General features: G+C 42.9%; 3 protein-coding genes across 3 annotated transcripts in view; 1 reads left to right on the plus strand and 2 right to left on the minus strand.

Moving 5' to 3' along the window:
• Positions 1 to 4627: 4627 nt before the first annotated feature.
• Positions 4628 to 25484, plus strand: LOC139665296 (rho GTPase-activating protein 20-like). The gene is made up of 17 exons (XM_071544310.1): positions 4628 to 4690; positions 8489 to 8574; positions 10809 to 10982; positions 11070 to 11219; positions 12494 to 12535; positions 12704 to 12788; positions 13062 to 13139; positions 14537 to 14603; positions 15198 to 15392; positions 16292 to 16470; positions 16669 to 16833; positions 19290 to 19402; positions 19899 to 19906; positions 20182 to 20363; positions 21702 to 21816; positions 23349 to 24358; positions 24621 to 25484. Exons 1-17 carry the CDS (start codon positions 4628 to 4630, stop codon positions 25482 to 25484), a joined length of 3576 nt encoding a protein of 1191 aa, XP_071400411.1.
• A 2822-nt stretch (positions 25485 to 28306) lies between these two features.
• Positions 28307 to 37652, minus strand: fdx1 (ferredoxin 1). The gene is made up of 4 exons (XM_071544313.1): positions 37078 to 37652; positions 31313 to 31437; positions 30876 to 31005; positions 28307 to 30055 (listed from the first exon to the last, which is right to left on the minus strand). The coding sequence occupies exons 1-4, from the start codon at positions 37230 to 37232 to the stop codon at positions 29947 to 29949; spliced, it is 519 nt and encodes a 172-aa protein (XP_071400414.1). The 5' UTR covers positions 37233 to 37652; the 3' UTR covers positions 28307 to 29946.
• Positions 37653 to 49202: 11550 nt separating this feature from the next.
• Positions 49203 to 71489, minus strand: part of nbeal1 (neurobeachin-like 1) — a 42430-nt gene continuing 20143 nt past the window's right edge. The window contains exons 21-53 of the mRNA XM_071544311.1: positions 70751 to 70910; positions 70547 to 70649; positions 70293 to 70452; positions 69261 to 69419; positions 68066 to 68225; positions 67373 to 67461; positions 66468 to 67094; positions 64453 to 64628; positions 63247 to 63535; positions 61926 to 62234; positions 61674 to 61823; positions 60794 to 60951; positions 59748 to 59872; positions 59525 to 59651; positions 59250 to 59398; positions 59006 to 59139; positions 58703 to 58804; positions 57981 to 58076; positions 57747 to 57871; positions 57499 to 57639; positions 57200 to 57330; positions 56710 to 56819; positions 55718 to 55835; positions 54969 to 55066; positions 54735 to 54851; positions 53748 to 53837; positions 53509 to 53618; positions 53177 to 53349; positions 52901 to 52995; positions 51978 to 52094; positions 50769 to 50930; positions 50201 to 50349; positions 49203 to 49500 (exon numbers count right to left, since the gene is read on the minus strand). Of these exons, the coding sequence (XP_071400412.1) occupies positions 49203 to 49500; positions 50201 to 50349; positions 50769 to 50930; positions 51978 to 52094; positions 52901 to 52995; positions 53177 to 53349; positions 53509 to 53618; positions 53748 to 53837; positions 54735 to 54851; positions 54969 to 55066; positions 55718 to 55835; positions 56710 to 56819; positions 57200 to 57330; positions 57499 to 57639; positions 57747 to 57871; positions 57981 to 58076; positions 58703 to 58804; positions 59006 to 59139; positions 59250 to 59398; positions 59525 to 59651; positions 59748 to 59872; positions 60794 to 60951; positions 61674 to 61823; positions 61926 to 62234; positions 63247 to 63535; positions 64453 to 64628; positions 66468 to 67094; positions 67373 to 67461; positions 68066 to 68225; positions 69261 to 69419; positions 70293 to 70452; positions 70547 to 70649; positions 70751 to 70910 (5307 nt within the window). The remainder of the gene's footprint in view (positions 49501 to 50200; positions 50350 to 50768; positions 50931 to 51977; positions 52095 to 52900; positions 52996 to 53176; positions 53350 to 53508; positions 53619 to 53747; positions 53838 to 54734; positions 54852 to 54968; positions 55067 to 55717; positions 55836 to 56709; positions 56820 to 57199; positions 57331 to 57498; positions 57640 to 57746; positions 57872 to 57980; positions 58077 to 58702; positions 58805 to 59005; positions 59140 to 59249; positions 59399 to 59524; positions 59652 to 59747; positions 59873 to 60793; positions 60952 to 61673; positions 61824 to 61925; positions 62235 to 63246; positions 63536 to 64452; positions 64629 to 66467; positions 67095 to 67372; positions 67462 to 68065; positions 68226 to 69260; positions 69420 to 70292; positions 70453 to 70546; positions 70650 to 70750; positions 70911 to 71489) is intronic.

A 71489-nucleotide genomic window follows, 5' to 3' on the forward strand; every position in this document is an offset into this window, starting at 1 on the left:
ATGCAAGATGTGCTCCTATTTCTGATCTAAATTGTGACCTTTTTTTATTGTACATGTTTTAGTATTTTTCTTTGTCCACACTGTTTTTGTATGTTTTATTGTGTAACCCCTGCTGCCATTTCTTGGCCAGGTCTCCCTTGGAAAAGAGATTTTGAATCTCAGTGGGACTTCCTGGTTAAATAAAGGCTAAAAATAAATAAATAAAAATATCCCATTCCCCCTTGTTTTTGGATGAGCATTGTGATAAAGGGTCATTGGCACTCATTGTAACTGGCTGGTCTGATCCAGTGGTCGGTTTCAACACAACATAACAGAGTTTAGCTATGTTGCCCCTGTCACAGTCCAGTCTAGGTTTGAGAACATTAATAAGACTGTTGAAGTAAAAAACAAGGCAACCAAGACTAATTGATAGTGTCATCAAGAGAGTTATGAAGCAACTGACTGTGTTGACATATTACCCCGGGTGATTTGTTTCCTTGGGGACATTTTCTTGTTCATAAATGTTTGTAGGTCTCCTGTGCTAAAATAGTCTAATACTCATTTGTACGTATGACCTCACAGAAACAGAGAGGCCAGGCATGAAGTCAGCTAGAATTTTAAAGGCTAATCTTGAGTCCAAATGGAAAATGTAAGGCAAATGTAAAAGTAACAACCTAAAATCAGCCTGGAACCGAATAACAATAACAACAGGCATGCAGAATAAAGGAAAAAAATCTATTAGATGGTTTTCATTCTGATAGAGAGCTGGCTGATGACTTTAATCATTTTTACTTTAGACTTAATACTGATGTTTTTAGTAATGAAGAGAGATCCCAGAGAAAAAACAGAACACTGCCTCATCCCAGCTAATACTTGGAAGTTGCAGGATCTTAAATGGATTTTCCAGCAGACTAAGATCAAGAAAACCCCCAGTCCTGATAACATCTCTGGTGTTCTACTAAAGTACCGTGCTGAGCAGCTGAGCATTTTTATGCTTTCCTTTGATCAACAGTGTTCCCAAAATATGGAAACAGTCAACTATTGTACTGGTGGCAACAAACTAGCCTCCCAATGATTTTAGACCTGTTGCCTTCACCTCTCTCGTCATGAAGGGTTTCGAGAAACAAACAATATATACTTGGTATGGAGAACATAATGGACTCACTGCAGTTCGCTGTTGAACCTGTAGAGGGGGTTGATGATGCCACCAATTCCTGTTGAACCTCCTATAGAATCATCTGGAAGGCCCAAAAACTCATTAATTTTCCCTCAGATTTTCATGCAATTACATCTGAACTCCTCCAGGGTGTGCAGAGTGCTCATGCGTCTTATTTTCCAACTCTTTGCTCGGGTCAGTTGTCATCTTTTCTGTCATTGCTTGGTATGAAAATCAGTTTTGCTTGTCCTATTAAAACTGTGACAACAATAAAACATAATTAGAAACTCAACCATTTCATTTGTTAAGTGGGCCATGCCTGTAATTGAATGCAGCGAGATACTTATGTATTTATGGCAGGGTCATTGTTTTTTTTTCTGATTTTTTTTTTTTTTGTCTATTTGTGGTGAAACAGGACAAGAAACATCTAGAGGACAACTTGCAGGATGTAAAAACTATTTTTTAAAAACTGCAAATAATATTTGAGGCAGGTCGAACATACACACACATTAGATTCAGGTCCATGCTTTTGGGACGCTAACTTTCCAGTGAGTCCACACTTGAAACCAGTAGCAAAAGAACATATAACCTTATAATATATGTGACCACTGCAGTTCTTTGGTGGTCCAGAAGGATTGTGCTAAATATTAGTGACTGAAAAATGCACCATAGTCCAAAGAGGATTGTGTCTGTCTGTCTGTGTTAGGCCTGTGATGGACTGGTGATCTTTCCAGGGTGTTCCCTTTGCTTTCCACCCAATGCTTGGAATAGGCTCCAGCCGCTGTGACCCTGAAAAGGAATAAGTGGGTAGAGAAAATGAATGAATGAACGTCGGTCAGGCTCGCCACAGAGAGGGAAACAATGATAGAAGCAAATCAATGGAAAGACAAGTTCAGAGTCTAAAAATGAAGAGAGAAAAAAGGAAGGGATTTATAAAAAAAAAGAGGAAAGTGATAAAAAAATGTAAGCGTGTCACTGTGAAACTTCAAGTGTACTGCTCTAAAATCAATCCTTAATTGATGCTTGAAGGGTGGAAAAAAAGTAGATTTGAATGATAAAATGTTTGTAGCAGGTGGGTGGGAGCCAGTGTGTGTGTGTGTGTTGGATCGGAGGGGGAGGACAAGAGGGGGTGCTTTTCTTTGCCATGCCCAAGGCTGTTCATTATCAACATCAGAGAAGGTAATCATTAAAGTGATCCACTTTTAACGGGGCTGATTGTGGCCAATTTGGGGAACGAACACTCACTCTCCTCTCTCTCTGTCTCTCTCTCTCTCCCTCTCTCATTCGTCTTCACTTTCTGTCCTGGTTCTTCTTTAGCCCAGTTTGTGGCCCACTTCTGTTTTTTCTGGAAGCACAATCGATTTTTGGGTGTTTTTTGCCTTTTGAAAATGTGTCCGTTTTTCCTCACAACTCCCCTTAAGATCCACTTTGTCCGGATCAGTTTCCTCTACACACAGACTTAACACCCCCGCTTAAAACTGTGCCCTTTACTGTCTTATGTCTGAGTGTGTGTGTGTGTGTATCTTTGAACATTAGCTTTGAACATTAACATCTGCATTTCGAAGCAAAGATTTATGTCGTATAAATTGAAGGGGAATCGCTTAATTTAATATTTGAACACGGCCTACATTTCAACCGTATGTCCTACATTGCAATCAGGATTTGTGAACATGACCGTCTTTCCCAGAGACACCAGAATTTAATAATGTGACTTCAGACTGATGTACAGCCTGGAGCTACTGTACTGACAAGTGAGCGGGAGACTGACTTGTGTCGACCCACATAATGTTTGTCTTCTGGATCAAAATAAGCTCTATCAGTTCTCAACCGGAAAATCCTCTTACAGTTACTGTGTCCTTTTACATTCTCTCATTGAGCAAATGTCCAGAGAGTGTGAATACTGAAATGAACCCATGCATTATTTTGCTGGGGGGGCCTCCTTTAAGTCTCCCAAGGTACCTCTGGAGGTCCCTGGACCCCACTTTGGGCAGTTTAGTTCTGCAAATGTTTCAGGCAGAAATAATGTGATTGGTTGAGTTAAATATACTGTATACAAAGAGAGCATGTACATACTCATCCTATAGGCAGATTCAACCCTGGTCACTGAATGCTGGTTTTAACAATTCACTAACTTTCTCAGACTTGAACCCACAAGCTCAAAAACTTGGTCGAACCCCCCCAGCGCTTTGAGCCACTGGGTCCTTCTTTTCAGTCTTGACTTGGCATGTTGGCTTTCAAACTTTACTTGCAACCCAGGAGTGGAAAGTGAGCTCAACCTTTGACCCCAGAACATCAGAATGCACAGACAGCCGTCCTGCACTTTGAGCCACGGGGTCATCAGGCCTCAGAAGGTGTTTTTCCTGTAGATACTGACTGGCATCATAGTCAGGACCCCAGCAACTTTGTGTATCTACATATCTGAATTTGTTCTCTGGATGTTTCTGGATAGCTGTGAAATAACAGATTGTTGATCAGTCTGATATAGCTGTCAGTATTCCTCTCGGCACCGTCGTGTTTGTGAAAATATACCAAGTGATGGACCCAGAAATTCTCAGAAATTATACTTCTGGCTTAAGTATTAATTTATTCTTGGGCGTGCACAGTTTGAAGAACAATAGAGGGATTCTTCAAATTTCAATAGAGGAAAGAAAACAATGTAAAGGCAATGCAGAACACATAGACATAGACCTACCATAAATCAGGGCTAATTTAATTTGCATGTTCAGTGTTGAAAAAACTATTCAGCTAACCAAAAATCACTGTTGATTCAATGTTGCCTTTTCAGTTTTCACATTGATTCAATGTTAATTTAACATTGAATTTTCTCAGACATTTAGTTCAATGTTTTTTTTCTTAAAACAAATGAAAACTTCTACCAGTGGGGTGAGATAATTCCACATGTTCCCAGTGCAGTATCAATATCTCGCAACAAGCTCAAGTCTCCATCCACAAAAATGAAACAAGAAACAAGCTGATCTGCTTTAGGAACAACCGAACAAACAGGCTGTTTAATTTGTTTTGAGAAAAATAGGATTATACGACTCACTACTAGGTTAAAGGGCTTGTTAAAATGGATAGGCCTTTTTTTTTTTTTTTGCAGTGTATTGGCGCCGCCTCCGCTCTGTGCGTAAAGACGCGTAAAGAAGTGGCACAACAACGGTGGATTATCCAGGCAGGAGTCTTCAGGAGGAGCGTTACTGCGCCGCTTCTCACTGATAGTGACTGGGGGGAAGCTATGGGACCCAGCTGAGCTTTGTGTACTTTTTTTTTTTGACAGTGTGTCTTTTTTAAACACCTAACCGAATTTGTCTACTTGGAGTTTTACGCACCGCGGTTACAGCGCCAGACAAAAGCTTTCTGCGAGCCTTTTAGCCGCTTGTGCTGAGATGGTTTGAGACTTTATTAATGGGGTTTTTTTCTGCCCTGCAACGCCGGAGGACCGTCGGACAGTGAGCCTCAGTGCGCCTGGAGACTGGAGCCTGGATGGACAACATGTCTCCACAACAACAACAGGACAGCTTCAGCCGAGGCGGTGGACTGCAGGAAAACAAACGGGTATCTATCTATCTATCTATCTATCTATCTAAAACATGTCATTTCTTTTCCGTGAAGGTCACTGAGGCATTTGAATGAGTTCATTGTGAACGCGGTCCAGTCGAGTGAAGGGTTAGTTCAGAGTTCAAGGCTTTCAGTGACACCTGAATGCAAAACAACTAGAGTAATCCTATAGTAAATATTAGGATGATGGTATACAAACATCACAAAAAAGACTTATAATATCCTATAGGAATATTATAGTGATACCATAGGAGATTAAAAAGGATACCTTAAAGTATGATAAGGTCACTACCAATGTGTACCAGACACAAGACAATACAACTCCCTATAGCAATATTATAGGAATATTATAGAAATATTAGAGTGAAAACATAGGAGATAAAAAAAAAAAAACCCATTAAGTACAGATGCATTATAAGTTCATGTTGGAATATTTTATAGGAATTTTTCTTTCTTTGTAATGAAGTTTTATATTGTTATAGCCTTTGTATAACAGTGGTCTAATGAGCCTACATGCATTTGATCCCTGCTCACTAGGATTTGAAAAATGACAAATACATCTTACTTTAACACTATAATAGCAATCACTAAATGAATCATTACTTAATGTTTATTATTATTAATGATCATTTAATGGCTAAGTAACAACTAATTGATGTTTAGTTAATTCCCTATAGTAAATAATATAGTTTACATTATTTAATCTATAATTAATGACATTAATAGATCATACATTTTTGATGTATTATAATTTTAAAAAATTAAAGGGGCAATAAGTAAGAAACAAATGTTTACTCCCCCACAGCACAAAATGATGATAATATTTCTGTGGGGATTGATAGGGGGGATTTTTTTGGTCAGCTGCTGAGATTTATGGCTTTCAAACGTCACTTTCCGACCCATACTCTGTGTTGGAACAAAAACTCCCCGTCCACTGGTGTCTCCTGATATATATATATTTTTTTATTAAATATTGGATATCAGCTAGTCATGTCTGATATGATGGAGTTTCCTCCCTGACCACAGCTACAGGAAAACAGTCTGGAAAACCTGCAGTGACATTTTCTTTTCATGTTTTATGAATTCATTTGATTGTTCAACAATGTGTGGGGAGAGCTGGAGAGATTTAGTGTCCCATGATGGTCTAAATGCTGTTTTCCACCCTGAAAAGAATACAATTATAGGGAAAACACTGAATGCTGGTAATTTTTGGCATGGAAATTGTCAAATGTAACGATACTAAATATCGACACCAAATTTCAGCTTTAGTCCAAAAATATCGGTACTGGTATCAACCTTCAAAATCCCATATCAGCCATATCCTTGTCGCCATTTCATTTTTTTTTCTAGAACTGAACGCTAACATTGTAAGGCTGTAAGGAATGTTTCATCCCCCTGTGACCCAGCCAAACCATTGATATTACATTGTGAAATGTCAAAAATGTGTGGACGTCCATGTGAAGAACATCAATCTTTCTTTTATTTGCCGAGTTCTTGAATTTTTGAAGTGTAAGTTTTTAAGAGCCTACAGACTATAGTCTATGTTGGTAATTTATTCCTGGTTCAGCACCAAGCCAAAAAGACTGTGTGTTTGCCAGACTTCAGCCTTCATGAGAAAACTAGAAACCATATGAAATTGAACTTTTGCCTTTTTTAAGATCAGATTTATGCCAAGAACTGAATATAATATTTTCTTTTCCTGGGTGAATGCAATAGAAAATGTTTTTTTTTTTTACATTGAGATCCTGTTTGTAAACTCAGCTCAGTTCTTTAAAGCAGGGGGACATCAGATCTAGCCTGTTATAAACCATGATGATGCAACAGAGCAGGTTCCTCCATACATTGGCTGGCCCTGGTGTCCCTGTGGTTACAGTGTTACTTGCAGAATTCCATTAATCACAAGAACACAAGGTAGACGACTGCAGTCAGATAGGCTCAGGGTCGTTCACATTCGCCTGCTACAATCTGGGCAAAAGGGATCCAGAGAATTTATTTTCCTCTGCGTTGACACTATAATCATAATCATTCCAAAAACCGCCGCTATGCCAATATGAGTCAAAATTTGTGTTTGCCGATTCAGCAGATGGATAGGATAAAAAGGATGGATGGATAAAAACTGAGAATTAAATTGATTTTGAAAAATGTCTGTTTGGGACCATGATCAGTATTCCTTATACAATGGTGTCACTGTTAGTGGAGAAGCTGCCTGAAATGATTAGTATCGGTTGGGCATGGGTGCAAATGATTTCAAACATTTTTATTTTCAATCTTTACTTATCCAAGGAAGACTGACTGAGCATGCATGGTCTTCTCCAGCAACACCTTGCTCCATACTCACAATCTCCTAAACTATTTCTACCATTAGATTATGAAACTTTAATGATGCCAGTGGGAACATTGGGTAGTTGCAGCAACAGATAATGAGACAGCAAAGAAAAATATGATAGAAATAACAATAACACAACTGGCATTTTCAACAACGTAACATGCTGAGTCAAAATGTATGAATAGAAACATGTGAAAAATATATGAATTTACAGCATATATACAGGGTGTGCAAAAATCAAAACAGTAGAAAATGAATTTAAAAAATGGGAAAATATGAGAATATGCAGCGTGAAAATAAATGAAAGTAACGATATATATTATATAGGACATGAAAAAATAAGAGAATATGACAGCATGAATTTCCACCATATATACAGCAAATACACAGCTTCCATGTCAACCTTTCATTCTATGAGCAGTTGAACTTGTGGACCCCTTGCCCTTTGAATGACCCGTCAGAAATAATCTCATTGGCCGGGTTAAACCTCAGTGGGCGGAACCAAAGAACCACAGTTATTCAAGCTTCAAGCGTTAAGACTGAAGCCCAGTGAAAAAGCCAAGAGGTAAGAGAGGAGGTAGCTACTGTTATGAAGCCTAGCGCTAAAAAAAAACGCAATCCAGCCACACTAAGATATCTAGGCTCCGCCCATTTAGGTTTTAACCAATGAGATTATTTCTTGTATAACTAAAACTCCAGGTGTGAGACTTCAGCTTTTTCATTTAAAGTTTGTGATGTGGAAATAAAATCTTTATAATGAGTAGATAGAAGTTCATGTCCAGCACTTCCAAACTAGACATGTATCAGCTAGAGCAGTGGTTCTCAATGTGGGGTTCGGGGACCACCAGGGGTCCTTGAGGGGGTTCCAGGGGAGTCTACAGCAAATTGATGAATTGTTAAACTTCACCATTATTTCATTTACAAGAAGTTAACACAATTAGAGAATGTATAAGAATGACTGTTTTGATCATAGTTTCTCTGTTATCTCTCTATCTACAATACAGATAGTCATGGAATTCTGGACAAAATCATATCTGACAATAAAAATATTCTCAGATTTGGGTCCATGAGATAAAATCTCATCAAATGGGGGTCCGTGGCTCTAATGTGGACTAAATTAGGGTCCTTGATGTGAAAAATCTTGAGAATCACTGGGCTAGAGGAATGGTATGAAGAGTTCTGTTCCAAAATGCTAGATATCCGTTTTGATAAAACATCGTTATCTAAATTAATCTTTCAGTATCTCTAAAATATGGAGGATCCAGTCTGTAGAAGTGTTTTCTTTTGCAAAGCAAGGTCTTAAGTTGCCTCCAGTGCTGTCCTTTAAAAGAGACGTCATTTGTATCACTTTTTCAAATGGTGCGTATCCCGTTTTGGAATTAAATTCCTCATGTATTTGTCATCCCCGCTCATGTAATCTACTCCACTGGATACACTCTTTATCTCTTCTCTTCTTCTCTGTCATTTAGCGGACGAAGTCGCAGAGTCACCGTCGTCAGTCCGCCCCCTCTCTGGTCATCACCAAGGCTCTCACCAGGTCCAGGACTGTCTCCAGGTACAGGTCAAATAAAACATGGGGCTAATTTCACATTTGGGGATTAATAGATTATCACATGAGTGTCACAAAACCAGTTGGCTAACAAGAGAAGGTCTTTATATGTAAGTCTGTGAGTAAGTCACAATAGGTAAAACCCCATGAACATTAGTGGCAGTTATACTGACCGCAACACGCACGCACACACACACACACACATATATATATACACACACACGCCCCAGGTACAACCCCACACACCACTCGGATACATAATCCTCCTGTAGCCAATCTTATCAAAGGATCAGGCATCTATTAATAGCTCTGGCTTTGACCATGTGGAGCAGGGAAGGGAATAACCTCATTAAAAAGCTCCTGGAGGGGTGAGCACCCAACACTTTCTAACCCCCCCCCCACCCCCACCCCCGGGAGCTTTGGTGTCGTTTCACAAAAAGATATGAATGGGACCGGCAGTGTATTTCCTTATGTTGTGTTAACATTACTTGCACTTGCAGTTGGTCGCATTAAGTTTGACCCACATGTCCACTCTTAGATTAACACAGGACAGGTTCAATAAAAATTTTTGTTTTTCTTCACATCTGCTTTAATAAACATCTTTGGGCATCATGTCCCTAAATATTAAACTTCCAATTGTTATTTATAGTTGCAGAACTTTCATAAGTTATGTTCAATCAGAAATAGTTTGTGTTTTGCTAGGATTTTTCTATCTTTATTTTGGTTATGAAACTAGTCTCAAATTAAATTTCAGGTAGCATTAAAAAGGTCTTAAAAAGTTTTCAATTTGGCTTTCTGAAACCTGGCGATACTCTAATCTAGAGCAGCGGTTCTCAACGTGGGGTCCGGGGACCACCAGGGGTCCTTGAGGGGGTTCCAGGGGGTCCCCAGCAAATTGATGAATTGTTAAACTTAAAGTTAACACAATTAGAGGATGTAGAAGAATGGCTGTTTTGATCATAGTTTCTCTGTTATCTCTCTACCTACAATACAGATAGTCATGGAATTCTGGACAAAATCATATCTAACAATAAAAATATTCTCAGATTTGAGACTCATCGAATGGGGGTCCGTGGCTCTAATGTGGACTAAATTAGCGGTCCTTGATATGAAAAAGGTTGAGAATCAATGATCTAGAGTGCAGTCAACTCTCAACCTAAACCTCATTGACTTACCCTCAGTGTAAAATAATAAAATCCACGGGGACACTATGATCTCTTATCAGTCTCTAGTGAATCCACTAGACAACTGAGACATGGATCATGTAAACTCAGTGCAACTTAGTATTAGGATGGTCTTTATATTTTGTACTGTCAGTGATGCAGGGTTAGTTTCCATTAAAACTGAGGCGCCACCACCATTCAGATAGATCACACTCACATAGATCACTCAGAGTTTTTGAAGCTTGTTCCGAGTCTGCATCAAACTCGGGAAGTGACTGACAGAGGCTGAAAGACAGAGGAGAGAGTAGAATGTTTTCTTGTCCAAGTTTCCTTCTTCCTTTCCAGTCCATAGAAGCTAGTTCAGAAGGACACTTTTAAATTGGACAATTCTACCTGAAAAGTGACATTAAAGGTGCTGCCTGTAGTATTTTAACATCAATAAATCATTGCCATATTCATTTTGCGACATTAGAACAATTACCATAAACAAACAAGACCATTACTGAGAAGATTGGCAGCCTCTACCGGCTTCTACACTGCATTTTACATTGTGTGTCAGCGGGTCAGATTTGGAGGGAAATCTGCTTTACGGCACAAAACAGGAAGAGGTTCTGTTCTTCCAGAGCAAACAGAGCTGAAGCTTTCAGAGTTTCTGGCAACGGCAGATGGTGGAAAGAGGGAAAGAACGATGGAAATGTCACTTGTCACAATGTTGATCTTCTTCAGTAAAGAGAAAGTGAAAAGAGAGATAGAGATAGAACTGACCAATGGTTTCAACCATTTTTTATGTAATTATACCAAGGTCTCACAATTCATTTATCAGTGATATATTGATGTTTAAAAATGCTACACATGACTCCTTCAACTCTGTTACATGCAATAGTGTAGTGCAGCTTGTAGTACATTCATATATACATTATGAACGAACTCATTTGGTTGGTGAGAAAACCAAGAAAACAAAACTCTGACTAATTGGACTTCGCAATTTGGATGTCGGAAGGATTGGTCATTGAACCAAATGTACATTTTTCTTGGAAAATAAAATAAACGGTTCGGCTACATGGTTTTTGATTCCAGAGATAGCTTCCTGATTCCTGTGTGCCCAGAGACGTGCCCATTGGTCCAGTCCTTCCTGGCCTGCTCTGATAGGTCGTTTCTCCTCCATGGCCACGCCCAGCTGAAGACCGGACTGCAGACTCAAGACAGACACCTGTTCCTGTTCAACGACATACTGGTTATTGCCAAGGCCAAGTAAGTGTATATATACTGTATGTGTGTGTGTGTGTGTGTGTGTGTGTTTACATTGGTCCTCACGTCTCTCTCTCTCTGTATTCGCAGGTCAGCCAACCACTTCAAGCAGAAGGCCCAGGCGTGTGTGTGTGAGATGTGGACGGCCGGCTGTATGGAGGAGGTGTGTGAGGGAAGCACCAACCCAGAGAGGAGCTTCGTCATGGGGTGGCCCACCTGCAACTGTGTCGCTACCTTTAGGTACTCCACACACACACACATACACACATGTACACACACACACATAGACACATACACACAGACACAGAAACACAAAAATATTCACACACACTGGCATGTGTGTAGTGTATAAACACAGAGATGTATACTTGTGTACGCTCACATAAACACACACACAAACTAGGGTTAGACTGATATATTGGGCCGATATGATGGATATGATGCAGTTTGTTTGATTACATATATATTGTATAATGGATCAATATTACACTGGTTGTCTATGGGAAGCCTTTAACCTGAATTGATTCTAATGCACATTTTGAGCATAAATGCATGCAAAAATAAGTTTATTATTATTATTATTATCCTGTTTTTAAATGGAGAGTTTTAGTGTCCCATGATCTAAATGCTGTTTCAGAGGCTTTTCCATTCTGATAAAAAAAAATTATAATAATTCTGAAGGAAACAGTGAATACTTAAGGTTTTTTCGAATATTTTAGCATGAAAATGGTCACATTTAAAGATACTGAATCTCGGCTCAAAATATTGGCTATTGGCATCTTCAATCCAAATATATCTGTCGGTATCGGCCTTCAAAACCCATATCAGTCGAACCCCAACATGAACTATGTGTAGACCTAGACCACCAGGTTCATACACTGTGTTTATGTTTCCGTGGTAAATATGTTGACGATGCTGATAGAGCTGTAAACTTGACCTTAAAGGCCAGAGGAAGAGAGAAATTACATTTTGAGTTGCTAGGAGGCGTCATCAGGTTTCCCCAAGCAGAAGCCAAAACACTCACAAATATTTATGAGAAATCTGCGATACTGCCTCAAAGTATTTCTCTTCACTCTTTCTGAAAACTTTGTGGTGTGACATTTTCTCGGTTATCTCTTAGCAAGCTTGAGGTGCCGCGCTTCCAGGAAAACATGTCCGCAATGCTCTGGTAGTTTATCCACCACAGATTAGGTAGTAATTTGATTTGGTGGCCCGATGATCAGAGCAAGTATGGTGATAAAGTCTGTTTGACCACATCCTCTAATACTGCATAATCAGTTGCTGCTGTTAAGAATTTGACTATCATCCACTAACCAGATTTCCCATGTTGGCCCCTTTCGACCCCCCTAAGCCCAGGGCCTGAGAAAGCTGTTTGCGTTTGTGCGCTGACACCTAATCACACACACTCTCTGAGACACACACACACACACACACACAAACAGAAACACTGCTCCGGAGACGTCATGAGAAGTGAGATGACGATTCTGATGTTTACTGTCCATGTTCCCCCGCAGCTCAGCAGAACAGAAGGAGAAATGGCTCTCCCTCCTCAAAAGGTAAACTCAGAAAAAACGTTTTTTCTTCTTCATATATGTAAATACAAACTGAACATACCAAACCTTGGGTCAGGAACACGGAATGATCTTTATATTCCTGATCCATCAATAGAGATCCTACATCTGTCTTATCATATGCTGTTTCTCTCCTCTTCGCTTACTTTCCAGCCTAATAAAAGAAGAGAAAGAGAGGGAGGAGCCTAAAACCATTCCTCTGAAAGTGCACGGGAAAGGAATCAACACTTTTGCTGTTGTAAGTTTACCTCAACCTGTTTTATAAGTAGCCTGCATGTGGCATTTATGTGTGTAAGTGTGCATTTTTTCATGTGTCCATTCATGAGTCCCTTGCAATGTACAGTGTGTGACATCCGGTTGTATGTCTCTATGTACTGTGTTGTAAATGTCAATGTAAATGTAAATTGTCACTATGTCTCTGCACTAATGCCACCAAGAAGAATTCCCATACTTTTGTCTGTACTTGGCAATAACAATGATTGTGATTCTGGCTGCCTTCTCCCCTGTTTAGACCAAAACCCTCCCAGTCAGCAACTCAGATTCAACCAATGAGGTGGTCCGACTGGCCCTGCAGCAGTTTGGCATCGCAGTGAGTAATGTTAATCTGGCAAATACTGACCAATTGTGCTAGCTACTTTCTTAAAGCTATACACAAGCTTTTGGGAGATTGTCCCATTGGTCAACTTAGCTGTTAAGTAATGGGAACATAGACACCAGAATCATCCATGGGTCCACAGTAGATCATTGGCTGCGGTGCTCCATGCTAACACTTTGGCATACACTATGAGTGATAGTAGGCTCCATCCTAGCACTTCAGCATGCACTATGTTGAGTGATAGTGACTAGCATTATCTCAAATGTGAGAAAATGAGAACATGTAGCAGCTCTAAAGCTAAATGGTAAGTAATCTTAAATGATAGCTGAGTAAGTCCGTCAATTTTGTGTAGGAGATTGGTAAAATCTACAGGAAATATGATATAAAAGTAGCAAGGACTACTTTCTCTGTTTCCATAGGAAAAGTGGAGGCGACGGGAGACTTTGTACAGCTAAAAATCATTCACCTGAAATAGTTACAAAAACAAACATCAGTTACAGTATATTATGAATCTATATGCTATAAAGACTTTTTACTACTAAAAGGTCAGTCTTCTTACTTTGGATAATGCTAGTCACCTACTATCACTCAATACATGGAGCACCAGAGCCAATGATCTACCAGGGACACATGAATGATTTTGGTGTCTGTGTTCTCATCACTTAAAGGATATAAGTTGACCAATATGGCAACCTCCCAGAAACTTTTTGGCAACAATTATGACCAACAGTATTTTTTCATGACACTTCTGTCTCTTAACAGCCCATTTGTTATCCAAACTGATTTGATCCCTGTTGATAATTTCAAACTCCACTGCAGTCAATTGCCCATCTACATTACCTCACACTGTTGCCCATATACTATCACCATTTATCTGGAATGGTTTTATTAGGAAAAACTTTGTCCATTCTCTGTTTGCACTCTGCATTCATACTTCTAGTAAACACATCACTGTGTGACTGTCTGATAGCTGATTTGTGCTTGCGGATTGGAAGCTGCAGTGCCATTGATGCACTGGTGCTGCATCAACAGGCAGGACATATAGCGATACTAGCGTGTGATTTGCTACTGACAGACAAGGTTGCCCATAGGTTCAGCTGCACCAACAGGAAGCACAGTGGTCGATGAAGGATGACTTTACCACAGAAAATCCCTAGATTTATGGCTTAAGTTAACTTGTAAACACACAGCATGTTAAGGTTGGAATAGAATGACATTCTTTGTCACTCTGCTCCTCAGCACCACAGGATTGTGTGTCTTGTTTTTTGAAGGATCTCTGCTCCAGGGTTCCACGAGTTTGTGCATCTTGGTTTTTAAGGCATCTTTGTCTCTGAGTCCTTGCAGGGCATGTGTCTTTTTTTCCTGAGTACCTTTATCTCTGTTTCCCACAGGGAAATGTGAAAGACTACCAGCTGTGGGTCATCTCCAAGAGGGACAACACACCCTATCCTCTTATTGGTCAGTGAGTCTCATTCAGTGGTCTGGTCCCAACCTGAGGTTCGGGACCCTGCTGGGGGCCTTCAGAGTTGTGGGGGAGACAACAAGGTGTCAGAGGATACTAGGCATGAGAATAGAGAAATTAGTGAATTCACAAAATGAGTGAACTATTGGAATTCACTCATTTTTTCATCTGTTGTTGAGTAACAAAAGCAAACGTCCTTAGATCCTGCCTTCTTCCTTTTAAATTGCTGTTGGTTCATCCAGGCAGAATTTGTTTCCTAAACAAGTTATGTGACACGATTTCTTCGATTTCAAGACAAGACAGCTCTTTATACCCCAATCTCTGTCTCTTTCTCTCTCTCTCACATGCATAAAACTCCGTAGCCTTGACACAGGGGTGTGATGTTTTTTTTTTAGGGTTGAAGTTTTTTTGGACACACTAGTACTACTCATTCCAAATGAAGACTCCTGTGTTATCCTGATCTCATTCCTGCAGGGAGGGGGGGGGGATGGAGGCTGGCTAATAATGTGATGTGATAGTGTGGTGTTGTGTTATTTAACAACCATATCAAACCTCCAGGGATCAATACTGTCTCTCTTTCCCTGTCCCAGGTCATGAGTTTCCCTTCAGTATCCAGATGAGTCATGTGAGGGATCTGCTGTCTCAGGGAGGCAGCAGCAGGGAGGCTGTGCTGTCTCCGGACAGACAGAGGGCACTGCAGGCGGAGCAGCTGCAGGCGGACAAGCAGTGCCAGTTCATCCTGAAGCCACGGCCCGTCGCTACAGCACAGCAGCATGTACCTGCAGGTGACAAAGTCCTGCTATTTGACCTGTTTGATCGCTGCAGCAGCCAGATCTCCCATCAAAGTGCCCTAGAGCAAGCATTTGGTTGGTGTTAATTTCCCACCTTGCTATCAACTCTCCAACCCATGTGTGTACCTTTCCATATGGGCTGAGGATTGATTCACAGCTCTTTCTGTACTGTGACCCCCGCTGAATCTGGAATTGGGAAAGACTGGCAGCCATCAAATTATCACTGTTTGCAGATGACATTTTGTCATACGTGAGACAAATTCCATTTAATCTAACCTAGATGGACGAGTAAATAGTAATAAGTTTAGTCAGCTATATAAATTAGGTAAGGTGACATTCAGTTAACATGGTAGATAACACAGAGTTGTAGCTAACGTTAGCTAACTAACTAACTAATATGGTACAAAAAATGGTTAATGTCAGCTTGCTAACACCAAAATGGCTAAAGCAGACATAGCTAACGTAGCTAAATTCCTCTTAGCTACAATCTGAGAGAAAAATAAGTAAAATATCTACTTACTTGTGGTAAAGTATCTCCCACAAACACAGTTATTATTAGATAGCTGTCCGTCTTTCTCAATTCCAATGTGAATAAGTCTCTGCGGTAAATTTATCAGGCCATTGCTCAGGGTCTTCTTTTCACTTTAATCTTTTCACCCAGTAGTCTTTGGTTTTTTTTTGCCTGCACTGACTTTCCTGATGGAAACCAAAAGAATCTCAATCCATTTACCCTCGAAAACCTCTGTTTGCACCCCAAACGCAACATATTTCACTAATTTTGCTAGTCTCATGCTAGTTTCAGAGTAGCAAAATGGACATTTATTTATATGAAAATGTGGGTTAGTACTTTACAAAAATGTGTTGCATTCTGGGATCATGCGTCTTCTTTCCAGAGTCGTCTCAGAAGCCGTTCAAAAGGAGGCGTTCCCTCATCAACTGGGCCTTCTGGCGGGGCTCCTCCTCGCACCTCAACGACTCGTCCCTGTCCCTGTCCGGTCCCGCCCCCGGCTACCTGTTCGGACAGCCGCTCAGCGCCGTCTGTCTAGAGGATACGCTGCCCAAGCCAGTCATGGTGAGGTGGCACAGTGAAAACAGCAGTAACTTACATTTACATTTTAGGCATTTAGCTGATGCTCTTACCCAGAACAACTTACGAAATTCCCAGTTCACCAAAAGCCACCAAAAATAAGGAATGGAATCTTTTGTAATATTCCTGTCTCTTACTGTCTCTCTCCCCCTCCTCACTTTCCTCGCCCTCTTCCCTATCCAGGACATGCTGTTGTTTCTGTACCACGAGGGTTCATGGACGCGTGGGATTTTCCGGCGGCCAGCTGGGGCTCGGGCTGTCAGGGAGCTGCGGGACGCTCTGGACGGCGGGGAGTTTCAGCTTCCTCTGACACGGGACCACGTCTTTATTATTGCTGGAGTCTTTAAGGTAGACTTACTGCTGTGTGCGTGTGAGTGTGTGCCTGGTTATGGCACAGATTAGAGTTTTAGTTGTACAAACATTTCTCAGAGGGTTAGTCGCTTTGGAGGCAGAAATCTCTCACTGGTTGAGTTAAACTTCAGTCAAAGAAGCACAGTTTGGAGTTGGAGTCAATTACGACTCCAACTCCGTGTAATGGAATTGATGGAATCGATTCTAAATCAATTTTGATTCCAAATTAAAATCAACACAAAAATGTAATGCTGTTAAACGACTGTAGTTCCTTGGCGCCGCCCATTGAGGTTTAACTACCAATACGATTATTTCTGCCCACGGTGCAACTCCAATCATATTGTGAGCTACCACTGGCATGACATGGCACACATCTCAGTGAAAACAATAAATGTTTTGTCAAATCAGTTTTCCTCAGGTTTTTGTGACTTGGTGGTAACTGATATCAAATGGTGCTCCTGTTGAAGTGATTTACTGTACTGTTACATTTACATTCAGGCATTTAGCTGATGGTGATTGCCAATACAGCAAGCAGTCAATAGTGTGGAGTGCTTTCTGTTCATGTAATAAAATAGAATTGCTAAGAGCAAGGCAGAAAAGGGTGAAGTTTTTATAGACAAAACAGGAGCAAGATTGATTGCAAGTAGATTGGCTGATTGTAGAAATTTGCTGCAAATTCACAAGCTGTTGAGGCGACACTGCTGACCCATTTGGATAAACTCCTATGTTTAGTCATCTTATCTACCAGTGGGAATGGAACCACTAAGCAATGCAATGGAAGTCCTGTAGGTCGGTGCTTTTGAACAACTTCTACCAGACAACTGGATACAGTTTCAGGCTGGGTAGCTGCAGTGAGAATCCAGTCCCTCTCCACATTGCAATGCCGTGTGTCTTTAGCATAACAGTCTTCAAATGCTGCTCCTACTTTCATATTTTTAAATACAAGCGGACCCAATTTCATGTAGTCATGTGGCTTTGTTAAGAAACGTAACTGTTTTTGGGTGTGAAAGGTGCTCGTCTGTGTGTGTGTGCGTGCATTACCATGTCAGGTACCTCACTGACCCATATTTGTAAGAACATATTTAATCTGCTCCATCCCATTCAGCCTTTAGTCCTAGGTGTGACATGCTATCCAGCAACTTTAGCAGGACAAGCTGTTCATAACAGGGCTGGCTAGAGATTGGTTTGTCATTTAATCTGGATTATAATCTGTTATTATCTGGATGGATAATAGACAGCTTCCCTGCACAAATGCTTAAAACTATGTCAAGTCCACAGCGGTGATAGCACCTGTGGTAATGTGCTTTAGGTCCATTTCCTCAGCAGAAACTCTGAATTGAAGCTGACAAAAGCCTCTACAGAGACTTAATTTCTCATCTGTAGTTTCATGGAAGGAGAAAGCGAGCAGATGATAAAACTTTGATGCCCCTGGGTCTCATTTATCAATATTCTATGTATGTGAAACATGGAGGGATGATAGAATATTAGATCAAATGTGTCATTTTAACAGACCATTTTGAAAACTGAGCAGTCCTTGAGAGATGTATCAACTTTGGAGACTTTGTAAGTTTCTGCCACGCACCATCTCTTCTCACCAGACGAACATATTTGAAACTACAGATGGAAACTTTGGGCTGCTGTCTTCATATCATCTCCTTAAGCCCTCATTCAAACTGACGAGTGAGAACAATTTTGCACTGACCTGGAATGAAAAGCAGTAGGAAAAAGGCTGGAGGGCTGGTGAAATCATCATCCCCGTTTGAAACCATATTCAGATGTTTTGGTCTGGTGCGTTGCATTACATTACATCCTGACATCCAACTCTGTGTCGTCCTCAGGGATTCCTCTGTAACATCCCAATCAGCCGACTGTGATCTGACCTATATTTTTCAACTGTACAAATTTTGATCCTTAATATTAAGTGCATGACAGAAAAGAGGCTAGAGAAACGGAGGGAATTCAGGACAACAATGCTAGTAGAGATATATGTCTGAAATATTACATTTATTTTGCATATAATTCTCCTATTTTCCTAATTTCAAAGAGAATACCACTGAATTGAACTAATGAAATGTCTTCTCTTTTTATATGGCATTTCAATTTGTATTAGCAAACATTCATTACTGTCCCTCATAGCCAGCACCCAAAGACATCATTCCTGTCATTTCAATATTTTAAACTGATTTATTGACCCTGAAAACACCCTTAGGATTTGGAATCAAGTCTCTATTGTTAGTTTCATAGTTATAGTTAAAAAAAAAAGAAAAACAATGGTGGAAATGCCAAATCCAGATCATCACCAAAATCGAACTGATTTGCCCACCAAATTTCATGGGAATCCATTTGCACCCAGGGATATTTTCTGGAGAAATTGGTACATTTTTCTCTTTCAATACAGTCATCACTACTATAAAGTAATATAGTATACAATGGAATCTGTGTGTCGTCCTCAGGATTTCTTGCGCAGCATCCCGGGCAGCCTGCTGTGTTCTGAGATGTATAAGGAGTGGATGGACGTGCTGGAGGAAGAGGAGGAGGAGGAAGAACAGGTGCAGGATATAAAGAGGTAACATGCACACAGTCTATATTGTTAATTGCTTTATTTATTTAGTAGCTGCTGATATTAACCACTATAATATCTGGCTATTCCTTATGCTGTTGAGCTATTGGTGAGAGGTGGGTGAGATTATACACTAAAGATTTTTCATTTTGCAGGAAGTAAAAGTAAAACATTTTGACATAAAAATACAATAACATACATTTTTTTGTCAATTTTTTTTGGCATAACTTGTCATATAGATGTATGGTATGATAGAATGAGCTAAAAAGGCGAAAAAGTCATTCTTCATTTTTCATGTGACGAAGCAGAAATGCTCTAAAAATATCCGGTCACAAGAGAGGAGGATGAGTCAGTGAGTCATATTTCACTCTTCGTCAAAGAAGAGAGTGTTGTTAGAAAAAGATGGTGCCAATAACATTCTAATTTTAACTCTGGTGCGCCAATCACATGTGAGCAAATTCAATTAATGCTAATTGGACGGACACTACAATTTAATGTTCAGCTTAATTTGTGATTGGAATCTTGTGAGAATTACACAAATACTGACTGGGCAGTCGGAGGTCAGAGGAATGTGAATTCTTATATACATATATGGTTGTGTAAATGTTTAGTGGTTTTATTACTGTACTGTACATAGTATGTCTTTCACTGTCACTTTGGTCCTGCTGTGTGTCAGTATGTGAAAAGTCTCCAGTGTCACCAAGACAAATCTCTGTCCATGTATTGTATTTGGTGATAAAAGTGATCCCGATGACACCGGTCCCTCTCTATCTGCAGGCTGATAGGCCGACTGCCCAAAGAGAACGCCCTGTTGCTACGCTACCTGGTCGCCATGCTGCACGGCGTCCAGGGCAACGCCAACGACAACCTGATGACCAGCTTCAACTTATCCGTGTGCATCGCTCACAGCATGCTGTGGCCCCCGGGACCCTGTAGTCCGGAAATGGAGGGAGAGGGAGCTAAGAAGGTGAGACGCAGGGAGGGATGGAGAGAAGAAGATGGAGGGAAATTACAGGCTATAAGAAAAGGATTAGGAGAGTTGAAGCTGTACTAGGCAATTTCACACATTGGCAGCCCCTAATACCCTAAATACCTGACTAATACGTCACGGTATTTGACCCTGACATAGTTAGCCATTGCAACTTTAAGTCTGACACCCTTTTGTGTTATAATGTTGCAACATGATTATGTAAATCGGTCTGAGCCATCTCACAGTTCATTTACAAAGAGCAGTTTGTTGTTTTGTCTGCAGTAACCAACACAGAAGTCGCCATGCAAGGAAAACAATTGCGGATCAAATTCCACCTCTGGAGCTATATTTATCCCTGCAGGTCTGGGATCAGCAAACCCGGAGATTTACGTGTATGAATTACATAAAAAGAAAGCCTGTGAGGAAAATTGCAACGTGGGAATTTCACCTCAGTCATTGAAATTTGTGTAATTGGGTCTGCTGGTTTTCCCTAGACTCATGTTGTTATATTGTTTACAGTATATCATCAGTAATAATGCTTATACTCATAATTAATTATACAGGCGTGTTTTAAATTGAATTGAACGAGTCCAATATTTTAGCATGAAAAGAGCATCATTCAAACACACTAAGTCGAGCCGACCAAGCTGGCAACTGAATGTTATTTTTGGAATGTGAACTTTGTATTTGTTAATTCCTGTGTTAAGCGGTGTAATGTAACACATTCAAACCACGTCAAGCTTTTCTCATAGGAATGTCTCGAATCGGCTCATGGAAAAGGAGAAAGGTCTTGAAACTTAGTTTGACTTTTTGAACCGTGGAAGTGACGGGAAGAGAGCAAACTCAAGAGATAATCCTCTAAACAGTTAATTCCTGAAAATGACTTTCGGTTGGCGGGGATTGTTACACAAGTTGCTGCTCAGAAATGACGCAGTTTACATGCTGAAAGCACAAGGCAGTAAACACGTGGCCCTGGAAAATGTGTAAAAAAAAAATAGAAAAAAAGACTACAGATGTCATGGAAAAATTTTGATGCTCATGGAAAATCTGAATGTTACAGGCGCTTCTTTAAAAGTCTCCAGAAAATAACAATTAAATGGTTCTTTAAAAAAAAAAAAAAAAAAAAAAAGCTGTTACTCCTCCCCCCAATTTGATCCAAAACTGTAAAAAAAAATATCTTAAGCAGCAAAACATCATGTGCGCCTCCACATCACCAGCCAAACTCTTTTAAAAACACACTTTTGCAGTTATTTTGCACTTTTGTATTTTAGTCCTTTTTCTTCTTTATCGGTCTTTCTCTCTTCCTCATCTCTCTCCTCCTCTTTTCTCCTCCAGGTGTGTGAGTTGGTGAAGTTTATGATTGAACACTGTCAGCAGCTAATAGGAGAGGATCCCTCCTCCCTGTATGGAGGGCCTCCGCAAAGACCCAACACTAAGGAGATGGGATCAGGTACAATACATAGGAACTGTACTGGAAAGAAATTATGTTCTCAAGGCATAAAACATCCAAGCCTGGGCGTTTTTTTTAATGCTCTGAGAACATATTTGTGGTCATCTTTCTTTACATCACCTGTATATTTTGAAAACTTTTAGACACAAATACTGGACAAGCATCATCTCTGTTAATGTGACACCAAACTCATGACATAATTGTCAACTGGTGATGTTTACAAAGTTGGCAATTGAATCCCATATCGGGTTAAACCGATATGGGATTTCCAAGGCCTATACCGACACCATTATTTTTGCAGTGAAGCTGCCAAAACGGATAGTTTGTACCAATATTTAGTATCTTTAAATGTGACAATTTTCATGCTAAAAAAAAACAACAAATTTATCCAGATTTTTTTTTATTACTGTTAATTTATAAAAGTATTCAGTGTTTCCCCCAGAATTTTATTCTTGGCAGCGTGGAAAGCGTTTGAAAAAATCTAGACCATGGGACACTAAACTACTACTACTACTAATAATACAGGGTTAGGGTTCATGCTTCCCATAGACAACCAGTGTAATATTGAACAATTATACAATAAATATGTTATCAAACAAACTGTTTACATATCCCTCATAACAGAGGTGGATAACATTGACTAGACCATATCCAATTTTTTTTTATCAAAAAGGGCTTTTATGTGACATAACACCTCTGGCAGCCATATTGGAGGTCCTCAGCTCTTGGCAAATAATGGCTGAGAACAGCTGATAGCGTTTCTCAACATACAACTTTCTATTTATGTATACTTTGTATGTAAACAGAATTTAATAGGCATGTTAAATTTCTGTGCTCTTTTTCACTGGGAACGTATAATTTCACCTTCAGGTCGATTTTCTTATTGTAACTGATGCGCACTAGCTAATGTATCTAGGACAAGGAAACATTAGTAGTGGCTAGTAGTCGTACATTAACATTTACATTGGTTACTTTACTAAATTAGTCTGTTAGTTAGCTAGCTAACAAAGCCACAAAACAAGCTCATTGTTCAGGTTAACTGAGCTGACTCTTCTCAAGCTAGAACTGAGTGTTTTGGAGTAGAGACTAGAGCTAAAGACAAGACAGTTTACTGTGTCACAGTAACCTACATTTGGAAACAAATCTACTTTATCAGACCACTCATCCTTGTTTATAACATTACTTAACTGACCTACCACAACCGTCTTTTTCAGGTATCTCTATTGTTCTTGTTAGTTGTTACATATTCAGCCATTTGCACATAGCCAATTCTCCAGTGGACCTCCAAGATGGCGCTGGTGTTTGCTAGGAGATTTGTGATGCAAAGCCTCTATTGGCCCAATATGTCGGGAAACCAATATATCACTCTAACCCTAGTCTCCAGCTATGACAGCTGTCTCCAATTTAAACATTTTGCAAACATTTTGCTTTCTCACAGTCTCCTTCCCTCTATCTCATTTTGTTCTGTCATCCTCTTCCTGTCCTTGACTCTGTCAAACTCTCCACTCTTCCATCTCTCTCTGGCTTATCAGATTCCTGGCCGTACCCTCTGACCGACTCGTCCTATGACAGTCTAGAAAATGAGTTAGACGACTGCAGCAGCAGTGGGTCACCAGCCCGCCGCACCAGAAAGGGCCGCCTTAAAACCAAACAGCTGCAGGGTAGCATGGACTCCATTATCACACTCAGCGACTACGACCAAGACACCGACCCAGATACACACCACACGCACGACCAAACCGGCAACCTGAATTGTCTTAAACCGCCCCAATTAGGGAGAACCAGAGGCAGGAGAAAGGGCCCAGACACGGCTCTGTCCTGCCCCGACCAGGAGGCACAAACTGCGGGTACCTCGTCCACGCTGGACTCCCTGTCCCTGGAGGGTCAGCCAAGCCTCCGGAGGCGTTCCGAGCCGGCTATCGCGTACATGACCGAGTTTCGGCCGCGCCTTTCGGGGAGCGCCGAGGGCCTCACTGGTGACGATGAAGAAGACGACGAAGAAGAGCTTCCGAAAGGGCCCGGCGGCCACGCGCACGCTCACACACACTCCCGGGGTCAGAGCAGGAGGGGTGGATGCGAGTCCGGCTTAGGCCCGCATGGCGCGAGGTCACAAGATCTAGAAGCCAGCTCCTCCAGCCTCTCCTCTGCCCCCACCTCCCCCGCCCCGACTCGCTCCTCCCTCGACTCCCTCGACTCCCTGCATTCCCTGCACTCCCTCTGTGACCAGACCTGGCAGACCAGACGGGGGCTTTACCTGCCCTCTACCGCCACCTCCTCCTCCTTGACTGTCCCCTCCTCCTCCTTGACTGTCCCCTCCTCCTCTGGCTCCCTCTCCACCTCCCCCTCTTCTCCCTCCACCCTAGGCTCCGCTCCGGCTCCCGGTGGAGGTCCGGACCAGGGGACTTGCCCACCCAAAGAGCCTGTCTCCTGGGGGACCTTGAAAGGCAGCAGGGGCCTCCACCCAAACTCCTGGCTGAAGAAAGCCCGGAGGTTGTCGCTGACTCAACAAGACAACTTAGAGAAGGAGGAGGACAAGACAGGGGTGAGTAGAATAATAGCCGTCTTATTATGGCCCTTCGGGTTTGAACATATCATTTTTATGAGTTGTACTGTGTTTAGCACTTATGTAAAGTCATAACCTACCGACTTACGGCCTTCTGGTTCCAAGACCTTGCTATGCGAGGTTCATTCTCACAGAACAAGAGAAAGTCCTGTTATAACCCATTGGTTTCCCCTCTCTATCTGTCTCTCCTCCTCTCTCGTCTGTCTCTGTATAAACATGTACATTCTTGTATCTCAAATAGGGAGGATCCACCGATGTGTCGCTCCCGCTCAGTAAAGACAAAGGAGGACCAGGGGAAAGAGGAGGAGGGAAACGGATCCCCACCGAGGACCCCAAGTCCAAGCCGTCTTGCAGAGCCACAAAGGAAAGAGGAGGAGGTGTGCAGGCGAGGGTCAGGTCCGGCCAGGAGCCCGCCAAGCCTCGACCCCCTAAGCACGACTCCTCCAGCCCCCCCTCGCACCACCGCTCCACCGGGAGCCTCCACTACCCCAAGTCTCCCTGCTTCCGTCCCTCCGACCCCTCGCTAACCGTTCGGCAGCTCGTAGACACCCACGCCAAGGCCTCCCAGCAGCACGCCCACGTAGGAAGTGACATCACCGAACAGGAACAAGCGGCGGGAAGTGACGTAAATGAGCTCGATCAACCCCCGCAGGCTATGTTTTACAAACAGAGCGGGCCGACGCTGTCCCTGTTCAGGCGGCAAAAGTCTCACTCCCTTCGCGCAGAGGAGGAACGCCAAGCCCAGCTGTCCCAGCGCCGGGCCTCGGAGCCCGGGCGGCTGGTTGTGGACCGAGCCTCCTCCCTCCACCTGGAGGGTCTCCACAGGCAGAACGCCCGCAGGAGGCTCCCCAGCGACCCGGGACTGAAGGTGTCCGAGGCGGACTCTCAGGGAGGGACGTCCGAGCCCCGTTTCTGCCTCTCCCCCTGCGCCACCAAAGCGGTGAGGGACTACTTTTCGTCCCACCCGCGCAGCAACCCCAAGAGCGGCCAGCAGGTGGCGCTCGCCCTGGTGGAGAGTCGCAGGGAATGGCTGAGGAGATGCAGCGATCCGATGGCAGAACCGGACTTTGACCAGCTCCTATTTGCTGAAGAATCCTACGTCTGATTACAACCAGAACCTGGTGTGTCAGACCAGCAGAAATCAAACCAATGACACATATGATATTTTCAGATATGAACTGCATTTGAACTACACAATCCATTTTACTACAATGTAACGATGACAAAACCCTTAATGTAGCATCTTCCAGTGTTTAGCAAGATAAACACTAGAAAGGTCCAGCACTGTCAGCTGACTGCTGTTCTGAATTTTAGCAATGAAATATCTCAGCTTTCAAAATGTCCCTCCATGACTTTTCCAAGAACTGCTTTCTATACAAACCAGTGTTATTAGGTTTTCAAAATCACGCAAGGAAATAGTAGTTGTAATTATAGTTACGCCCTTCAATTGAGTGCTTGTAGGCCTTCTCTCTGACCCCCAAAATCCATTGGCCTTTCTTTGTTAATGCACCTTCAGTTACTTGAAACCACATATTGCGATACAATTTTGCCTGGGTCTGCAAACAGGACCTGGAATTAAGTGTTTGCTTGCTGTGTTAGAACATACAGCGAGAAAACTAGTACATGCCAAGCAAGACTAGGGACATTTTTAAAAACACTTTGGAAACTAAGTACATTTTAAAATACGCCTAGAGCTGCACTTTGCTTTTGCGTTTAACAGCAAGTGAATGTGATTTTTAGTTTGGTTGGATTTACATATACAGAGAGAATCCCACTTTGTGACCTTATGTGGATGGAAATTATCTTTTTATTGCGGTCCAAACAGATGGATCGTTTTGATATCAGATTTCTATGCACCTTAAATTTAATTCTGATCTTAGGCTATGGATTTTGTGTCAGGAAGGTCAGATGTGATTTTTTTTGCCATTTAATATCTGCCAATATAAAACGGTGCTGTCCTCTGTCATCATTAACAAATAGAGCCACTCCCATTCAAGGACAGTCATGTGGTAAATAAAAATAAATGAAACATCTACAGTTGAATATGTAACATTAGGTACAGATATTGATATTCTTACAAATCTCTTACAATCTGCCCAATATGTCAGTTTACGCCTAGTATTATTCAGATTTGCATAAGTGAGGTCAGACAGGTATAAAGGAATACTCTGTCAGCTGTGACTTTGTGTCCATAATTCACTGAGGAAATGTTGTTAGGATCGTGGTCTGGGAATGTCACCTATTTTTTTCTCCCAGTGAGCCACAGTCTTGTTGTAAAGGTGACTGCAGACCTGGAAAGGCCTTCTGAGCAGCCTGAAGCAGCCTGGGTGAGTCTGGATGCCTCTGAGTCATTTATAAGTCATTACTTATAAATCACTCTGTTCTGTTCATCCTTTAATACCAACTAAAGCATGTTTCTCTGGGTCACTGGACTTTGTGGACAGCACAAAGGCTAATGATTAGTGGATCGTACAGCAGTGTCATCACATAAAATAATCCTGTGTAGGTCTACCGACCAAATCCAACAATTAATTTGTTTTAAATTACAAATGTTACCAAAAGTCAACTAGCTAGCTTCATTTTTTATTAGTCTGGTTTACCTTTATTAATGAATTTAACTTCAGCTAAGCAACATTGGACCACAAAAACTGTGGTTCTTTGGCTCCGCCCACTGAGGTTTAACTCAACCAATGAGATTATTTCTGCTGCTATAGAACTAAAACTCTCATCTATTTGAACATTCCCCTGTCTGGACGTTCAAATCTGGTCTGTGCCACATGTAAAAGTGTGTGGTATGAACAGCCTCTCCGTATTATGGGACATAATCAGAAGATCAGGTTTTGTCACTTGGCCTGTAGTGTAAATGCAGCCCAAGTTTTTAACTATGCATAGATCTGCACTTTGCTTTTGCTTTTTCACCAAGTGAATGTATGAGATTATGAATAGCTTTAAGATATCTGAACCAACTTAGCTCATGTAATAAATAATACTATCACAAATATAAAAAATGATTCAGGACCATCACTTTATATCATGTTAATTAGCCGCTTACTTAAGGGAATGTATCATATCTAAGATTGTACTATCACATAGTTGAGTCGCGTTGATTAAATTCCTCATCTGATTATTCAACAAGGCAAATGGAAATGCTTAAAAATGTACTTAAAAACCTCAATCCGTGCTTTTTTGTGAAGTATTTACTGATGTTGGTTTGCTGTTTGCCAAGTGTTAAAGTGTTAATAATGGATGTCAGTGGTATATGAATATCATTGTTTAACTTTTCTTGCTGTAGTAAGCTTTTGCTCTGACGATATCCGGTCATAAATGATGAATAAGGTTTCTACTGCTGATGGTAGTGAGGTCACTGTTCAGTCAGAAGACCCTTTCTGTTCAAGGTCTTTTTCTATCTTTTTAAGGATGTATCAGACGCTTCTTTAGTAAGCACTTGCAGTAACATGACCTGTGTGATCTCTACCAACATGCAATAGACACAGATCCATACAAGCAGAGGTACGCTCCTTATTTTCTACTGTTGCCAACAATGTGGTTTCCCTTTTTCACAAACGCCTGTATCGATTTGAATTATTATCATATGCATCATATCCAAATGTTTCTACTGTGTAAATAAGATGAACTTTATTGATCCCCGAGGGGAAAATGGGTACATTCTTAGTGTTGCGTCATGTTTTTCAAGCTTCTATTTTATGCAGCTCAAACCTTTGTTTCAATAGGCTACAGAACTGTTGCTTTCTTACATTTTCTATGCCTCCTTTCTACCATGTATTCATACGCTGTGTTAATAATTAAGCCTAAAACTCTGCGTTTGCAAATAAAATGACCCATGAGTGAAATATGGTTATTAGGTGAGATTTGTGGTTATTGTAACACCTAGAGACCAAGAGCTCAACACGCTGTTAGAAAGGTGATCTTTTTTATTACATTATTTCTCACTCTATACACGGGTGTGCGTATGTTAGGTATGTACAATCACATGATGACGAAATTATTTGGTTACATGAAAGAGTTGATCAAACTAACAACAGTAGGAGTTTACATATTTCATGGAATAGAATAAAATAAAACATGTTGGTGGATGTCAGCGCCAGCACAATCTATAAGGCAGCATCGACAATCAGAATTACTAGTTGCGTTATTTCACATAAACATATTTCAGTCAGTGGATCTTATCCATAGGCTGCACTCAGTTTTCTACAAGTGCGTACATTTTCCTTGCTTGGTGAATAATTATGGCTTCATTCACACAGAAAAAGAAGAGTCTGAATTTTATGTGATTTACTAGTTAGATGGGATAACTGATTCCCCTCCCTCTTCCCTCCTCTGAGAAATTACTAATCTGACATAACATGGATTGGTGTCAGCTGTGTAAAGTACCTCACATCTTGGATTTCATCAAGAGGGGGAAGAAATGGAGGCAGAAATGGGGGCACAGGTCTTCATGTAGCGGTCTAGAGAGGGAGAAACCACGTTGGAGCTGCTTAGACGTCCATGAGAAGGCCACATCTGTGCCACATCAGACTGTTTCTCTGTTCCTGTGTCAATCCAATCATAGTTACAAAGAAAGGAAAAGGAGACGCTCTCACATTCTCTAGATAATCTGAATGCACCCCCACATTGAAGTGGACCGCAATAGCAGGCTTGAGGCTGAGGGTTAACAGCATTCTTTACCAGAGCAAAAGGTCTTTCATTTGTGTCAACTGAAGTCCACAAAGCCCCCGAAAACGATTACCTTCCATTAGTGAAGTGTGGATTGAGTATATGGGGAAAAAAAACAGCCCGACATAAAACAATACATTCCCTTAAAAGATAATAAATCACCCACTAAGTTCACAGTTACACACCACGTGAGATGAGTTTGCATTGCTAAATAACATTACATGTTTGCATAATGGAAAACTGTGTCAAATGTTCAAGACTTTGGGAAATCACTCGTCTGACATAACGTGGACTGGTGTCAGATCCCAGAAGGTCCCAACTCTGAGATTTCACAAAGGGGAGAAACCAAACGGAAGGTGTGTATTGAATTGAAGTAGTGTGTGTGATACTGTTGTTAGTGGTATTTTGGGGGGGGGCGTAGCTTTGTCTCATCTGTTCTGTACATGCTGACTGGCTGGCTGCTGAATCCTCCAAACGACGACCACATGAATAAATAATACAGGACTGCTCCCCATTCAAGGACGGTTTAACAGGCTGGGATTCAAATGCGTTTCGTGATATGTGGGTTCTATGGACTTCTTGCCTTGATAATAATATAGTCTATTAAGTCTATAAAAAAAGTCAGTCTATAAGTCTGGCCAGTGAAATAGATTTCGGAAACTGAAGCGAATGGGGAGTGCAGTCCTGTATTCTTTCTTCCTGGTTATCGAGAGACGCCTCTGCTCGTCTGCGACTTGGGATTGCAAGTTTAAAAAAAAAAAAACACAACGGAGGAGGAAACGATCCCGCGGGAGCCGGTCAGAAGTGGCGGCACGGACAGATTCACACGGAGCCCGTGCGTATGTGTCGTGCCCTCGGCTCTTCGCCCTCGCTCTCGGTAGCCCGGCCGCCGGTTAGGAGGAGCCGTCGCCGCTCTGTCTGATGTCCGCCACGCTCTCCGGGACCCGGGCCACCATGCCCTCCAGCGACTTGGTCAGACAGATCTGGCAACCCAGGCGGGACCTTGAGGGAGGGGGGGGAGAGGGGGAACGGGGTGTGAACCAGGCTGTAAAATACATTCTCTGCTATATTGCAAAGTGACCCATTTATCAAATTCCCTGATTTCCCCAGTCTGGACTACACGTCTCTAATTCCATGATATTCCAGGAATTCCATGACAGATGTGAACCCTGTACTGTATATGTTTTTTTCCTGAGCAGCAGGATGGTTGTGGTGCTGCGGACAGGGAGGGGCTGTCGTGCGTTCACACCATTGTCCCTCACTGATTAACCGATTAAATCCCACTAATCTAATTACCTCAACAGAACTATCTAATCAGCACTATGTACTGTGTGGGACCACTTTCTTAAATATACCTGTGTGTGTGTGTGTGTGTGTGTGTGTGTTTTATCTTTCTTTCTACTAGATACCAAAAGCCTAAGTGTAAAGTGTAACTTTAGCATTAACCTAAGCACACAGCTTACACTTTGTATCGCAAATGCTATATATATGCTGTAAATTTCACTTTCAATTTCTTCATATTCTCATATTTTTTCATTTCTAATATATTGTGCATATTTCTTATTTTCCATTTTGTAGATTAATTTCATAACATACACATTTTCATTCATTTCTTTGTCTTAATATGTTCTTCATAACGTACAATAAGGTCAGTATAATGTCACTAATGAATACTATAGATGACAAGAATATTATAGTGTTTTTTTTATTGCTGTAGGTCTGGCCCACAGAGGAAAAGGGACTGTTATGTATTTGTGCATTTACACAGGCTTATTTACGAGTGTGTGTGTTCGTGAGTGTGTGTGTGTGTGTGTTCCCTCACGTGTCGGTGAGGCCGTAGGCCAGGTCTAGCATGTCCATCTCCTCGTCTGTGACCGGCCCCAGCTTCTTATACACGTCCTCGTCGAAGATCAGATGGCATGTGGAGCAGGCCAGCGTTCCCTCACACGCTCCTGCACACACACACACACACACACACACAGATTAATTCCGAGAGATAAATGGGGAAAGGAGCGGAAGAGTGAAGAAGGGTGAGAGAAGGGAGGAAGAGGTGGGAAGATGGAGGGAGGGAAAGAAAGTTAGTGGGGGGGGGGGGGGGGAATCCACTGTTTTATACACGTTTGTGTGTTCATGTTTGCACGTAGTTGTGTGTGCGCTGCTGTAACCAAAGCTGTCACTCTCAAGGTCTATGACATCATGGACTGTGTGTGTGTGTGTGTGTGTGTGTGTGTGTGTGTGTGTGTGTGTGTGCGTGCGTACCGAAGCCGTCAAAGTCTAGGTCTTGGTCGATGATGACGTCTAGCAGCGAGTCTCCAGGTGCCCCCTTCACTGTGATCTTCTCTCCATCTCTGTTGATGAAGTGGACCGTCACCTTGTTGTCTGACCTGGGAGACACAAACACACCCACACAGAGTTCGGTCACAAAAATGTATTTATTTATTTAAATTGTATTTACTTTAAGGCAAGACAGGAAAGAAACAGAGCCTTATATCTTGTGAAACAGCAACACTAAAAGAGCTCAATTATGCCTATTATTGCAGCCCTGAATCTCTAGTATAGCAACACTGCCCCCCAGTGGTCAGAGCTGACCAGTACACTCAGTTCAGTCGAACACCACAGATAGTAGACAGTAGGCTACATGCAATTGGTTCTACATCTCACTGTGGGCAACTCAAAAAAAAGTTGAAACTATACAAAGTAGTTAGTGCCTTTTATAAAACAAGAATGCACTCCCACATTAGATCTGCTTTTTCATATTTTTAACTGTCAGTAAGGTAGAGTCACATGGGCAGCCTTTCTTGTGGACCAGTAAAGTATTCAAACCCCTTGACATTTTCCACATTTTGTGGTGTTACAGGCTGAATTCAAAATGGACTCAATTGAACGTTTGATCTCCAATCAAGCTGTACAGATATCTCATGGACATTTAATTTGGAGTCACTGTAAAAGGGCTGAATACTTATTGGCTCAAAACGTTTCAGCTTTCCTTTTTTTTTTATTAATTTGTAAACATTTGTAAATATAAAATCCATTTCCAATCCAAATCCTTTGACATTTTGGGTTATGGTGTGTAGATCAGTGTTAGAAAAATCCTAATTGAATCAAATTTGAATTTAGGCTGTACCACCAAGTGTGGAAAAAAGGGAGTGGAAAATAACCTCAACTCCAAAAAAGAAGATTAGAATCCATAGTACCTCAAAAAAGGATAAGTACTCTACATGTCCTATATTTACCAGTTACAATAAAAAGATATTCAGATTAAAACAGACCATGACCACATGGTTACTGTCAGATGTTAGTCGCTTCCTCAATTTAAGCCAGAAATGAGTCCCACACTTATATCCTCTCTCCCTATCACTCTATACGTGACCCATTTACCTCATCAGTTCAATCCATTCTTTCAAAGTAAAATGACTGTGACTGGAGGATTTCCAGTGTCTGTGTTGCTCTACACCCTGTTGTTGTGACCAATCAGCAGCATAATCAGCAGCCAGTTGTATTCTCAACATTATACTCAGAAAGTCAGCTTCAGTCTATACAATTTACAGGGAGTCAAATAACCTCATCTTGTAAGCCACTTTGAATAAAAGCATAATGGATAACAGATAATAATCAGAGTTCCCCAGTTGTGAAAAGGGGAAATGTATCCACCCAGTAGCACCACATCAGTCTGTGGGAGCTTGCAAATGATCCGATTTTCCAAACTATTTTCCAGAGGAAATTGGAAAGTTCAAATTCGCTGATGCCTCTGACCACATTGCAAAAGCCATAGAGTGGGAATGAATAGAAAAGGACACTTCCTGGTTTTTCATGGTAATCTGGTTCAGCACACTTCAGATGTCTATGATAGACATTTTGATATCACGGAAATGAACATTGCTTCCTATATGGACTATGAATGAACTTAAATTCCTCTTGGCTGTTCAGTCAAATGATGCCTCAATGGTAACACATCAGCTTCCTGAGTCTCACGTACTGTCCCAATACTTATATGTATTCAACATGATCAAATGTTACATGTTAGCATCTTATGTTAGCATCTAAATTCTGGGTATATTCACATATCTTGTTGAGTTTGATTTGAAACGTTTTTAACATCTTCTTATCCCATCAAAACTCAAAATACTGCTCTGTTTTACTCCAGGAACAAAACTCCAGACATTACAAGTTATGGCTGGGCATAAATTCAATATTAGCCTACCTTATGTTGTCTTTCAACAGAATCATATCATGATGAAATAATGATACACACAAATTAATAATAAAAAGCAGATACTAATTAAAATCTCACTAAATGATATTTGAAACAAATAAGGGAATATTATTTTACAACTACATAGTTTTATTGTACTTTATAGTTCAATGCGATGAACATCAATTTGATTATTTAATATGTGACTTTGCATATGTTAGTAGATGTTGTTAAATACCGATATGAAAATAATTTCTTATGATTAGTGTGATATTTTGTCCATATCGTCCAGCCCTATTACAAACTTTTCACAACCTTAAAATACATGTTAAACTCATATTTACCTGCCACATCGTTATTAAAAGTTCAGGCTATAAATTGAACATAAAATGTCTTCAGTGTATTATTTTGAAGCGGCTGAACATTCCTGTCCGGAGTCATGAGGGCCAAGGATGAACATTCCTCAACTACTTAGCACTGCTACAAGCTGCAGTGGAACAGGCCACCTGCCCTCATCCTAACCATCTCCTTCAGCCACACGCTCTGATGGAGCCACTGATAAAAGGTATTACCATGAAGAAAGTGCTGTCCATTATAGATAGAAAACCTACAGCCAAAATACTTAGCTCTAAACCTATTCTTTACAGTGAAACCAAAACACCTCCAAAAGATCAATAATCACCAACATTTAACTGTACTAGAGATCTGTTCTCAGTACTGGCATTCAAGCTTTTTTCCCCCGAATCTAGTAACAGGCAAAATTAAGTAAGTGTTGCTGACTGCGGATCCCCAAAGCAGCCAGTTTTGATGGTTGATGATCACCAAACTCCTGTGGAGAATTGCGCACTGAAAACGGAATGTTCTGACCCTACCAAACTTAAATATCACTTCACGCATGGAGCCAGAATAAACGAAGAGCTGGTTAAAGTAAGTTTCCGGGAGAGTCGCCCACTAGTCACTTATAAGATGGACATCAAAAGCATCCACATGTCCCTGGTAGATCATTTGCTCTGGTTCTCCCTGCTAACACTTTAACATACACTATGTAGAGTGATAGTAGGTCACTAACATTATCCAAAGTAAGAAGACTGACCTTTTAGAAATAAAAAGTTGTAAGTGGTTTATATTATATGGCCTGTAGATTCATACACTTTATCATGAACTCTATGTAGCTGATGCAGGCAGGTTTATTTTTGGAACTATTTCAGGTGAGCAACCACATATTCATCCACTGTGCAGATATTTTTAGCTGTACACAGTCTCCCATCATCCAGTACCTTCACTTCCTATGGAAGCAGGGAAAGTAGTCCCTACTAGTTAAAAACAGTATGTTATGTTTGTGTAATATTTCATGTTAATTTTACCATTCTTCTAAATAAAACTGACAGACTTATTTAAGATTACTCACCATTTAGCTTAAGAGCTGCTACAAGTTCACATTTTCTCACTTTTGAGAATGTTAGTCGCCTCCTACCACTCTGCATAGTGTATGCTAAGGAGTTAGCGTGGAGCATCTACTGGGGACACAAGGATGAGTTTGGTGTGTATGATCTCATCATTTAACAACTATGTTTTTCATTTCATTTAACCTTTATTTAACCAGCAAAGTCTCATTGAGATTAAAAATCTCTTTTGCAAGAGAGCCCTGGCCAAGAGGGCAGCATGCAGGACATGTTGACCTATAGCCAAAACAACCTGGTGTATTCCTTTCAGAGACCATGTTATTGACCAGTCTGACCAGACTCCACAGAGGCAGGCGGTTTCATCAGTGCAGTACTGCTCTGTGGAAATCAGTGTCCTCTCTACTACTCAACAACAGGAGGAAAACTACAAGACACTTTTGCAGAGTCACACCTATTAGATCCCACTGTGCACTGAAACCTCCAGGGATAAAGGATAACACCGGTGTTTGGGCCTTGCTGGGCTGAATACTGTCTGCTGTGGCTGCATTGCCCTGAACACAGAAGACTCTGTTAACAACAACAGGCATCTACCATCCCCTTGGCTGGCTGACTGATTGTTTACGTAGACGAAGTTACACAGAGCTGTGTTGCTGTTGCTTAATTTGGCCTGTCAAATGATATATAAGCGCATACAACACAGTGACACCTTATTATTTTTTCTTTAAAAAAAAAAGCATGCTCATTTGTGGGCCAAATGACCCTTTCTAAAGGCTATGTATGATCCATATAATTGTATATAAAAAAGAAAAAAAAATAGCAGTTATTTGGCTGGCAAATGGCTTTCCTTTTTAAAAAAACAATTTCTAACACAAATATTGGTATCAGGGTTGCCACATGGCCCTGATGTAAAATGACTTTCCATAACTAAGTTGGGGCGCTTCCATGACCTAAACATTTTATTCCTTCTTTATCTAATGCAATGAATGTGTGAAACAAGTTGTAAAATACATTTGGGTGTATTCGTGTAAATTGATCCATTTTTAAATTTCCCTGACTTCATCTGAGAGTTTATCAAATTCCCTGATTTCCCCAGTCTGGAATACAGCTCAAAATTCCATAACATTCCAGAAAACCCATGACGAGGGTAAACCTGTGAACCCCATAGAGATGAAACTGCTTTAGCTCTATGGTGAACCATGTGATATCAGCTTTCAAAAATCCACAAGTTATCAACCTCTACTACAAATACTACACTGCTATTTCAAAGACAAAAACATACATTCAAAGACAAGGCAATGACAGCATGTCACGAACTGAATTAAACTTTGACTGAGTCCAACCGATGTTGTTTTGAAGATGATTACTGGACAGAGGGCCAGGGCCGGTCCTCCTCCACTGACGTGAGCACACAGGCCCAGTGTCAGCCAGGTTAAGGCCAGCCCGGCTTACCAAACCTTCAACCCAAGTGGCAAGCAGCGAGCCAGCAGAATCATTACGCAATCCAACAGGTTGTTTGGCCCTGGGAAGCCTAGCCTTGGTCAAAGCCTTGTACCTGAACACAGATATAGATCACTCTTGCCTTGATGGCATGCTAGGGCTGGAAATTAATTAACACTTTGCAGGAAATTCTGTAAAGCAACAGGAATCATCCTAGCCCCATTGTCAGGAAGCAACGCAATCCTAAGAAATACTACTGGCTGATATTCTGAATGCACTTTGGCACTGTGGTTGGTTGATGAAAAAATGAGTTTCATGGTGGCATACATCCATACTGAAACCACACAATTCCAGTAAGCACTAACCAAGCTTTTCATAACACCTCAAGGCCATAGCCTAGTAATTATGCATATTTGTTATGATAGGCTACAAGAAAACCTGATGAATATTTTCTGGCTTGCAAGTTTTGTTTACTGAATACTGAGCACTGACAAAGCTCTCAGAGAATAACATTCACTCTGATCTGATCATCTTAAACTTCTCTTTGAAAATGAGAAGACTTAGACTGTACTTGCATGGAAAAAAAATGTGTGACAGACAACCAATACATATCTGGTAGTACATGACTTAACACCTTTTACAAAATGCTGGCACATGGGCATAAAAGCCATACCAAGCAGCACTTTCCAATAAAACCTCAAGTGTTAGAAGTGTTCACACAACTCGCCACCGCCCTCCACGGTGTTTTCGGTGGGAGAACTGTGGGGATAACAAGCAAACCAATTCAAAAAGTTGAACTTTTAAATTAGTCTTGTTTGGTGTATCTGACATATGCGAAATTGAAGAAGGGACCCTAACGTTTAGTAAAATGACTTGTTCTACCAGGTATGTAGCAAGGTCACATTAAACTGCAAAATTTCTGAATGGAGTTTAGCGTGAGGCTGTATTCAAATTGCCCCCTGTATTTTGAGCACTACTTTCTCAATACTCACCTCAGAGTTTGTGTGCTGGTGGTAAAGTCCCTCTGACCGCAGGTCGCTTTGTTCTGACCTGTCAGTGAGGCAGCTGAAATGACAGCCGCCGTCCTCCGTGAACTTTCTCGTAGCGTTACGTGAACTAGTCTTCTTGTCGCTGTTACCAAAGCCATTTGAAAAACAGATACAAAAGAAGTTGTATAACAAATTGAAAACGACTTAACAGATATGCTGGATACCTTCACAAGTTTTAGGTACACAGCCCTTTTGGTCGAGAGAGTAATTTACACCGCACTGTGACACCGGAGACCGACACAGTCCTAGTTGTTTGACTTGAATTTGGCTAGCCGAGCTAGCTAACTAGCTTCTTTTAGCTACGGCAAGTCACTCTGTCACTGTCACTTTCATTGCATAACACGTAACTAAACCTATGGCAACGGCTCCTTGTTTGAGATAAATATTGTGCAAGTGCAAGTATCCAAATTGAATAACTTGATTGGCTTGCAGAAATTATAAAAACAAAGTAGGCAGACGTTATAGGCTACTGTTACAGTGACCGGTGTTGTGCGGTCAATCAGCAAATGCGAGAGACCCCGAGGTATTTCCTGCATAGAACAAACACTGTCAAGCTAGCCAGAATATAAAAGAAAACGTCCTGTCATGAAACAAAACTTCCCGTCGTAGCTTTCTAAATAAAACATTTAGTGACCAACATGCGTTGCAATCGTTGAGAGTAATACAAAGCTTCAAAGTGAAAATGAAGAATGTATTATTTAAGTAGTGCTCTGTAGTAAAACAACATATTTTTTTGCAAAAATAATGTTGTTCTGCACACACTGATACTTAATATTTTCTTTCATTTTCAAAGGTGACAAATGTTAGGCTTTTATTTTGAAGGCCAACTCGCCTAACGCCTTGTAGTATTTGGTTAGTTATCGCTAGCTTGATGCCGCTGAAAAACACGCACCATGCCAGCGCACGTGCTAGCTTACGTTAGCCAATCACGGTATGTTTAGAATTGTGTTCGTTTTATGCCACGACGCCACCTCGATGAGCGGAGTTAAAGCCTTTGTTGCTAATGGGACGATTCAAATGGAGAATCTGCCCGCTCAGTTGGATAACAGAGAGATTAAATCGAAGAAACCCAATGTGTTGCTCAATAAGGGCTACAGCCTTCACATGCTTCGACCTTCACACTCTTGCTGCTGCCAAATGCGTCTGATGAAACAAGCACCAAGCTTTATGCAGAGCCCTAAATGTTGTTCAAGAAAGTGACACGCCTCGTTATTAGCGCTTTATGATTTAATTGTGATATGGGGATTGGTTGAAAAGCTCAAGTAGGACAAAACATTCATTAGATAGGACTGGGGCTCTGTGTGTGTGTTACTGTACGTACACCAGGTGGAGCCAGAGATAGCATCATTCGCCACCTCTATTACAGTAGGATCCATATGACCTGTCTACAATGTTCTCACACTTCCTAGAGTTTTCTTTGTAGCCTATGTCTTTTAACAGCAGACATCTTGTAGTTAAAAGATGCATACTTTGCTTGACTGCTTGTAAAACGAACACTGCTGCTAAATAGTCTACACCCTACAACATCAAAATAGCCTTGCACTCAATTTAGCAATTCACATTATCCAGGAGAGTTCACTTAATGTTTCCCTACCTAAACAAAAATCCTTTAATATGCCTATAGGGACCTATGTGTCTGTATTTTGTACACCTCCTGTGGTATCCTATTCCTATAGTATTCCTTTAGATAGTCATAATTTGCTGTGGCATTTGGATAGTATGTTTATAAAAATTACTACTGGTTCTTTTCAAAATAGTTTGAATCGGCTAGAAACCAGAGAACTAAGACTGGAAAGTGTAATGGCATCAAAATGGAAAACTGAATCTGCTCCACACAGGATCTTTATTTTTTTATTCATTTAAAACTTATTCTACCCAAGTTTTAGAGCTTATTATTATAGTAGTATTATGAGACTTATTATCAGTTCTTTATTCCGCACTAGAAAATATCCCCTTATACCCAGAAGATAAACACCTGGGGTTTCCTTCACAGTCACCTTTACCATCTTTTCACATGTTCAAATCTCTGTTCGCTCTCTCGTTTCTGGCTTTGAATTGCCCATGTTCACAAATATTGATCGAGCTGTCCTAGATTAAACTAAGTGCCATTCCCCTTTAACATACTTGCAAGACCAGGACAATAGCTTATATTATATAGCACGGGGTCTCTGAAAACAGCTCATTTTTTCTAATAACTTTCCATTACAGATCAACTGGTGATAGCCTGCACATTATTATCAAAATATTAGACTATATCAGCACCTGCCATGTGTTCACCTTTATCGGGCTACTGACCTGAGGGCAAAGTGCATCACATTTCAGCAATCAGTGCATCAAAGTAGGGCTATGAGATGCAGATTAATCAATAATCTCTCTCAATTGATAAAAGCTGTTGGTGGGTGAGGGTTTATGACCGAGGCGGTGACATATTTACAGGCGGACAACACAGGTGTTCATCACATCCAACGAACACTGCTGTCTCAGGTGAGTGACACGCACACACAGCTGGCCTAATAGTAAATGTGACAATAGTAGTAGACTTAACAGAAGATAACAGAGAGAAACCTACAACAAGCAGGTAACAGCATAACAGGTCGATGTGGGATAATGAGTGTGTGTGTGTGGTGGAGGGAAACAGAGAGAGAGAGGGCTAAAGTGAGTGAAAGACTGACTAACTTGTGTATGAAAAGCTGCTCTGTCTATTCTGGTGTCCGCAGGATGCTGAAGTTAGTGCTACTGTGCCTGGCACTGTCAGGTAAGACCTCACTCTCTTCTTCCTTCATTGACAAATATTCATCAAATACCTTGAGTGAAGTATCAGTAATTCATGACAGTTAATTGGTAATTGTGTCAAAAACGTATAATCAAGCATTCATTGATTTCATGTCATTACACAGTTTTGTTCAATGATCAATTCTATTTGATCAATTAGATATTTGAGATATTCAAACACTGGGATTGCAGTTCATTTTAAAGCTATCCATGCATGGTTATCCTTCCAGAATTGGTTGGAAAAGACACAAGAGAAAAAAAGATGCTCCAGTGACTCAACACTGAAACAATTCTGAATCTGTTTTGCAAAAAAACACCAACAGGCTATATGGATGTCATGATTTTGAAATGCGTTTGTTGAGCCATTGGGTTGACTGGGTAAGATGTCTACCATGAGAAAGAGCTTGTTGTGTCAATGGGTTCCAACATTCCAGTTCTGATCAAACTATCTAGTGCCACCTGGTGCCATAAAGACGTTACTCCTTGGTTACTGCAGACAAACACTCAGCTAACTGAGGTTCAAAACATGCAAGACTTTTACAGTTTTTCTTTTGATTCATTTGGAAAGCAGTAAACCTTTAATTATATGGAAGACTCTACCACTACTTGACCATATTCAAACAGTATTTTGACAGGGTATTAGTTCTTGTTTGTTAGGGTACTGTGGGTGAACTAAGGCACACCTTGAGATTTAGCTCAGATATAGAGGAAATCAATGTCAAACAAACTTTTACTCCCCTAAAATTAATTTCAGTAGACTCATCAAAACCTGTCCCACCAAGTTGAGGCAAGTTTTGGGCTGAGTCATTTCTGTGGAAACTATTTGCTGACATTTTCAGATCATCAGTTTGCCTTTGAATGTTGTTGTTGAATGTTGTTGTCTTGGCACCAAAAATGTGGAGCGAACGACTGTAGCAAACAATATTGTAATCACAGTAATTGAATGCGTGTATAGGGAAATTAGTCTTTGACCTTTATTGATTTATTACACCGGTAAAGAAAAGCTGTACATATTTTTCTGGCACAATAGTTAATGATTGAAGAAACGGGCAGTCGCTTCTCAGAGGCATCAGTCTGATAACATCTATCTGTCAACTGGCAGAGTTTATGGCTTGATCCCTTGGAAGTCCAAGGTTGCTGTATGTGTTTATTCATAAACTATCATTATGCCTCCCTTTCTGCCTGTAAATGAGCATCTGTGTTTCCCCCTGCCATTGAATAAGTCTTTTTACCCTGGAAATACGTTCTAATTGTAATAGTATTAACCCTCACAGGCCTCCAAGCCGTTCCCCTCGGACCAGCCAGAGGTTTGGACAAAACGAGAACTCTCCCTTCTGGGTTCAGACAGGGTACCGAACCCTCAACCCACAGCCTCCCCGATGGCTTTCAGCAGGGCACCGAACCCTCCGCCGTCCGTAGATTTATCCCCGATGGCTTTCACCAGGGCACCGAGCCCTCCAGGCGCTTCCTGGTCGACCTCAACACCGGCCTGCTGAAGGAACGCATCAGTGAGATGGACCGGAGGGCAGGTGGGTAAACTCAAACTCATTTCTACCTCCATGTTTTGGTTTGCTGTTGCCAGGTCGGGAATGTTAGATAGGAATTCCACCTGTTATTCTGTGAAGAAAGGATTTCCACTTTTCTGCTTTTACGAAACATAAAAGTTCTCTTGTGCTTTCCCTCTCCCACAACTCCCTGACTCATTCTCCATCTCCTCCTGTTTTATTTTTCCAGCCCTGCTCCGTCCTTCTCTGGGGAAAGGATTCGGAGAGATGGAGAGGAGACACTGGCTGACAAATCAGGGTGAGGGAGAGAGAAAGTTAAATGGTCAATTTGTTGAAATACAAAATGAAGGTTTGAGCTATTAACTCATTAGCATTGTCAATTTTCTATTTATCTTACAATTACAACTCAAACACATTTAAGCTCCACTACACTATGTCTTTTGAACTTTTTAGTGCATAGGACTGAGCTCAATCCATGTCTGTGAAACCAGCCCATACATATATTGTGACTCTTTCTTTTATTAATGAATAAACAATAATAGTAATAATATACTGACTAACCTAAAGATCCTCTGTTTTCCAGCTCCTGTTGATGTTCCAGCTCAGAGGATTGGTGGTGGTTGGGTCAGAGTGGAGGAACCATCTGCTCCTGCTCTCCCTGATGGTTTTAGACAGGGGACAGAACCCATGATCTCCATCCCAGAGGGTTTTAGACAGGGGACCGAACCTATGATCTCCATCCCAGAGGGTTTTAGACAAGGGACAGAACCCATGATCTCCATCCCAGAGGGTTTTAGACAGGGGACCGAACCCATGATCTCCATCCCAGAGGGTTTTAGACAGGGGACCGAACCCATGATCTCCATCCCAGAGGGTTTTAGGCAGGAAACTGAACCCTTTCTTCGTATCCCAGATGGTTTTAGGCAGGGAACGGAACCCTTTCTTCCTATCCCAGATGGTTTTAGGCAGGGAACGGAACCCTTTCTTCCTATCCCAGCTGGTTTTAGGCAGGGAACTGAACCCTTTCTTCGTATCCCAGAGGGTTTTAGGCAGGGAACCGAACCCTTTCTTCGTATCCCAGATGGTTTTAGGCAGGGAACGGAACCCTTTCTTCCTATCCCAGATGGTTTTAGGCAGGGAACCGAACCCATGATCTCCATCCCAGATGGTTTTAGACAGGGAACGGAACCCATGATCTCTATTCCTGATGGTTTTAGACAGGGAACCGAACCCATGATCTCCATCCCAGAGGGTTTTAGACAGGGAACCGAACCCTTTCTTCGTATCCCAGATGGTTTTAGACAGGGAACCGAACCCATGATCTCAGTTCCTGATGGATTCAGGCAGGGAACCGAACTCGCCACCTCCAGGCTCCAAACAGAGACTGTGGTGTGTGAAGGGGAGATCATCAATGGAAACTGCTACCAGTTCAATCCCACTCCACTGGCCTTCCAGGACGCACAGGTTAGACACAAATACCCACCATTGAATAGATAGGAAAGGCCATGCTCCCTAGTGAAACTTGCTTAACACACTAGTATTGGTTTCAGTGAAGAGTTTTAATATCACATGGTCTACTGTTTTGTTTCAATGGCTGTCCCTGTGTATGTGTGTGTGTTTGTGTGTCTCCAGTCCTCCTGCAGAGCCCTCGCCCCAAATGCTGACCTTGCATCGGTAACCAATAGCGATCTGCATTCCCGCCTGGTTTCCATGGTGACCAAGGGCGGCACGACCAGCCCTGTGCTGACCTGGCTGGGAGGCGTGGTCAAGGCAAGTTGCTCGCTCCGCCCGTCCATCACCCACATTTTGGAAGAGAAGGGAGATCAAAGTTTTTTTTCCCCCTGAAATTATGTCCCACAGCATTTTACATGACAAAGGACAACACAAATATGAAAAGAATTCATTACAAACTGAGATAAATACTATTTGAATAACTATGACACCTACTCAGCAAAATTATTGGTTGGCAAATAAATCTGATCAATTTAATAACAACCAATTGAAAGAATTTAGATACATTCAGCCATTTACTTCTGCATTAAAACAAAATCTATGATAATATTACTATAAAGAGCCACAGAGCTGAGTACTCTATACCACCGATTACAGGAGAATATGACAGATTGCGTGGGCGTAGGTGTGCACATAATGTACCTGCATGCTTAAATAAGTGTATGTGTGTGTGTTGCATCCCTCAGAACCAGCAGGCAGCGTGGGTAGATGGGTCGGAGTGGGGGTACAGTGACTGGATGCCGGGTCACCCAAACATTCACACTGACAAACCTGTCTGTCTGGAGATGTTCAAGATAGGTAAGGCCTGGACCCACACTCCCACTCATGTCTGATATATGGCTGAAGAGTTATAATATTATGTCAGCATAGGATGGGAAAGTAAAATATAACCTTCCACTGTTATGATTCAGGTTACAGATAGGTGATGCAGATCGGCTGTTTCTTTAACAGCAGCATCTATTCATTACACTTCAGCAGGGGTGATAATATTGCTTCATATAGTCGTGGCTATTAAGAGTTACATAAATGTACAGTTGGAGAGACATATGTTGTGAAATGACACCTTTGGCTCCTACTGCATGATTATTATACGGGTTATAGATCAAATGGGGCTTAGATAGGAGGATCCAAACCAACTGGCACCATCAGATAGCTGATAAGATGATAATATAATTGTCACATTTTGGTAATCTTTGCCCCATAGCATTAAAGGCAGCCTTAATGTGTTTTGGAAATCTTTAAAACCCCCTTTCCTTGTTGAATTGTAGTGACTTGACAAGACTGGGTACAAGCTTCAGTATAGGCCTATCCTTGCTGGATAAATTTAATACATTGTGGTTCATATCACTTTTGACTAGGGCTGAACAATTAATCAAAATTTTATTGAAATCGCAATATGGCCTCCTGCAAAGGTGAAATGTGTGTCAAAATACCATTTTAAATGAAATATTGTGGTGCTGCAGAGATGTCCTGGCCTACACATCATATTCTACAGACTTAAGAAAACATCTTTGTTTGGTACAGATCCCCGCAAAAATCACACCATAATCATTTTAATATGTTTTTCAATGAAATTGAGAATAATGATGTAAAAATTATCATTCCCTCTAATATCGCAAATCATATCGCAACTGCAATATCAATCAAAATAATCGCAATTAGATATTTTTTCAAAATCGTTCAGCCCTACTTTTGACAATGCATACAACTCCCAGAACATCGTCTTGTATCTACAACAGCAGTTGAACCTCAGACAATTTGAGGCAAAGAAATGTACAACTTGGGACAAATAAGTGTCTTACATTTTTTTGATACCTGGAAGGGAGAAATGGATGTAAATGGGCTTCTTGACAAATTTCAGACATTACTTCGAGCGGTCCATGAGTTGACCATTAAAAGTAGACATGAGTGTCAGGAACAAGACGGGCCTACAAGCTGACATATAGACATATAGATGCTCTCTTGTCTTCTTGCAACGTTAAGTCTGGGAATACCTTAACAGTCTGTCAAAACGACTGAGAAATAGCTTACAAAAAACAGATGCAATGTTTCACCACAACTCTGACTGACTGTCTCTCCCCTTCCTCCATCAGATGAAAGCTGGTGGACGGCGGCGGACTGCGAGCTGCAAAGAGCGTCCATCTGCTCCTACCCAATGGCTGCATGAACACCACTATGAAACACAGAGACGGAGAAACAGAATGGCTTTCCTGATTCATGAGAGTCTCAATCATGGGCATAGAAATAATAGCAACATAGATACACCTTTTCATATCTACAGCTGAGCTACACTCTTCTTTTAGACTAGCTGTCTGCTTGTATCTCCTTGAATAAAAATCTTGGCATGTTACACCTTCCGTTTCATACCTGTGCATCTGAATATCACCTGGAAAAAAACAGCAATTATTACCACAACCTCAACCACATCAGCCCGTCTCCATTCATCTTATTAGTACAGCTTGTTTACATTACAAGACTTCTGAAAAACCACAAATCCCTCTCAACCCATTTAAATTTAGACAAGACTTTAATGATCATTTTCCACTTGTGTATACAAAGCAGTTTGTACAGATCAGGGAGACAAGTTAAAACAATTTGTTACAATTTAGTACCTGGAAAGTGCAAAAGTACATTTCAAATACATTGAAATAAAAATCATGCTGTACATTATATACTGTATTCATAAATAATCACAGATATACACACATCCATTTGGTGACAGTCACAGAGAATGTAGCTAAGACACAAAATAGTACTTTTTCATTGATTCAGATTTCGCTTAGAAGTCCTATACTCTTGGTTCCCGTTGAAACTGTGATGTTTGTTATCTTCTGGAATGCTGCTTTGATTTAAGGTCGGGGGGGGGGCATAATAAGCTTCAGTAATGAGAACAACCTAGTTCTACGGTGATACCACACTGGGATAAAAAAAGGCACTCCATTTGTTGCAGTCGCGGAAGTCGGTTTAAAAACCTCCTCTGACAGTGGTCTCTTGTCTTGAACGACAAACACGGACGAACAAAACGAGAAAAGGAAAAAAAAAACAAAAAAACGAAAACCTTTCACAGAAAACGATTAAAGATGTATGCTTTCGAGACATACGTGCCCGCCAAAACAAAGTGTAAAAACCTCTTAAAGGACACGACTTTGCGCTGAACCATGTAGTACATTTATGTGACATGTTTAAATAAATCGACGAGAACCGTTTCGAGCGAACCCTGTGTTCAATGCCGAACCCACGACTGAGCCGAAAAAACAATCAGGGGGCCCGCCATGGTACATTGAATCGGAGACGCCATATCGGCATCTGTGATTTAATCGAGAAATTTGGCATAAAAAAATAAACACATGCAAACATCCGCATGTCCACACACAGTCACACAGTCACACACACACACACACACACACAGGTACGGTGCAAAAATATGAATCACACAAAATCTTATCCACAGGAGCTTCATACTGTGGCATTTGTGTCATCCTGGTATTACAGAGTTGGAGAGTGAAGAAATCGCACTCAAAACACACATTTCCCAAGCACTTCCCAAGGCATGCAAAACGCGCTTGATTGCTCCGTTACTGTTACTGCATGAAGAAAAAAAAACTCACTTCAAAATGAGCGGGAAGGAGGAGAGTGAGATATATATATTAAAAAAAAAAAAAGGATGAAAGGCTCGAGGCAATGATGGGAGGCGGGGGAGTTGGAGGGGGGCGGGGGGGTGTCTCCCATGGCGGGTCGGGGTCACGTCTACTGTCCCTGTCCACAAAAAAAAAAAGCTATAGGAAGACTGGAGATAGAAGGGTTTGGAAGGAAGGAGTTGTATTGCTGTTAACACCGACATCTCGTAAAGCCCTTGAGGATGATCCCCTCTCTCCTTCTCCCGCGGGCGGGCCTGAACAGTCGCAGGAGTTGCGACACGAGAGAGAGAGAAGAGAAAATATGCCGTACTGGATATCTGTGGTCAAGTCGCGCGATAAATAAACATGGATTCAAGTAACTTAAAAACATTCGATGAGGCGCAGGAGAGCCGAGTGTTATGTGACGTCGATGAGCGGCGGCTGTCCTACGGTCCTACCTTTGTCTGCACTGCTGTGATCGGCTTGTAGTGTGGGAGGGCGTAGTGTTTTGCTTGTAGTGACAGTTAAAAAAAACGATATGCTTTAAACGACATGCCCTTAGTCTCCAAAAGCAAGTCGGGTGTAAATTCACAGACGAAAAAAAAAAAAAAAAAAACTGCGTCGGTACGTTTTGCTACTTAATCTCAAAATGGATCAAAAATGCCACGCGGAAAAACGACAGACGCCATGCATACGTTTGTCGGAAACAAAAGACGACAAAAGACGACAACAAAGAAAACCCACGATAAAACATAACAAATGAAAATCGCACACATATACGTATAATAAAAGACACACAGGTGTAGTGGGAGATGGGGCCGTCCTACTGCATAAGGCTGCTGTGCTGTGTGGCAGCTTTGAGGCAGCCATACAAAAAAGACATAAACTTCAGCCTACGAAGCCCAGGCCCGACTGTCTGCATCCAAGGCAAACTAAGAGGGGACAGAAAAGGCCACTTGAAAACAGAACTGGACACACAGATAGAGATAGAGCACGGCAACACACACGCACGAGCAGGTCGGCAACACACAGAGGCTCGTGTCTCTGCATAGAGGCTCCTGGCTGAGAAACAATACACTGACCATGTAGTGTGATGTAATGATGAAGATGATATTGGGGGATGAAGAGGGCAGCAGTGTTGGCGATGGCGATGGGGCCGTGTGCGGAAGCCGCTTGAGGATCTGAACCGCGGCGCCTGCGCCGGATGGTCAAATCCTAACCTGCTGCTGCACACAGAAACCACACACACACACACACACACACAGACACACAGACACACAAACAGAAACAAACACGCAGGACATGCAGTCTTTCTGATACTCCGTGCTCTCGCCCCCCACCCCCGAAAACCACCGTCCACCCCGCCGTCCACCTTCAAAAACTGTGTGAAGGCGCGGGAGGGATGGGTCCTAAGAACAGTCGATCAAAATGAGGCGACCTGATTGGGGGGGGCAGGACGGGGTGATTGGCGGGGGGGGGGGGGATTTGAGGAGCACTCGTGCAGCCGGGTGAGAGGAATGTGTGAGGCGGGGGGGGGGGTTCAAGGTTTTAGGGGTTGGGGCAGTTCTGGTTGCGGTGGGTGTTGTACTCCGTCTCCCCCGAGGAGATCTGCGTCAGCCGCTTGCTGGAGCCCCACAGCTTCCGCGTGATCTGGCCCGAGCGCATCTGAGAAGAGTGGAAGGAAGAGGAGGAAGAGGAAGAGGAGGAGGAGGAGGAGGTGAGGTCGAGGGGGGAGGGGGAAGGGGGAAGGAGAGGAGAGAGAAAAGCGTGAAGTCAAAGGAAAATAAAAGAAAGGGGGGGGGGAGAAAAAAAGGAGGAGGGATATGATTCATGAGTGATTCGTTAGTTCATTGGAGCTTGATTGACTGGTGAGGCAATTCAAAATCAAAGCTTGATTCACTGTGGTGTGAGTCAATTTGAACAGAAAAGGGTGAGAAGCGGAGAGGTGCGATGATTCAGATCAATGATTCAAACTATTCAGAGGGGGACCGCCTGTCTCATCCTCCTACACACATGCTCGTATTCCACCTACCTACTATCTACAGTATGAAAATATTCAGTGTTAACTATCTTGGCGCGAGTGTATTCGTTTGCGGTATTACATCGTAGCTACTATAGTTAATATGGCTTGAGATTGCGGAAGCGTTAATCAGTGGTAAGTTTGTTTCACAGCATATTTGTTATAGGTTGGTAGGGCAGACTCGAACACGTAAAATAATGACACTTCAGGTAAACAGCAGTGGGATGGAGATCATCCCGAGTCAATGGTCAGATAGATACGGTACAGATGCCAAAGATTCCCAGGAACAAGACGAGGTAAGCAGTATCACAGTCATGTCTCTAGGGGGGCCACAGTGTCGACTCAGGAGGGGCGCTAAAGGAATGTCTCAGGTAGGTGTGCGTGTGTGTGTGTGTGTGTGTGTGTGTGTGTGTGTGTGTCGGTTCGGTACGGGGAAGGGGCGAGGCTAGGAACAAACGATTGACAGCGGGGCGACAACCATCCCTGAGAAAGAGATTGCGGGGGTAAGGAGGTCTTTCCGGGACATCTAGGCCAAGCGTGCAACACAGAGCGTGTACATCTATCTGTGAGCGTGTGTGTGTAGCTCCAGCATCTACAGATCTACAGCAGGGGTGGGGGGGGTGGGGGGTGGGTGGGGAGGAGCTAGGGTTTCTGGGAGCCGGCGGCGGGGCTGAACACCAGCTGGTCGCGCTGGTGCAGCAGGCGGGCGGGCGAGCGGACGCGCAGCGGGGCCAGCAGCGGGGAGGCCATGAGCGGCGAGCCCTCCAGGCTCTGGGCGATGTAGTTCCTCAGCGAGCTCTTTACCTCCGCCGGCTTGCCCACGCCCACGATGATCAGCTTGCCGTCCTGCAGGCCCACCAGCGCGTGGCTCTGCTCCTTGGTGACCGAGACGGAGCGCACCGGCACGCGCATGGCCGTGGGCGCCGCGCACAGGGAGAGGCTGGAGGGGGGGGTGGGGGGGAGAAGGGACAGGAGGGGTTAATGTACAGTAGGCACACACACACACACTGGGGTTAGACTGATATGCTGGTTTACTTTACTTAAAAACATCAGATATGAGTCAGTTGGTGTCGTCCACCTCCAATATGACGGATATGATGCTGTTTGTTTGATTACATATTTATGATATTAATCGATAATACACTGGTTGTCTATCATGAGAAGAGCTTAACCTGAATAGATTAAACATTCTGATGGGATTCCACACAAGTATTCATGAATATACAGTATATTATAATCATTTTTAATCACTATTATTATTATTTTTAGTGTCCCATGATGGTCTAAATGCTGTTTCAGAGGCTTTTCCACCCTGACAAAAATACAATTCTGGCAGAAACAATGAATCCCTGTTATTTTCTGGCATCACCTCAAAATAAGTGGCTATTAGCGACTTCATTCAGACATCAAAAATCAAAATATCAGTCAAAACCCTAATACACACAGGAAGAAACACAAATACACATACTGACGGGCAATTGTGTCAGTGCACATAAATAGTTCTGCCATCATGGAAAAATCCCATATCTCCAATTTTGGTCATTTTCATGTTTTAGCTTCAACTGGTCCTTGACAGGCAGGACAACATTTTAATAATAACATTTCTGATTCTAAATTGACTAAACAGGGATAGAGTTTACCTGTAGAGGTCTCGAATGGACAGGTAGCCCTGCTCGCTGCCGATGACCACGTACTCCCCAGAGACGCACATATCCGTCACCTGCTCCTTCAGAGGCTCGCTGCACAGGTGCTTCCCGTTCACCGAGTAGAGGTGGAGGGCGTTTTTATCCTGGGGAGAGGAAAAAAACACCGGTTCATGACCTGAAAGATCTGATACCCTCTGTTATATACAATCAGTCTGTGATGTTTAATACATTACAGGATTTATTCTGTGATAGTGTTGCAATTTGCTTTTTTGGTGTACACACTTTCCCTCAACCTGCCTCATCTGCTTCTACTTCAGTTAGTGATTTCCTACATTTCCCAAAATGCCTTCTGACAACCCCCAGAAAAGGGGTGTAATACAACTTATATAGTACATATAATTGTTTGCATGAAAATGGTAAAACACAATATATCAGGAGCTTTAATCCAATAATGTCAGGTCGAACTTCAACTCTGGCTGTGTGTGTGTGTGTGTGTGTGTGTGTGTGTGTGTGTGTGTGTGTGTGTGTGTGTGTGTGTGTGTGTGTGTGTGTGTGCGCGTACCTTGAGCGTTGCCTTGCCCTCCAGGCAGGTGTGGACCAGCAGGTGGCCCTCCCAGGACACGGCCAGGTGGAGGATGGACAGCGGCAGCGAGCTGTCGCACGGCGGCCGCAGGCAGCGCATGTACTGCCCCCGACGCACCGTGTGGATGATCACCGTCCCGTCCTGGAGCACAGGGGGTGGGGGGTGGGGGGGGCACGTTAACTAACACACACACACACAACACCTACTTGCCGACAAACACCTACTTGCTAACAGAAATTCCAAATTCCTTCGTAAACAGAGCCTCCACTAACCAACAGTCTTAGTCTCTAGTTTTATAGTTTGGGAAACACAGGAGCAAACATTCGCAAACCCAATTTGAGACAAAGGAAATTATAAAAGTATTGCCTGGCTGGTTCCTGTCCTTCCTGTCCAAACTTACACTAAACTTATTTCATTACTGACCGAGATCAATCAATAATCCATTTACCTCTAAACTGAGTTCATTTCCCAGTCCAGTGATTTATGCTTCCAACTTATTTAATCACACAATAACAAACTTAAATGCAAAGCACTCCTGCGTGCTTCTTTTGCTAAAAACTGAGTTGTACATTCAGCTCCATAAAAGAAACAGCAGCATACTCTTATTGGTCTGGTTATGAAATCACAGATAAATATGAGCTCATGGTGCAGACTTGGCAGGTCGGCAGTAACTGAAATCTTTTTTTCCAGCAGTATCACATGGACAAATGAGAGCTGCAATCCTTTGTGTGCATTGTACCAACTACTTCAGGGTGCCAAAAACACCAGCTGCAGTTAAATCGCAAGCTCATTGTGTCACTTCACATCCAGAATAATAACAGTCACTGAAAAGGGTCAAGACTTCAAACATTATGACAAAAACCTAACAGAGCCCTCTGTGCCTCGCCACGGCCTCCAAAGACCCAGAATCACACATTCACAGCCTTCAGTCGAAACCCTATTTTCCAGCTCATTGACTCAGCAAGTGATTTGAATAGCCTATCAATATCACACCCACTATTCCCTCTACAATAAGAAACCGATCCTGAACACCACACTCTCCAGCTCTCCCACTCGAAGCTAAAACGTATACTTCAGGGACTATCTTTTCACTGTATTTTATCTCATTTCCCTCCATTGATCCAAATTAAAGGACTGGTGGAAAACCCCCCAGGCGGAGCAGGACGGTGTGTGTGTCGCGTGTCTCACCCGGGATCCGGACACGGCCATGTCCAGCTCCGTGCTGATGCTGACGCTGACCACCTCGTCTGTGTGTCCGTACAAGACCTGAACTGGTTTGGGACAGAGGCCCACGGGAGCCCCACCCTGCACGGCAGAGGAAACAGCAAACTGACCACAATGCAACAGGATGCCTGAACATTAGATCCCACCATCGAGTTAAGCATTGATTGTAAAAGCGTATAGAGAGAGGTGGGAGGAGACAGAGCAGTACAGAAAAAAGCATCACATAGTTTACTGAGCATTGAATTAGTCGAGCGAAAAACTTATAGATATACAGGTATATCTCATATTCCAATAGGAGACATCTACCATTTGAAAAAACGCGAAAGTAAAAGTCTCTATTAGATATTGGTGAAGTTGAGTAACTACCATCGGCACTTTACTTTCAAAATATTGTGACATTTTAAGGGATGTAATCATCTGAGGCTTTTTTTAATTAGTGAGTAATGATCATCATGTAACTTTTTTGTCCAAAAATGAATACATAGCATCCTTCCAATATTTTGCTACGTTTAAATGTCTAAATTTTTCAAAGAACAGGAGTTTTTAAGAGCTTTTTAATTCCAGTTACAATGAAATATAAGACCAATTTTGCCAATGAAATGAACATGAAAATAGAAAAAAATAGTTGTAGCGATCCACACGATTGGGCTGATTCTCCCTAGGAAACTTCAAAACCTCTAAAACTGTAATCTAAGACTTAAAGAATGTATTTAATGATACTGAAATACTTTTGCAGCCTTGAATTTACATAATCCAATTTAAGACATTCAAGACTTTTTCAGGACCTGCCAACACCTTGAATAAAGCATGAAAGCCTGTTCAAATCATGCAAGCTCAGTGGTTTTGATTGCAGATATCAAGCATGCTTTTCTGAAGGCTGTCCTGACCTGCTGCAGAACCTGCCACACCATGCAGGTTGTGTCTCTGGAGCCGGAGATCAGGTGGATGCCACAGTGGTCCGTCGACAGGCAGGTCACGATGTCTGGAGGAGAGATGAGCGAAGTATTGATTTCAGAAGCTGTCCGTCGTTTATTAATCTTTACTTTTTCAGGGAAAGTTGGCTCTAGATGCTGACTTTTCACTGTCTTTACACGTTTCTAACAGTAGGGGGAAAATCTTCCAGGGGTGTGTGTGTGTAGGGTGTGTGTGTAAGGTGTGTGTACCCATGTGTCGGATGTGCTGCCCCACGGTCTTGCCCTTGACCAGGGAGGTGACCCGCAGGCTGTTGTCCCAGTGGCCGCCGCTGAAGAGCAACTTGCCGTCGTGGGAGACCACAAACAGGCCCGCCGTCACCTCCACGCCGGGGGAGAAGGGTCCCGACAGGAACCGCTGGGTCCTGGACACGGGGGGGGGGGGGGGGAGGGGGAGATGGAGAAGGTAAAGGGGGACGAAGAGAAGTCAAGAAGTGTAGGAAGTGTAGGGTTTACGGTGTGGACCATAGAGCTCATATAAATGTGTTGTGTTTGCATGTGTGCTGTGTGTGCGGTGCTCTCACTTGGGGTTGGCCACGGTGGGGTCCTTGATGAAGGTGAAGTAGTTGGAGATGTTCTTGTCGTAAGGCAGCCACCCATGGGTCCCCAACAGGCAGTTCTGACTCACCGTCACCTGGAGACACAGACGCCACAGACACCGTCACCTACTAGCTCCTACAGCTCATTCGTTCATCTCTAACTATTATTAGCGTCATTATTATAAGCTTTAGCATTATAGAATCAGCTTCATTCATTCACTCACCATGGTGTCGGGGCTGCCCTGGGTGATGAAGGAGTGGGACTGGTTCTTGGGCACCACGACCTTCACCAGCGGCACGTTGTCACTGATGCCCTGCAACACAGAGAGGGGAAGAAAAATTCTATCATAAGCATTTTATCATTATATGGAAGCCCATTTCCGCCAGTGTGATGAAAAAAAAAAAGATCCTGCAAGTCATTATAATGAGAAACTTTCTCAAAATAATGACTTTGTATCTCAAAAAAATGAGAAACTTTCTCAAAATAATTACTTAGTATCTCAAAATAATGACTTAGTATCTCAAATAAATGAGAAACTTTCTCAAAATAATGACTTAGTATCTCAAAATAATGACTTAGTATCTCAAATAAATGAGAAACTTTCTCAAAATATTGACTTAGTATCTCAAAATAATGACTTAGTATCTCAAAATAATGAGAAACTTACTCAAAATAATGACTTTGTATCTCAAAATAATGACTTAGTATCTCAAAATAATGAGAAACTTTCTCAAAATAATGACTTAGTATCTCAAAATAATGACTTGGTATCTCAAATAATGACTTAGTATCTCAGAATAATGAGAAACTTTCTCAAAATAATGAATTAGTATCTCAAAATAATGACTTAGTATCTCAAAGATACTAAGTTATTATTTTGAGATACTAAGCCAAAATATTGAGAAAGTTTCTCATCATTTTGAGATACTAACTCATTATTTTGAGATACTAACTCATTATTTTGATAAGGTTTCTCATTATAATGACTTACAGGACCGTTTTTTTCATCACACTGGCGGAAATGGGCTTCCATATCATTAGAATTATGTAGTGAGTAAATTCAATCCAAATATGATATAAGGTCCACAATTATCACCCGACAAGCAAACAACAGGAAAATTGGTCAACAGTCACTCATTGGGACACGCTGTAAATAAAGCTTGGTTGGCTTTGAGTGAGTGAATGAGCGGGAGAGAGAAGAAGGTTGAACCTCGACGAAGAAGGACTTGAGCTCGCTGAGGTGCTCAAAGATGCTGAGAGGACAGGAGTCCAGTCGAGCCTTCCTCCTCTCCACCTCCTCCTGAGACAGACGCATGGGGTGGGGCTCCTACACACACACACACACACACACACAAAATGACCGAATCCGATTAATCAACACAACTTAAAAAAAGACAAGTGTTTTTTTAAGCAATATAGGATCATGTGTCTGGTGTGTTTGTACCTTGAGTAACTGGCAGGGCGTCTGGCCAAAGTTGCTGATCATGCCCTCCACAGCCTTGCGCTCCTTTTCATCAGTGATGGCATCCAGGTCCACCGCCCCTACAAACACACCAAACCAGTCTTCAAGATAATACACTTACAATGTACAAAAGCAGTGTTTTGGCTCACTGTGTTGCAAAACGTTTTGATTCTTTTTTTGAAATTCAGATAAAACTGGGTCATTTTCAGATGTTCTGGGACACAGGCCTTTCCTCAGCGTGCAGGCATAAAGATAAAAGGGGAAATTTTGGAATGAAATGATACAGTTTTGTTTTGTTTTTCAGACCAACCCAGAACAACTCTTTCCCCTTTGGATACAATGCAATGTACAGTATCCCACAGAAAATAGTATATGCTCTTTTTCGACACAGAACTGTAATTATAACGACCTATAACTATGTATGCTGACATATAACTCACTTTTAATGTGTGTTACAAGTGTGTTGAATGCCTGGAGCAAAGTGGGGTAACTGTTTAAGGAAGGTATCTGTTTTGTTTTTGCTTTAACAAATACAATGTATCTTGTATTTGAACAGTGAGAGACTACACCATAATGGACAAGGTCAGTCTGATTTTACTAATGACTAAATGATTGATGAGGCTTGATGCAAACACATTCAATCTCTGACATCATCAATAGTTCAGACTATTGACTCCAAATGTTATGGTATGTTATTAATGTTAGAATGACAGCTTTGCAGGATGCTGTACCCTCGTAGGTGCAGTAGTAGAAGACATTGAGGGCCTCCACTGCTGCAGGGCCCCTCTGCTTGTAACCGAAGATCAGATCTATCCACTCGTGCAGGTGGGCCGACACATACTCCGACTCCTGTTACAAAGACACACACACACACACACACAAACACACACAGGGGTCATAAATCTGTCATCCCAAAAAACACACACAATAAACAATACCCTAGTTACTTTGTGCGCGCACACACACATACACACACAACACATCAAATGACTCCTATCATTGCAGCCCAGGAATGTGGTTGATCTCATTGAAACAGATATTCTATTCCACTGGGTGGCTTTGTGGAAGCAGAGCTGCATAGAGATCTTTGTGGTCGCACTATCACCAGACACTAACTGTAGTCAGAGGCATCGTAGAAGATACAAGCTTTATCAACCATTAAAGTCTCAATGTTCATGAATTAGTATATTAGTATATTTATATGCCCATATGCCCATCAACAAGTTCACCTCTCTGGGGATTGCTGAAAGGCATTCTGGGAAACATAGGAAATCACTAACTGAAGCAGAAGTAGACAAAGCAGGTTGAGGGGAAGTGGGTTCACCAATAAAGTAAATTACACCACCATAAAAATAACTCCTGGCATGCACTGAACATCACAAAATTATGGCATATACTGTAACAATTCACAGTAACAGTGACTTTGCCTTTAAAGGAATATATTCGTTTTAAAAATGTCTTATTGTTCTTCACCAGGCACGTTATGGGGAATCTTTTTTTTTTACATTTATCTTTAAGCTACTCACCACAACACCTTGTTAGCATTTCCCACTGAAATAATAAACTTAGCTGCAAGCGAGGAATACTAACAAGACATTTCTTGTTTGACTCAAGGGCAAATTCAGAGACTTAATCACAACAATGTGACAAGTGCTCTTTGAAGAACAATGACAGACTGAAAACGAAAATGTCACGATGTACCAATAGCGGAAACAGATCTCACCAGGGCTTTGCGGTGCTTGTAGATGAAGTCCTCGGGGGACTTGGCCCATTTGGGCAGGATGACATCGTTGACCCTTTCCTTTGAGATCTGCAGACGACCCAGATCGAAGCCTGGGGGGGGGGACAGCGAGGGAGAGGGATAAAGAAACAAAGGAACCAAAACGAAAGGTAGAGAGTCAGAGAGAAAGAGAGAGAGAGAGAGAGTTGGAGAAACAGAATAAGAGAATAGAAAATTAATTCATAGCTGATTTGTGACAAAAGACTATTTGGATCATGTCACTCACTACCTTCTCTCCAAATATCATGTCAAATACTAGGAATAAGATAAAGCAGGCTAGGGCATTATGCTCTACAGTGCCAAGTTACCCCAGTTTGTCAATATATCTGACAGGAGTGAATATTACAGCCACTCAGGTCATAAAGAAAACTTCATATCTAATCGAGAGACTATTAAGTCCAAGCTCCAAAGTCAACGCGACCTCAGGCCGCACCGTTTTGGTTCTCCAGGAACTCTGGGAAGTAGAAGAACTCGGGGATGAGCTCCTTGACGTCGTTGGGGTTGTCCATGAGGGCCTGCCATGTGGCTGGGATGGAGTGGAACTGCCGGTCGGCGCAGTCGAACCTGAGACAAGGGTGGACGGCACTGGTCAGCAGAGAGCTCAAGGACAAGGACAAAGGGATAGAGGGAAGGAAGGGAGGGAGAAAGGAAGGGAAGAAGGAAGGGGCGAGGGAGGGAAAATGGGTAGATCTGGATGGCGAGGCAGACAGACTGGCTGCCTGGCCTCCTTACCGTCCGCTCTGCAGCTGGATGTGGAGCGAGGTGAAGGGCTCCACTCTGATCAGGTAGTGCATCACCCCGGCTGCGTTGGAGTAGTGGGTGCCGTAGTGGAACCTGTCGATGGTGCCGGTCGGGTCCTCGAAACTTTCGTACCTGATGGAGACACTCACAAAGTCAACTCGGGGCAGCCCTAGACTCGCTGGATGAGGCGAATCCCTAGAGATTTATTGCATAGGAATGGCTGGATGGATAAAACGTACTTCTCTCTAACGGCCTTGGCGTTGCGTTCGTTAAGCACAGCCACCGGCTTGGACAAATCCCTGAACACCCGAGGATCGGACAGGTCCAGCTCCTCTGAAGTGTAGTCCGCTAGAATCCAGGGGAACTGGTAACACACACACACACACAGAAGGCAAGTTAACTCAATTACCTGGGCAAAAAGTCGGTAATATTCCATGGTTATACACTAATGTGTTTCCACGTGAGGAACGCACCACTGGGTACTGGGCCAGGTCGTTGTAGGTTCTGCCTGCGATGGTGTTGAGCTGGATCAAGTAGTCAAAGTTGGAAATCTCCCGGTTCACCCATTTCTGTGAGGAGAGACAAACTCTTTCAAACCCAAATAAATAGTACTTTAAAACCAGAAACAATCAGGCATGACTCTGGAAAAACGTAACCAGCAGCCAGTATACTGTATATCAGGCACCACATTTATCTGTCCTTTGGTAACAAAAGGGACATTGAATTTCAGTTTGTCATTTGACTACAGCAACTTGTCACAACTTGGGGAAATGTTCAGCTCCACTTCTCCTTCAGCTTCCCTAAAATATCTTGTTTGCATTCCTCATTTAAACAAATAGGTGCTGTTGGCTGCACACTAACAAGAGAGCATGTGGCTACCAGTCAGCCACCAGTTTAAAGTTGGGACACGAACAACGCTGACAAAACATGTTTTGGTTCACTGAAATGCCAACACAGATTGAAGAAGTTTCCCCCAACCGAAATTCAAAACGTCAAATAAAACATCCACTTTTATCAAATGCACTCTCATTGTTTGACATGCCTATATACAACCATTTCTCCCACAGTGTTGTGGCTTTCAACAGTCACATTCAGGTTAAGTCAGGGTGAAACGCTTTACTTCTCAATACCTGGACACTATAAAAGTTCAAACAGCGACTAACTACTGTTCCCTGTCCCTGCTCAGAGTCCTGACCTGTGTGAGTCCGGAGGCCTTGAGGAGCTCCTGAGGCGAGCGGGTTCCATACAGGCTGAGCGATCTTAGCAGCAACATGCGGCTGTACACCTTGTTCCTCACCTGTCAATGACAAAGCACAGTGCCATCATCAGCAGAAGGGGTATCTACTACTATTAAGTGTCAGGACACTAAGTACGAGTCAGGAGACAGAAAGAGATTTCATGGTTTCAGGTGGAAAACTGCTATGTTTTCATAAGCCTACAGTTTGCTCCAGGGCTACACTAGTGAATATGCGTCCTGGGCTGTAGAGTCCCGGCTCACCTCCTTCTTGAAGTTGAGGAAGTAGTTGGTCTGGTCGATGAGGAAGATCTCCAGAGCCGAGCGACGCAGGTTATACCGCCGAAGGTGGATCTCTCGGATCTGAGACAGGGGCCATTTGAAGTCGTGGCCCACTCCTTAAAAGAAACAAGTAGACGCACAGAACGGTTATGTCGTGACGTCTTCTCTTATCCTATGTCTATTTAAACATCGCTCTCTCATATCTCTCCCTCCCCCGCCTCCTCACCCTCCTCTTTCTCCTGGCTGCTGTCGTAGAAGTAGATGTGCTGGGTGGTGAGCTCCAGGCGGCCGGGCACCACGTCCACCACCGTCACCAGTTCACAGTCCTCCCACAGCACCAGCTTCTCCTTCTGGCCCGCCTCCTCCGCCTCGGCCCTGGGCAAGGGAACGGCATGCTGTTATAAAACGGCTCAGTAATCCTTGATTTTGCTTTTATTTATTATTCTCTTGTGACTGGTTGTGGTGTTATGTGTTATGAGTTTGCTGTATGCGGTGACTGACTGGTTGTTGGTAGCAGCAGGGTCGTCCTCTGGCAGCTCCAGGATGTCGTCCTCCAGGTCGCTGACTTTCACCTGCTTCACGGCCTCCAGCAGCAGAGACTCCGGGTTCACGCGCTGCTGATGGACGCCTGAGCGAGGCGGGAGGGACCGGGGAAAGGATTAACAAACGAAGGAAGAACGATTTTGAATGATTGAATGTCCGTTTTTTCCCGCGGCCGTCTTACCCAGGTTGTCCCGCAGGGCGCTGGCCTCTCGGTGCGGGTCGTAGCTGTAGTTACGCACCAGCTTCAGCCTCATGCGGGAGTAGTTCTCGGCGCTGGACACCCTCCAGTGCATCTCATCCTGCTGCCTGTTAGAAACGGTTACAATACAATATGTAATATTGCTGCGACATATCATTAGTGCTTGATATATTTGATGAGCTGGATAGTTTCTTACAACGAATGTCTGCATGCCTGTTTTCATATGGTGCATATCTTTGATAAATTTTTCTTTGTCTCAGCCTGCATACATGCTGTAATTCATATATTTTTGATTCAGATATTTCTATTTAATACCTAGGGTTGTAATTGATGGTTGTGTTATGTTTAAATGCCCTACATTTGCTCTATTCTTATTTATATCCAGTTTCCTTAGCCGTATCCTATCTGCTGCTGTAATGACCCAATTTCCCAACGCGGATCATTTAAGTTTCATCTTTTATTAGTAAAACGACAACCAAAGTGGACATGAAGTCCCAACTAGGGCTGCAACTAACGATTATTTTCATTGTCGATTAATCTGTCGATTATTTTCTCAATTAATCGATTAGTTGTTTGGTCTATAAAATGTCAGAAAATGGTGAAAAATGTCAATCAGTGTTTCCCAAAGCCCAAGATGACGTCCTCAAATGTCTTGTTTTGTCCACAACCCAAAGATATTCAGTTTACTGTCATAGAGGAGTAAAGAAACCAGAAAATATTCACATTTAAGAAGCTGGAATCAGAGAATTTTGACTTATCTTATTTTTCTAAAAAAATTACTCAAACCGATTAATCGATTATCAAAATAGTTGGCGATTAATTTAATAGTTGACAACTAATCGATTAATCGTTGCAGCTCTAGTCCCAACCCCTGTTGAGTTGTAAATGTAAGATTATTTGTTGTATTAGATGGTATACAGTAGAGAGTGCAGGATATACAGGGCAGAGAAGGGGAGGCTTGCAGAATCCTATCCTGAGCAGATTTGTAACCATTAAGTGTGTAAGCTACAGCGTGGTGATGTCAGTACCTGTCGGCCCAGGGGCCTCTCTCACACACCAGACCCCGGCGCGCGGCCTTCCACTGCCTGATGGTGGCGCTGTTCTGGCTGTGCTGCTGCTTCAGCATGCTGTTGTAGCGCAGGTTCTCCTGGCGGCCTCGCCGGGAGAAGGGCTCCACAAACTGCTCCTGAGGGAGGGAGAGGGGGGGGTTCAGTCAGTGAGTGTGTGTGTGTGTGTGTTACATGTGTGTTTTATGTGTGTGTGTGTCCTGAGAGGAGGAAGAATCGGAGAGTTTTCCGGGTACCACTAATGTCACCACAATCTAAGTGTGTTTGGAAAAAAAATGTAGTTATTAGAAACATAATGAGATATGGCCTACTGTTGCAAATATCTTCCATTAAAAACATCTAAAGTTTGTTTGTTAATATCCAGAGCTTTAATTTATGCTTTTGGGATGAGTAGCTTTTGACAAAAACAGCTTTAGTTTAAAGTCTATTGACCTTTTCTTAAAAATCAGATATGGTCCAGTTGATGTTGTCCACCTCTGATTTGATTACATATTTATTGTAGAATTGATCAATACTACACTGGTTGTCTATGGGAAAACCTTAACCTGAATTAATTACATTTTGATCAGATTCCACACAAGTATACAAGTATATCTTATATTATTATTATGCGTTTCAATGGAGAGTTTTAGTGTCCCATGGTCTAAATTGTGTTTCAGAGGCTTTTCTAAGAAAAACTTTCAGTTTCAATTTCAGTCAAATCTTTGTCTATCCCAGGTCGGTCACTATGGAAATGCTGTTATGATGGGGTAGAAGTTATTTAATTATTATCCATTTATAGCAGTGTATCTAGTTCTGCTTCTAGAACACAGACTGTGGTGCACTTAGCCTTCTAACTGACCTGGAAGCGGATCTTGCTCTCGCCCCTCTCCCTCTCTCTCTTATGCAGGCTGACCATGAAGGCCTCGTAGCACTCCTTCCAGTAGAGGGCCATGGTCTCGTGGCCCTGGCTGAACGTCTCGATCTCATACTGCTTCATGTAGGGGATGATCTGAGGACAGGGGACCGTGACAATGAGATTCAAACAGTTTTCACACAGGTTAGTGAATAGTTTCTGGATGAAAAAGATTCGGCAGAAACGCTAGAGGCTCACGTATTTGTCGAGGTAGACGCGCCACTCGGGCGAGTTGCAGTACAGCTGGAAGTCCTCGAAGAAGGAGGGGCTGCCGTTGGTGTCGGGCAGCTGGGGCAGGTGCAGCTCCATGTAGAGGAGGCGGTGCACTTTGGAGAGCAGCGTCCGCAGCAGGGGGACCAGGAAGGAGTAGGTCTCCTCGGTCTGCTCCTGGACCGAGCGCCGCAGGATGCCCTCCACCTTCCCCAGCAGGTAGCAGGCCTCGTCCTGGCTGGACACCGCCTTGGTCTGCAGGATGCCGTTCAGCTTGGCCGTGGCCATGGCGCACACCTGGGATAAGGGACGAGGACGGAGGAAGAGGTCATTTCTATGAATTTCACTAGATGCATACGCTCACACACACTTGCGTTCTCCCTCTTTCTGCTGTGTATCACATTATTATTCAGCACACCAAACAAGGAAGTCAATTTAAGGTGTATATGCGTGTTCACACTACTGCTATTTTTGTAGAAAAAAGTGCTGCCTCAACCACGTTTTGCACTGATAAAAAAGTAGGTCACATGACACAAACTTAATTTCCACAGACCATAACACAGCCAATGAACTCCATACTGACTCAGTATGATCAAAGTAGTGACTAAAACCAACTTTTCTACTGCTACTGTCTACATTTTCATTCTGGTTGTTGTTGTTGTTCTAAACTGTCAGCTGCCTACGTACCACAAAACACTACCTCTTCTTTGTTGTGATTAGTCGGCTCACAAAAAAGCAGTCGACATCATGTGATCTCCTCTAAAAAAAAAAAAATCTTTTCTCAACTTAATAATAATAATAATAGACTTTATTTATATAGCACCTTTCAAAACAGAGTTACAAAGTGCTTCACAGATAATAAAAAATAATCCACCCCCCACAGCAGAGGAAACACAAACAACAAAAAAGATAAAAACAGTCAAATAGCAAAACAACAACACAAAAAAAAAAAAAAAAAAAAGAAAGAAAGAAGGCCATCTGCCTAAAACGATGCCAGGCACAACGCTTTTTCCAAAGTGGCTGCCTCTTGGCCGCTCCCATTGGCTTTAATATAAAAAGCCGCTGGTAGTTTGACAAAAAGCTGAATAGTGTGAACAAGGCCTGTATTTTCTTGTTAGAATATGGAAAAAGAAATGTTAAGGGTGTGATATGAGCTTATTCTCTGGACTGCACAAACGCTGTGGCAGCAGTAGAAAATACCTCCCTCCCTTCGTTGAAAGCGTTCCTCAACAGCCAAGTACACACACACACATCTTGGATTACCTGGGGAAAAAAAAGGGAAACGCGCGAGAAACGTCCGAACCCCCACCTGAGGATCCTCCTGGGCCATGAAGCCCAGCAGCAGGCGCAGGCCGACCTGGGAGAGCTGCAGCCACTGGGTGCCGGAGGAGTACCACACCATGAGGCTGTCCATCAGCGTCACCGTCTCCTCCAGCACCTTCTCCGTCCACAGCGCCGGGCTGACCAGGCCCTCCGCCTGCAGGAAGTCCTGCACGGCGTGCAGCAGCCGCACGGCGTTCTCCGTGTGCTGCGGCAGCGTGGCGGCCGACGCCTCGCGGTTGTCGCCCACCGCCCACTCCAGCATGCGCTCCATCAGGCTGGGGGGGGGGGGGGGGGGGGGGGGGAGTCGGGCGAGAGAGGGGAAAAGAGGGAAGGAAGGGTGGTGGGATTGATGGAAAGGGGGGAGAGAGAGAGAGGAGGGAAGGAAGGGTTAAATTATCACACACCGAAGTACTGTATGTGTTTTGTCTTATGATTATGCAAAGATTTAGTTAGAGCTGTAACGGTTAATCGATTAGTTGTTAACTATTAAATTAATCGCCAACTATTTTGATAATCGATTAATCGGTTTGAGTCATTTTTGAAGAAAAATGAGTCAAAATTCTCTGATTCCAGCTTCTTAAATGTGAATATTTCTGGTTTCTTTCCTCCTCTATGACAGTAAACTGAATATCTTTGGGTTGTGGACAAAACAAGACATTTGAGGACGTCATCTTGGGCTTTGGGAAACACTGATCCACATTTTTCACCATTTTCTGACATTTTATAGACAAAACAACTTGACAATGAAAATAATCGTTAGTTGCAGCCCTGGTAGCAGTCCATGCAAAGTAATAGACGAAGAGCCCAGAGGTTCATTCTCCCATTTGCATACTAAACGAATTTGCACTGACTTCAGGAAATGAGCTATGATGTGAAGAATTACTTTACTTTGATTTATTAATTAGATGCTGCTCAAAAAAAAAAGAACAGACAGGATTTGTAGAGAGTGGTTTTTTACCACGCTGTAATGTCTTTTGACTTTGCCCTTGCATAGAGGAGTGAAGTGTCTCATCACCCTGACTGACTGACCTGAATTTGGCAATAACCAATTAAAATTCACAGCACGGCATGCCTTTGAACAGCCTCAAAAAGTCAAACATGCCGCTCGTGCGATAAGTGGAGCTGTCTCTCCAGGCGTTCCGAGTGTACCCCCCCTTCCCCCCCCCTCCCCGGTCTAAACAGAAGCCTGAACCTGAGCTTGATGTGGTCCACGGGGAGCAGCAGCTCGTTGGCGGTGGCCAGCTTGGTGAGCGCCGAGAAGACCTGGCCGCGCTCCAGCCACGCCGCGTCGTCCGAGCCCTCCACGCCGCGCCACATCACGCACAGCACGATCTCCAGCAGCATGCCGCACAGCTCCTCCTCCGCCCGCTAGAGAGAGAGGGGGTGGGGGGGGAGAGAGAGAGAGAGAGAGAGAGAGTAAATGAATCTTTAATGATAGGGAAAACTGGATAATTGTAGCAGCAAATAATAGGATACAGCATAGATGACAAGATGGGATTTAATGATTACGGGGCAAATGGGAGGCTGTAAACATAAAGCAGCCAACGATTTAGACACTAGAGCGGTGGTTCTCAACGTGGGGGCCGGGGACCACCAGGGGTCCTTGAGGGGGTTCCAGGGGGTCCCCAGCAAATGGATGAATTGTTACTTCAGCATTGTTTCATTTAGAAGTTAACACAATTAGACAATGTAGAAGAATGATTATTTTGGTCATAGTTTCACTGTTATCTCTCTACCTACAATACAGATAGTCATGGAATTCTAGACAAAATCATATCTAACAATAAAAACAGTCTCAGATTTGGGTCTGTGGAAAAGAATGACACCACAGCGGCCAGAGAAGGCCATCGCTCCTAACATCCATCTCTGCTGACAGGAGAAAATAGCTTCTGTTGTGGGTTTACCAAGCATAGACCGGGATGCAATGATGCATTCACACTGGGGCGGTAGATGGTAGACGGCAGAGCAGCTATCACCGATTCAAGTTCAAACATTTAAAACTTCTCCGATACAAAACCCCTAACCACATGAGCCTGTCGAGCTTCATCTCTTCTATTAACTAAGACGACAAAACTAGAGGTTCGTATGACATACAGTTTGTGGAAATATTTTCATTTCTCTTGTGGCCTTGATGATTTCAACTACCCTATCTTTGAATGTGGATGACCTGATACATACTAACTAAACTCATACAGCTGGGAAGATCATCAAAATGTGCTGCAGTCCTCAACTAACACTCACAAGCTTAAAATGCTAAAATGTGAAGTGACAGAGACTGGCTCCCGCAGTGGGAGGACAAGTCTCTCTTCCCCTCTGCCGTCTAATGACACCATGAAGTGATGAAAACAGCTTCCACAGATGAAAGTGAGTGCCGGCCCCCCTGAGGTGGCAGTGACATTTCACCCGCTGATATGGCTGTTAGCGTTCACACAGCCTCAGGATGACAACCACCGTATGAAATAAACAACACTGGGGATTCTTATCACCTCCTTCCAGGAGCTTTCAGTTACCAGACAACACTTCGCTCTCCCTGGGAATCTTATGTGAACTTGTTTGAGGCCTTATTATAAGTGATTTCAAGAAGGAGTTTTTTAGGGAGACTGAAACCCCTCACTCCACTTCCAACTAGGGCTGAACAATTAATCGAAATTTTATCGAAATCGCAATATGGCCTACTGCAATTTTCAAATCGCAGGAGGCGCAATATTTGTTAAAGGCGAAATGTGTGTCAAAATATCATTTTAAATGAAATATTGTGGTGCTGCAGAGATGTCCTGGCCTACACATCATATTCTACAGACTTAAGAAAACATCTTTGTTTGGTACAGATCCCCACAAAAATCACACCGTTTTTTCAATGAAAATGAGAATAATGATGTAAAAATTATCATTCCCTCTAATATCGCAAATCCTATCGCAATTGCAATATCAGTCAAAATAATCGCAATTAGATATTTCTAATTCGTTCAGCCCTACTTCCAACCAAGTAAAAAGGGTAAAAAACAAACCCTCCTAGAGCTCTCTACAACACTCCCCTCTCTCTTACTAAAATACTGAATATATAATTCATGCAGACCAATTCAGCCAAGCAATCTGTAGCCTTCATACCCATGGCTCCCTCCCGCTCTCATCCCTCCCCCTGGACCAACTCAGCAAAGTGAATAGGGACAGAAGAGGACCGGCAGTCCTAAGCTTCCCCCGTCTCACCTCAGTGTTGTTGAAGGACTCCCCCAGCGAGATGTTGTCACTGAACAGGAAGCTGTCCTCAGTCAGGGAGGAAGTGGCGTCGCGGTCCCCGGAGCCCCCCGGGAAGGGCTTGGTGGTCTCCAGCGGCGACGGCGTGCTGGGCACGCTGCCGGGCGTCTGGCTGCCGCTCTCCCCGCCCTCGTAGGCCTGCAGGTGGGACAGGTCCAGCGTCAGGCCCCCCGACTTGCCCGCCGCCCAGGGCTTGAGGTGGAGGTGCGGCTCGGCGGAGGCGGACGAGGACGGCGTGTCCAGCAGCGAGATGACGTCGCCGTTCTCCAGGCTGTCCACGGAGCGGGCGTCGCCCACGCTGAGCCGGTCGTCCTCCAGGCGGTCCAGGCGACTCGCGCTGCCCGCCCGGCCCCTCCTCTCCAGGGGCAGCTCCAGACGGTGGCCGCCGCCGCCGCCGCCGCCGCCGCCACCGGGCCGGCCGAAGCTCAGGTCCAGGCTGCAGGTGCTGACGGTGTCGCCCCCCCGCAGCGCCGAGGCCCCGTCGCCCCGCAGGTAGAGCCGCATCAGGGTGTCCTGCCAACACTGCTGCCTGGAGATCTGGACGGCGGCGTCCTGCTGGGACTGGAGCAGCTGGTACACCTGGAGACAGAGGAGGAGAGGAACAGATAAGATTAAACTTTAATGAGCCCCATGGGGAAATTGGGTTGTTGGAGCAGCAAACAGTAATAGGATACAGCAAAGAAAAAATAGACAGGTAAGGGGGGTAGGTAAGGAAGGAGTCGACTGATTACTGGAACCTTAAGTCATTTCCTGTGTCTACTGCTATTCAATACAGAAAATGAATTGTGCGTGTGTGCAAGTGTGTGAGTGTGTAGGTTTAAGTGTATGTGTGTGTGTGTGTGTGTGTGTTCCCTCACCCTCTTGCAGACGATGAGGCGCACGCTGGGTCCCGCCCGGTGAGTGAGCTGGACCAGAGCCATCAGGTCCTTGTAGTTCACCACTTGATCTGTAGATTTTAGACAAACACACACACACACACACACCCACACCATTACATTTCTGCAACTGTATACGGTATTGATTGGAGCTTCCGTGTAGTAATGCTATTGCCTGGTTATTTCCCAGCGTCAGACAGAGGAACAATTCTGTCCACTGCCTCCAACATCAAGCTTGAGCTCCATCAATCCATACAAAAGACGACATATTGGTCAGACACTAAATCAGCCTCCCTGGATAGCCATTTACCCTTGAAGTGTGTGTGTGTGTGTCTCTGTGTGTGTGTGTACATGTGCAGCAGGAGTTGAATTAAGCTTAATGCACAATGCCTGCTCTCCTCTCTTTGAAGAAAACCAATCGCGTCTTATCGGCTTGGAGCTCCATGAGGCCTCATGGAATTGATTCAATTAATTCAAGGAGTGACCACTTAATGGTATTAGCCTTCGTGAGCAGTAGAGAGTGAGTGGGTAGGATGAAAATAAAGGCAGTGCCCTACATTGTCATGTGATCCTCTTTCCATTATTAGCACAAAATGAGCTTGAGGCAATGCTTTTTCTACAAGTAAAGTGGAGTAGTGTGAACCCTCCCTGCGGGTTTGAAACGGAGATCCTGACCTGTGTGGAGGACCTGGTTGAGCAGGCAGCGGATCAGGGTGGGGGTGATGTGGAGCTCGGAGAAGAGAAGCGACAGGCCGCTGTAACCCGCCTCCCTCAGCCGCAGACGCTGCTTACTCTTCTCATAGACCCGGTCGCAGCGCAGCATGCGTTCAAACAGCTGCAGGGAGGGGGAGAGAAACCAGTCATTTGTTAAAGTATAGTCAAATATGAATGAATAATTAGGGCTGAACGATTTTGAAAAAATATCTAATTGCGATTATTATGAGTGATATTGCAATTGGGATATGATTTGCGATATTAGAGGGAATAATAATTTTTACATTATTATTCTCATTTTCATTGAAAAACGTATTAAAATGATTATGGTGTGATTTTTGCGGGGATCTGTACCAAACAAAGATGTTTTCTTAAGTCTGTAGAATATGATGTGTAGGCCAGGACATCTCTGCAGCACCACAATATTTCATTTAAAATGCTATTTTGACACACATTTCGCCTCCTGCGATTTGAAAATTGTAGTAGGCCATATTGCGATTTCGATAAAATTTGGATTAATTGTTCTGCCCTAATAATAATATCAAATATGAGTGTGTGTGTGTCTAACCCAGCTTAAAGACCAGTCTCACTGCACTGTCCAAATACTTTTGCCATTGGTTGTAGGTAAGGATCTATAGGTAAGGAGCTAAAATCCAATGTCACGAACCACAGTTAACTTGCCAGACATCAAAGAAAGGCGGCATCATTTTCTCTATTCCATGACTTTCCAAAATGAAGTCAGACCGCTTCCATGACCTAAAAATATAGTTTCTTCCTGGTTTGTTAATATTGTTTTTGTGAAGATGTGAACAGTTGGGCTGAAAACCACCATCTAATGCAATATGAAGGTGTGAAAACAAGTTGTAAAATCCATTCTGCTATATTCCTGTAAAGCAGTGACGGGTCGATTCACATATCCATTTTTCATTTGAATAATACTTTAAAGTGAACTAGTTGAACTGGCTTGCCAACGAAAGTAAATCAATGTTTTTTAATCAGTCAGTGTCTGTACTGTTCCAAGTGAGCCGCCACGCTGCCCGAAGTGCTGCTGGCTATGAAACTGTCATTTTTTATGAACGTGAATCACACGAACCGGTCCTGAATCGACTCATTGATCGGTGAAAGGCTTCTTGTCAGTCACTTGGCTGTCACCCACCTTGAAGACGAGCTCTCGGAGTCGGTCTGAGTGTTTGTTATTGAGCAGCAGGGCGTAGCAGGAGTCGGCCGCCCCGGGCTCGTAGAGGAGCAGGAAGAGCTGGTCCCTGGCCGGACTGGTCTGGAGGAGGCTGAGCAACAGCTCCAGCAGCCCGCACAGCTGCAACACACACACAGCTGGAGTGAGTGAAATCACCGACAATATGCTCTATAAGTTTTACTGAGTTATGTGGCGTTAAAGACTATTTCTCCTAGTATGCATGTTTTAAATAATTCATTAGTGATGTGGCATTCGCAGCCTCATCCGGCTTGATGAATGGATGAATAGTGGCAGAGAGCTGGCAGCGGAGGAGGATCATGGATTATATTGACCATATGTTCATAGAGGATGATGTCAGCTTCCTCATATAGCACCGCAGAGTAAGAGGATATGCAAAGTGACAGAGAAATGAAAAACAAGATGTGACTAAAGAGGGAGAGAGGAAAGACAAAACGGAGGGGGAAGAGGAGGAAATGGAATTCACAAAATAGCTGATCAAATAGCTTCCTGTTTAAATATCACCGTAGTAAATCCTCAAAGGAAAAGAGAAATTGTTGGAATAAAAAGTCATTTTATTTCCATAATTCTATCCTCAAATGGCCAAAGTTGCTGGCATCAACTGATACCAAATTATATGGGTCTTCTGGTAGCTACACACTAATAATAACTTGACCTACTCCACATTTCTTAGCTGTGGCTGCACTGCAGACTGTAATTGGTCCAACACATCTCTGTTTCTGCTTTCCCAAGCCTCTGATTGGCCGGATAAGAAATTAACTTTTTTTTTTACAGAAGGCATCTTCTGCTCCCTTGATATGATTTTAGGGGCATTTTGGTCCTTTTTGGAAGCAATTTTATTGAACTATGACTTAATACTGTATATTTGCATTGCATATTGGAAAATAAATACAGGCTGTACAGAAGAGGATGGGACATTTTACGAATTTTCAAGGGCATTTTTCCTCTAACCCCGCCCCCCCACCCCCATCTCACCTGCTCCTCGTCTCCAATGGCGGCGATGTATCCCAGGATGCTTTGCGTCTCCTCCTGGGACATGCCCTTGCTGATGTAGTACTTGAGGAGGCCGCAGAGCGAGGCCCGGATGGTGCGGATGTCGTCCTCGCTCAGATCGCTCTCCTTGTTGCTGTTCCTCCTGAAAACACGCAGCGGATGACAATGATGTTTTGTGGAAAAAATAGAATGGGGAAATCTCTACAGCTATGAATTCTGGGAGATGGGAGGCCCACCCGTAATTGAGGCGTATGGTGTCCAGCAGGAATTGAACTCCATATTTTTTCCTGAACTGCTTCCGGTTGTCTTTGATGACGGTGGACATGTACTGGATGTGACCTTTAACAGCAAGAAAACACACAAGAACACAACTCAGAACTGGTGATAATCTCCATCAGACACACACACACACACACACACACACACTATATAGGCCTCACCGATCCGCAGCGGGAAGTCTCCCTGGTTCCAGATGCTGAAGTTGAACAGCAGGTGTGTGTGAAGCTGCTGCAGCAGAGCCTGGTTCTTCTCATAGGTCACCTGCTCCACCAGCAGCTGGACGGCAACCAGCACGCTCACATCCACCTGGCCCGCCGGCAGCTACACACACACACACACACACACACACACACACACAATGACAAAACACAGAGAGATGAGAAATCAATTACAGATAGTACAGGTGATATAAAACCGTTTTTTTTTTAAGAATATCTCACCTTAAAAGAAACAAAAGTCTTAAAATATACATGTACATATTCTGCACTTTGCACTTAAGTATTTAAACCATGATTAAGGTAGTGCACAATTATAAAGGAATGAACCTCCATGGAGCTGTTGCCATGAAAGAGAAAAGGAACACAACCATTTACAGGGCGGGGAGGGGTCGCCTTGCCTGGAAGAGCCTATCACTCCATCTGAAATATTTTCTTTTATCTGAGTCTCAGTGGAGAGTTTTAGTTTCCCATGGTGTAAATGCTGAGGCGGGGGTATTTCCACCCCGCCCAATACAAACACGCAGACATAAATAAAAACACAGACACTTGAGTAATGATCAAAGAAATGAGAGGAGATGGAGAAGAGGGAAAGCAAATGAATAAAGAATGAGCAACTGAGGGAAAGAGACAGAAACAAAGACGGAGACGGATGCAAAGAAAAAGACAAACAGGCAAAAACAGA

Source organism: Centroberyx affinis, unplaced genomic scaffold (assembly GCF_046629955.1).
Source record: "Centroberyx affinis isolate AG114_WGS23_722 - 3 ecotype Tasmania unplaced genomic scaffold, CSIRO-AGI_Caff_v1 ptg004517l_1, whole genome shotgun sequence".
NCBI lineage: Eukaryota > Metazoa > Chordata > Actinopteri > Beryciformes > Berycidae > Centroberyx > Centroberyx affinis.

Coding starts and splice junctions, on each gene's coding strand:
- LOC139665296 (XM_071544310.1), top strand. CDS start 4,628: ATGTCTCCACAACAACAACAGGACAGCTTCAGCCGAGGCGGTGGACTG. Junction 4,691..8,488: donor GACTGCAGGAAAACAAACGG/GTATCTATCTAT, acceptor TCTGTCATTTAG/CGGACGAAGTCGCAGAGTCA. Junction 15,393..16,291: donor ACAGCAGCATGTACCTGCAG/GTGACAAAGTCC, acceptor TCTTCTTTCCAG/AGTCGTCTCAGAAGCCGTTC.
- fdx1 (XM_071544313.1), bottom strand. CDS start 37,232: ATGGCTTTGGTAACAGCGACAAGAAGACTAGTTCACGTAACGCTACGA. Junction 31,438..37,077: donor ACCAGCACACAAACTCTGAG/GTGAGTATTGAG, acceptor TGTGTCTCCCAG/GTCAGACAACAAGGTGACGG. Junction 30,056..30,875: donor GCCTACGGCCTCACCGACAC/GTGAGGGAACAC, acceptor CCCTCCCTCAAG/GTCCCGCCTGGGTTGCCAGA.